This window comes from Pinus tabuliformis, chromosome 3_1 (assembly GCF_031772625.1).
Source record: "Pinus tabuliformis cultivar Carrire ecotype Pingquan chromosome 3_1, CPIR1, whole genome shotgun sequence".
NCBI classification, from domain to species: domain Eukaryota; kingdom Viridiplantae; phylum Streptophyta; class Pinopsida; order Pinales; family Pinaceae; genus Pinus; species Pinus tabuliformis.
The window spans coordinates 254058730-254130818 of record NC_142301.1 but is presented as its reverse complement, the minus strand read 5'-3'; the positions used below and the strand labels follow the sequence as shown (position 1 = coordinate 254130818).

Here is a 72089-nt window from a genome sequence, read left to right as displayed (position 1 = left end):
CCTGTGGTTGCAATGATTGTTTCATCTCCCGAGTCTGAACCCAAATCTTTCTGAATAGCTGCAGCAGTCTTCTTCTTCTTGCCCTCAGACTTCTTAGGTCTCAGCTCTAGATGCAGAATCCAACAATGCTCATCATCATGCCCATCATTTTTACAATGAGTGCATGAATTTTTGCCTTTTTGTGTAGTGTTAGCCTTCCTTGCTTTCCACTTTTGCTTTCTTTTCTCCTTTCTCTTGCTTGCAGTGGGTTGGGATGGTTCTCCAACTTCTGAATTTCCATTCTTTCCTCTAGCCTCTAGATGATTAGCGTGTACAGATACTTCATCTATACTAGTGGGATTAAACATGAGGATGGTATGCCTCATGTAGCTGTGTAGACCACCAATTTACTTCAAAAGAGTCTCTAGTGAGTCTAATGAGATACTCAACATCAATGCTCTCTTTCTAAACTCTTGAGTATACCCTTGCACACTTTTCCCTTTTAACTGTTGAAGATTTTGCCAACTCATCATGGCTTGTTGCATGTAGGCCAATGGATAGAACTGCTTTTTGATTGCAACAACAAATTCACTCCAAACAGAGATGGTATTACCATGTTTTCTCATATCAGCTTGGATTCTTCCTTCCCACCAAACCAAGCAATGCCTCCTAGGCTTAGGCTTGCCAGCTGAATCTCACTCTTGTCTGAGTCTATGTTCTGTACCCTGCAATACACATCAATTTGTCTAATCTAATTGTCCAACTTTTCAGCATTTAGCTCTCCATCATATATAGGCAAATCAAATTTAGCATCTAGTTTAATCAAAGATGCTTTCTTATTATGCACGGGGCTATTAGGAGGTGTGAGAAAGCTTTCGTCTTTCCCCTTTCCTTTGGAGTGGTCATGGAAGTGAGACTCATCTTCTTCTTTATCTTGTTTAGAACCTGACGAATCTTCAACCTTATGCTTTCTAAAGTTTCTATACATTTCTTCTACCATAGACTTTATAGCTAGGAAGCTCTCTATGAATTGAGGGTCTGGCCCCACAAAACCTTCCTCTGACATTGTCTTCCAAGAATAGACTCTCCAAATTTCAGGATTAGTTTCCGCCAACTCTCCTTCTCCTAATTTGAGCTTTGATCTAGTGAGCATTCACAGCTAAACCAACACAAGCTTGTTTAACTTTATAGCCTAAAGCTCTGGTACCACTTGATCTGATAATCACCCTATGAGTGACACCAGTTGAAGATTTATTAAACAAAGGTGTTACAGACTCATGTGCTGGTGTGTGTTCTGTGTTATTTAAGCAACGGATCGATCAGATTTCCAACACACAGACATTTAAATGGAAAGACAACAGATAAATATAGTAAGAAAACACAAAGACACAAGAATTTTAATAAGGAGTTCACCCTATTCTCCAGGGCTACATCTCTGGTCCAGCTTTCAGTGGTGGCCTTTTTTTATTGTGTCTTTAAGTAGAGAATTACAATGCAGGGACTCAATGTGAGTTCTCCTGAAGTAGGTTTGCTTGGCAGGGTGGTTCTTGGATTTCCCAAGCCACTCATAGTACACAGACTCTTGTTCTTCCTACCAGCTCTGTGACCTTCTGGTCTATAGTGGAGAGGCCAATGTGGTGCTCAGCCCAGACAGATCCTCTATGGGATGGCTCAGATATCTCAAGCCTCTGGAGCTCAACACTACCTTTGGTCAGCTCGGCCCTTTGTCCTCTTTCTACTCTTGCTTCACTGTCTTCTTTCTCTGTGTATTCTGTCCTCCTCTCGGGATTCTGGTCTCTTTGTCTTCTTTCTTCGTCTCTCGGACTGTTTTCCGACTTGACTGTGTATTTTTTTTTGTTGTTCATGGCTTTGAAGCCATTCGAACCCATGCATGTTCCATTCCCCTTCCGTCTCTGTCGATTTGGCTTCTACAGCTGTGCTTGGAGTTCCCTATTCAGCTTCATCATCAACGCTCAGGGAGTGGCTACATGTCCTCCTCTAAACAGCACCAGCCTGCTTCGTCTGTTCGTTTCTTCAATTACGTCATGGATGAAGTCTTTCCTCCACCGTGGAAAATCTTTATAAATCACGGCGTATTCCTTCGTTGATTCCGCTTCCTCCATCGGGCACAATCTTGGCCGTCCGATCTAGGGCCTCCAGATCTAACACCATATGCACGTTTCACGTGGTTGACTTGCTCGACCGTTAGCACGTGATCAACGGCGGTTTTCTCTCACCCCCGCTTGCCACGTGTCGATCAATGAATGGATTCGCTCCACTCTCGTCCAAAACCACTTACTATTTTAGGGCGCCCCGATCAATACCACCGGTTTTTCCAGAGCGCGGGTCCTGCCTTTGTACTTTTAGTGCTTTTTGCCCTTTCTCCCGTGGTCCTCTGGCTCCCGACGCGATCGAGTGCTCGAGGCTCCTCCATTTTGGCCCTGTTCGCCCAGCGATGCGTGATTAGCGATCCACCTCCTTTTCCCGATCCAGGGCTCCCATGGGCTACTTTGACCTCTTGCGTAGTCTCCATGGTCCTCAGTCAGCACGCTTTGACCTAGCTCGTCGTCGTTCCACGCTGGCTGCCATTGCCACTAGTTTAGGGGTCTTTTTTATCATGGTTCTGAATTCTTTAGAGATTTGTCCCAACCTGATACAGTCATGGTTCTTTGACAGTCTTTTATGGATCCCATTTGGATCAGTAATACTCTGAAGATTCTGCTTTTCTTCTATGGCAGAAACTTTTGATTCAAACTTAGAAGGTAAAGATCTTAAAACCTTTTCAACTAAAGTAACTTCTTTTATCTCTTCACCCAAGTTTTTCATGCAATTAACAATCTCATCTATATGTAAGAAATAATTAGCCACACTTTCATCATTGTGCATTTTGAAAGTTTCATATTGAATTTTGAGAGATTGTAGTTTTGCACGTTTTACCTAATCGTCTCCTTCATAGCTTAGAATGATCTCGTCCCATATTTCTTTGGCGGTTTTGAGCTGCATAACCTTGAAAACTTTTGATTGAGATAGACTCCCCAATAGAGTATTGACAGCCTTTGCATTTGTTTCATACTGCTTTTTACCAGCTGTATATGTAGGAGTTGCTGATGGAAATGTGTATCTTCCTTCCACGACATCCCAAACTTCTGAACCAAGAGATTGAAGATAGGTTGTGGTTCTTACCTTCCAATAGACGAAGTTGATCCCATCAAATATTGGTGGCCTAATGGATGCCTCCCTTTCGTAGTTGCTCATGATGATAGATCTTCCTTCAAGCGATCAAGCTTCTTCTAAAGGACCTGCTCTGATACCAATTGTTGGAAATAATACTGAGGGGGGGGGGGGGGGGGTGAATCAGTATTAGTAATTCAACAATTTTTCATTTCTATAAACAAATTGATATACACTACTTTTGTTAATTAAACCTGCGTATATACGCAACTATGTTTAGATAAAACCGTGTATATCTTGCAGACTTCTAATTTAGTTAGTTGATCTTAATCTACGTATCAAAACCATAAAACAGTAATGAAGTGTAGTAAATATTACAGGAAATCACACACATGAACACAAGATATAAGGTGGAAAACCAATGTGGGTGAAAACCACCTGCTACAATTCGTCTCTCTCTTATTTTGATAAGAAACTTCTTTTTACAATATTTTTGTACTGGTGCAGTCTTATACCAGTACGCAGGCTACTACCTGCAGAAGGCTACAACCCTCTCTCATTCTCCATCTTCTACTGGAAGGGAGCTACAACCCCCTTAGCTCTTGTACTAGCTGATGTCCTAGTACATAGGTGCTGACCTACAGAAGGCTACAACCTTTTCTTTTCTTCCAGGGACCACGTTTCATAAATTTTCAGACTAGATCCATTAATAGCATCAATCAATCATCAAATATATCTACATCAACCAAACTCCTTTGCACCAACCAAAAACTGAATCACACAATCACTTCTCTGAATGTTGTAACCAGAATACAGTAACAATACCAAAACCCAACCAGAACCCAGAACACTGCAACAATAGACAGAAGTAGCTAAAACATATTTTATGAAATGTACGCTACTTCAATATGTAGAACCTGCATGCATACGCTGCTATATTAAGGCAAACCTGTGTATACGCTATTTTGAATTACCGAACCAGCATGTATACGCACCTTTGCTATGTTGAACCTGCGTACAGATCTATAAAAGATAATTTACCCTTTTCAAATATTCAGACATCAGTCATACCCAGATTATTAGATTTATAGATCAAGTCATGCGCTAAATATAACTTATCAAAATCACACAAAGATACTTCTCTTAAAGCCTTAAGATCTTGACCCATCAATATAACTTATCCTTCTTCTAGCGCTCAGGTTCCTCCATGATTCAAATCCAGCTATGCACCATAACCCAATGACCAGTGTTCTAGATCTTTCTCTTCATAAGATATTCAATGCTTGAGTACCTTTGCCTAATTATCTCCTTCCCCTTTTATAGTCTTAGGCCTTGCTCAATACCATGGTCCAAAACCACTTAGAACCAATACCTTGGTCCAAATACCTGGGTTCAACACTTCGGACAAGATACCAGGGTCCAAAACCATAGGTCCAAATACCAAGGACTGAATACCATGGACTAAAAAAGCAAGTTTTCCCACATGTACGTGCTTTTCCTTGCATGAAAGTGCGTGCAGATGCATATGCACCTTTTGATTGGCTATCCTGCATGTATACGCAACTTTTTTAAGTGGAACCTGTGTATTTCTCCTTTTCCTTCATTCTGAGAGCCTGAACTGAGATCTGTCATCTGAGTGAGTTGCCATCAAGGACAACACCTGTGTCATAGTGCCAAACCTATGTCATAATGCCAACATATTTTCCTTAGAATTTAACTGGGTTGTTTCTTTTTTTTTGGAATGGGTTTTGCTGAATTCACTATTTGACACATGTATTTCCTTAGAAATCATCTGGGTTGAGTATTTTGAAATGGGTTTTGTATCTAGTTGCAATTTGGGTCACTGTATCCTTGGGTTATCCTTGGGTTAGTGTGCTTAAATTTGGTGGGGTTAATCCTCCTTAGCACACTTGGAACTCACTAACACTCCCTATCACACACTCTTATTCATTCATTTCCATGGAATTGAAACTAGTTCTCCCTTGTGTTTCCCTAGCACTCCCTAACATGCATTGGTGCCACACCCTAGAACCTGGCACATCTTGGCATGTCTTGGCATGCCTAATATGTCTTGGAACTATCTCACATGTGTTAGCTGACCTTGGCACTCCCTAGTTAGCATGCCCTTATAGATAGCCTTACTTTTTTTTGTGATTTGGGAACCCAACCCAGTCATTGAAAAAATAGTGTTGTGCATAGCCCAAAGTCTCCCTTTATCTGAAACTACTTTTTCCCAACCCCTTATTGCAATCATAGGCTTACCTTCTGCAAATCCTATTTTTTCCCAACCTCTTTGAAAGGTCTTTCATTTTCCTTTTCTTTTCCCCTTTTAATATTTTGTTGTGATTTTTGTTGTGCATTAAGAAGGTGAGATTTTCAACTTGCTCCATTTGAGATTTATGGTTCTGAAGCTAATCCTCCTTTCGATAAACATTCTTCCATTATTCTAACCTTAGGCTCGAGAGTGTTGGGGAAATTTGAATGTTTAGGCTTATTCACTACAATTTGAACCCCTTTAGGGAGGCTTGACAATTTTGTCTCCGTCATCTTCTTATAGTCCACCCTTAGCCAAAATTTAAAGCCTATCCAAATGCGAACAAATCCATGGAAAAATGACATATAACCCAGGGCTGACATCCAATTTTCCAAAACCCATGCCGCGAGAGATGCCTTCTGCACTGTCTTACCATAGAATCTTCCTACCAAAGTAGTTTCTAACAAGTTTGGGATATCCTCGAACCTGATATCCTTACCAATGACCATTGAAAACTTATTTTGTTTCACTCTAACATAGATATTTGGCTTAGACAAAGCTCTGGAACCATGGGGGACCAAAAGAGGCTTAAAAATCTAAAATGAAAGGGATTTTGGCTAAGAATTAGGGATACCTACTACCTCAAAGCTAGAATGAGAGCTTAGCTCTTTTGCACTACTATTTTTGCTCAAAATGAAAACAACCTTGGACAACTCATACTCAAATTAAATATCTACCTTGGAACACCATCCATCTTGGAAACATCTCATGATTTGGTTGGAGATGATCTGTTAAGACAATGAAGTGTCACCTACAAATTCATTCTAGGATTTGAATGCCTCCGGTGGACATGATTGGGCTCATAATTAACAATATCAACTTCCATTCGAAACTGTGGTGGGATGTAATTAATTGTTGACAGGACCCACTGTTTGACAACCAAGACAGTGAAAACCCTTGGGAAAAAGAAAGAGAGTACATGAAAAACTTTACTTGTTGTAGGAGAAAAGGCCTTCAACTCTAACCACTAGGTCTGAACATGTCCAACTTTGTAACAATTGAAATAATGAAATGAGGTTTTCCAATAATCAATGTTATGGATCTAGACTTTTTCCTCGTAAACCAATTCAATGGCCTTGAATAAAATATATTTGATATCTATTTTGACTAGAATCCAGGCCCAATGCTTATTAATTGAAACATACCAATTAGGGTCCAAAGAAATAAATCTACCAAACTTCTTGCCAATAATGTGAAGGGCCTCCTCTACCTAGAAGACAAGGGTGGGTTCGACAATATAGCCTAAAGTTGTTGCACTGATAGATGTTTGTGAGCGAGATCACAATCCACCAACCATGTTTCTAGTACTAGGCCCGATGGCCCCCAATCCCATTCTGCCTCCTTGATCTTATTATAGTCCCCCCTCAACCAAAATTGAAATAATATCCAACTGTGAACAAATCCATGGAAAACCAACATATAACCCATGGATGACATCCAATTGTCTAAAACCCATGCCATGAGAGATGCCTTTTTCATTTTCTTACCATAAAATCTTCCTACCAAGGTAGTTTCTAACAAGTTTAGGATGTCCTCGAACTTGATATCCTTACTAATGACCATTGAAAGCTTATCTTGTTTCACTCTAACATAGAAATTTGGCTTAGGCAAAGCTCTCGAACCATGGGACCAAAAGAGGCTTAAAAGGCTTAAATGAAAGGGAGTTTGGTTGAGACTTAGGGATAACTACTACATCAAAGTTATAATGAGAGCTTATGTCTTTTGCGCTACTATCTTTTCTTGAAATGAAAAAAACCCTAGACAACTCATGTTCAGATTAAATATCTACCATGGAACACCATCCATTTTGGAAACACATCATGATTTGGTTGGAGATGATGTGTCAAGACAATGAAGTGTAACCTGTAAATTCATCCTAGAATTTAATGCATCCCCTAGACATGATTGAGCTCATAATCAATAATATCAGCTTCCATTCGAAACTGTGGCGAGATAGAATTAATTGTTGATAGGACCCATTGTCTAACAGCCGAGACAGTGAAAATCCTTGGGAAAAAGAAAGAGAGTTCACAAAATTTACTTGTTGTCGGGGAAAAGTGCGAAAGCAAAAAAGCTCCATATTTTCTCAAAAAACATTTGAACCATTATTTTATAATATCCTTTAAGAGTATAATAAGCAAAATATAAATTTCATATCAATAGAGTGTTCTCTTTATAATAATATCTTTTTTCTCTATATAAATGTATAGAAAATTCACCAGATAATTTTCCTCATTCCTAAAATAATATCTAAACTATGACAATGATATCCAAGGGACTTAATACCACAACCTCCTACTTATAGTCTACAAAACTCAACCACTCAAATTAACTCGTTACATGTCTTTGAACTATAAAGAAATTCTTTAAAAAAACTATTAAAAAACACCATAAATCACAAAATATTATTGTTTAAATAATATGATAAATATATCCACTCTAAATAAAATTTATAATTAATAATATAAATTAATAATTCTATTGGATATATAAAGAAAATAAAACCCAGATATAAATAAAAGTTCAAAATAAGATTGTTATTTTACTTGGGTTTCTATATGTTTGGAGGGAGGATGGGGGAGTTTGAGAAAAAATAAGTGTAAAAAAAAGAGTAAAGGAAGAGTTTAAGATTACACTTATTAATCTGATTTCCCACCATTTTTCGCAAAAGAAGGCCAACAGAGTAGAGCACATGGGAGAGTTTGAGAACAAATAACTATAGAAAAATGTAAAAGGCCAGGTTCTTGTTCGAGGTCGAAGTTCATCCACCGTCTCTAGTGATACGTGTAGAAAAAGGTTTGTGTTCCTCCCCTCCATGAAATTGTTTCAGCAGTGTGATTACACTAAACAAATTCAGGGTGTAGGATTTTAGGGCATTGGTAGTTTAAAATTGTTTGCAGGGAAATTTACAATGGGGTTTCTAGGGATTTTGCAATTGATGCTCACAAGCTGAATTCATTGGCATGTTCTATTATTTTAACATCTAAATCACATTGTGGTAGTGGTCGTGGGTTTGTTGAACTATGTTATGCTTCAATTTTTTTTTCCATCTAGTTTTGATCAGCATGACCTCCACTTGAGCTTAACCAAAGCTTTGTGGATTATTGAAGTTTATGAGTTTTTCCAGTTGAATTGATTGTGAAATAGACATTAGCATTCTTTTATGCGAGGTCTAGGACATTGTGGAAAATGACAATCTTGCACATTTTCTGAAGTATAATGCTTGGTATATGAAGTATACACACATGATGGTTGAGTTCATGTTGAGTCATGGATTTCAAACTTTCGAAGAGGGAAGGGATTGAAATTAGAAAATCATTATAGACTGCGTGGAAATTTCACAATGGTTGTGTATATGCTTTATAACATAATGAATGCGTATGGGTTCTGTCATTCTGAAAATTGAACAGTTGAATCGGAAGTCAGAGTTTAAGCGCGTCCAGCCAAGCAAGTTACTACGCTCAGTGCATTTCTCACAATCAAATGAATGATCATAGATCTTTATTGTTTTAAATTCTAAAGGCCCTAATTCCCAGCCTAAAGTAGGCTCCTCTCCCTCTCCATAACTAAAGGGGTCTTTCTAAAATAGCCTTAAATATAAAACTTAATAAGCTCAATATTGCCAAACCATGGGGTCACCAACAACAAGAAAAGGAGACAACCCATTAAGGATTCTCTACTCCCATAAAGATCCTATTACAGATCTATACTCCTGGGGATTGTGCTCTCTACTGTCTCCTTGCATTTATTGCCAATAGCAAGAAAAGGGGACAGCCCATCAAGGATGCCATAGTCCCATAAATATCCTATTACATATCTATATTCCTGGGGTTAGTGTGCTCTCTACCATCTCCTTGCATTTGACAATTACTAAAGAGCTTCAATTGATCTTCCTGATTGATCCATAATTTGTTTTGGATTTTTTGTTTGAATAGACTGGGGAATGAGTGAAGTATTTGAAGGATACGAGGGCAATATTGCAAGCTCTCTGCAAATCTTTCATGGAAATGCACCTCAGCAGTTCTTCTCAATGAAGGTAAGAGGATTGATCATATGATCCTTGCACACTTTTACAGAGATTATTAATTTTTTCTTTCAGTTGATACAAAAACCAAATGTAATAAAGATTGAACCTTTCAACTCTCCTAATCATTTGATGTGTTCATCAATTCACCATAGGAAGATTTCGATATTTCCCTTGCCCTTGTATCTTCGACTTGTTTTCTTTGTTTTTTGGCTAGTTGGAAAAAAAATTCAAAACTGATACTTGCTAGACAACAAACCATTCATTTAAGACAATGATAATATCATGCTAGCTAATGCTGTGGTGAATGATCTTTTGAGGTTCCTCACCACACATATATATTGAATAGGATCATAGGAGGATTTATCATTAGGAATTTTTCACAAGATGTATATTCGCAGATCTCAGCAATTGCTGAGGGGTAATAACGATGAAACCCTGAAGCTTTCTGTTGTATGACAAGAAAGCTATTGTATAGAGAGACTGATTGACAACACGCTACCGTGAAAATGATAAGATCTTAATTCTGATTACTTTTCGCTTCTTCAACTTAAATAGGTCGGGTGAAAGCAACAAATGACTATAGATATAACCAATGATTCAAGGAAGAATATCAAAGAACTAAACATATGCCACTTTAGGGAGAAAACTTTAGGTGAGAATGAAGAGATTTAATGAAGTTTGCAAATTTCATTCATATAATGCAAATGTCTGAAGGACTTAGAGGAATTCTTGACATTGACATGATTTAAAATATTCTTTAGAAGAAGGGACCACGGCACACTCTGTCATGCTTCTATCTCAAATTACTGGATCATATCTAGGCAGAGGTATCTTGGATTACTGATGACATATATGTGTTTGATATACACATGAATAGTGCTGCCAATGTATGTTTGTCATGATCCGTCATGCTTAAGCATGATCTAAATATCGAAGTGCCCAATTGTCATTGAATTTTTGACTGCATATTTGTTTTCAGAATGAATACTCCAAGCAAAGCTCCAAGACTTGATTCCTTGGGAAAATAACTCAGCCTATTTGGGCTATTGAATCAGCCCCTCAGTAGATCAACAAAGAGATACAAATGGCAACATACTAGCCATATTTATTTTGAAACTAGTACTCAATTAGTACCTTTTGTAATATTTATTTTGAAACTAGTACTCAATTAATACCTCTGGCAAGCATCTCTTGGTATTGAGTGAGAGAAGACTGTATTTCCAATTTGATTTCATTGTAGAACCTAGAAATGGACTCCTCTGCTAATCTGTCCACTTCCACTTGCTCATGAACCTCAAATTCTTCATCACCAAAAAACCACCTTGATGAATGATTAGGTACTAATGCTTCCATCCATTCTTGATCTTCACAACCCTCCATGCACTCATCAATACTCAAGCATGAAGTCTCTTCATTTTAAGAAAAGTCAGAAGCTTCTATGTTTTATTTCATTGTGTACTCGTTGATATTGTAATCCAACTGCAAAATTGCAGAATGTCTTTTACTCCAATCGCCCATTTCTCCCATGTCTTCTCCTTGACATGAGTGCAGGTGGATGCATGGAAGAGCAATGTTAGCGAAATAGTAATGCAACTGCCTTTTCTTTCTGAAATGAACAACTGGTCTTGCAAGGCTACTGGTGCACGAGAATTCATAGTCTCTGCTACCAGATGAATTGGAATATTTGGAATAGTGATGAAACCTTGAAATTCCAGCCAAGTTCTTCCCCAACATATTTCCTTTATTTATCATCACTAGGAAATCTTGTAACATTTTGTGCTGCTTAACAACACCATCTTTTATCATAAAAAGGGCGATCCTCAACATACCCCACAACCGTTTCCTCATTCTAGGTTTATGACCTTCAATTTGAAACTGGACTATGGCCATTCTGCTTATACCTATGGCTTGCAAGGTTTATTAGTGATTGGGCATGTTTGAACTGAAGAGGAAGATGCTCAAATAATGACTTAAATAACAATATATCAGTGAGCGATAAGGAGGGTTTATATAGATCTTGCAAGAGATAGGGCGGGCATTAAAATCAAATTATTTACTAGTCCATGTGCGTGACATGCAATGAAATCCGGTGGATGGTGAAAGGATAGGACCCATTTACTTGGATGGTGGTGTGTGGACTGTTAGTTCTAGTCTTCGCAACCTGTTACCAAGGATCAAAATGAGCTCTTACTATGTCCGGTTTTCAGAGATGTTTTGCACATGAGTTTCAGTGCAAATCATATCCTAGGTATGTCCATCAAAAGAAGCTCGGAAAAATATTTACAACCATATATCACACTCCTGTAACCGGCTTTTGGATCAGTAGATATGATCGAAATGAATGATTGATTCTTGGTTATGCATGTTTTGAGGTCAGTTGCTGCACACAGGGATAATTTTACAACAAAATCCATTTGGACGGGAATTTTACAAAAGAGAAAGAGGTTTTTTTCCATCACATACCAAGTAAGAAAAACCTCCTTCATTTTATTCACAAGTGTTACTATGTGGGAGATATGTAGTGATATTTGAAGCCTACATTAAAATAAAACAAATTTTGGAGCTATTTTACTGTTTTAGTCATTTTAGTGTGGTGCCATTTTACAACAGATAGAAAGTAATTGTTAGAAACCCAAAGAGGTTTTTGGTATCCATGAGTGATGTAAAAAAAACCTCTTTTATTGTATTCACAGGTATCATGAATTGGAATATTTGACTAGATCATTACAGCTTATGTTTACAGATTTAAATTTTTAATGATTTTCTGTTTTAGAGATGATTTTGTGGCACAGATTCCTAGCAACTGGAAATGAATTTCCAAAGTTTGAGAGAGTTTTTTCTCCAACATGACCCTATATACAAAAACCTCTTTCAGTTTTGTAACAAGTACTGTGGTTCAGGAGATACGAGTTCATCGTGGACACCTAATTTCAAAATTTTGGTCCAAATTTAATGTAACTGATTCTATTTTGAGGAAGATGGTTTAGCTCAATTCCCTTAGTACAGGGATGAGCTAAATGTATATATTTGATGAATTTCATAGTGTAGAGGTTCAATTTTGGCAGCAAAGAGGCTGCTTGGCACTGTGTAAAGTTTCCTGAATATCATTTTAATAAAGCAGTTTTCTGCCCTTTGGACCTGGGATTCATCACGATGCTTAAAGTTCTAGTATGTTTTTCTCATAAATTCATTTACACATTGTGTTTTTCTGCCTTGTTATTACATTATCTAAGATATGTGTTAGGAATCCATCCCCTATGATGCTCCTTTCATGATGATTTTTCTGTTAGATGTAATGGTTGTCTTAGCAGAATTCATCCTTTGCTAGATGCTCTATTGAGCAACCTCGTGATTCTCTTTCGTCTAAAGTTGTTGTTGTAGATCCATCCCTTGTTTTATGCCTACAAGGCAGCAAGCTTTCTCCCCTATTCTTCTGACATTCGCAATCTTTATCTGGCTGAACATGGCACTTACTTTGCCCCAAGTTTTCCAGCAGAAACTGGCATCGACTCCATAGACCAATCATCCTTTCTCTTGTTATTTCGACCCAAAACCTTTTAAACAAATTCCCATACTCCATAGCTAGACTCAAATTTCATTCATTGCAACCACATTTTGTTGGCAAAGAGAGAGCCCTCTCTGGACTGGTAGGGCTAGATGTCAGATCGAAAGCTTGGTCTATGGTTACCTCAGAGTTGCCTTTTCTCAGCCTTGAGGTTCATTCTGAGTGCTAACATATTGGCGCCACTTCCGGGGACGAGGTGACAGATCTTCTCTGGGAAAGGTCGTTCAAGTTGCAAATCTGGTTGTTGATGGTGGACAGTGATCAGACACATATGAAGGCTGAAACATTAACCTGGCGACTCCAACTCAACCCAAATATTCCATTGCTCACTGATCTATTCATGCACTAAAATAAGAAGTTTTGTGAAGTTTTTTAAAAGAAGTTAGATACCAGTTAGTGAATATTCAAATAGATGAAGTACTTTTCATTACCGTGCTTCAATGTTTGAGATCTCCAAAGTTTCCTCCTAAAGCTAAAACTGGTTTCTTTAAGTTAGTTGTTGAAAATTTTGAGAAGGAGATTCAGTATTTAAATGATCAGATCCAATCACATGAGTTTCGAGATCCCAAAAAGTTGTTGGAAACTCTCTCTCCTTCAAAACAAGAAACAATAGGGTTTCCCGTGGATGTTTGCATTGACAGTTTGTAGCTGGAAGCATGTATTGAGGATTTGGGGTAGAAAACAGAGCCTGATTTCTTTGATCATATTGCAGCATATATGGAGAAAAAAAAATCAGTTTGAATAGCAAGCCAGATTTCCTTTTACACATCCACACTCATTTTGTGCATGTATGGCTATCAGCATTGCCAATTGTGTCCTGGTTCGAACACTTCCAAACAACATCCTTGTCACAATTACTTGATTGGTTGGTCTAGAATTACAACATTACTTGATCTATCAATTTTTCATCAGAGTAGGGTAGATTTGTAAATAAATAAGCTTCCCTTTTCCAGTATTTGTTTATGTACATATTGCAGTATGTATATGTTTTTGGATTGGTATGAGTTTTTTGGGTTTACAGATGTTTGTGACCATATTTCCCAATGGACGAGGCACTTGGTCTATGGTGTTCTTGACACCTCCAAGGAGCTGCCATCCCCAATAAGGTCAATGTTAATTCCAGTCTTCACAGCCTGTTACCAGGGATCAAAATGAGCTCTGGTTTTCAGAGGTGTTTTGCACATGAGTTTCAGTGCGAATCATATCCTAGATATGTCCATCAAAAGAAGCTCGGAAAAATATTTCCAACAGTATATCACACTCCCGTAAACGGTTTCTGGATCAGAAGATATGATCGAAATGAATGATTGATTCTTGGTTATGCATGTTTTGAGGTCATTTGCTGCACACAAGGAAACATTTACAACAAAAGTGAAAGAGTTTCGTGTCCATTACATACCAAATAACAAAAACCTCCTTCATTTTATGCACAAGTGTTACTATGTAGGAGATATGCAGTGATATTTGAAGCCTACATTAAAATAAAACAAATTTTGCAGTTATTTTACTGTTTTAGTCATTTTAGTGCGGTGCCATTTTACAACATATGGAGAGTAATTTTGAGAAACGCAAAGAGGTTTGTGTTAAACACGAGCCATACAACAAAAACCTCTTTCAGTTTATTCACAGGGGTCGTGAATTGGAATATTTGACTAGATATTTACAGCTTACTTTTACAGATTTAAATTTTTAATGATTTTCTGTTTTAGAGATGATTTTGTGGCACAGATGCCGAGCCACTAGAAACGAATTTCAAAACTTTGAGAGAGGGTTTTCTCCAAAATGACCTTATATACAAAAACCTCTTTCATTTTTGTAACATGTGCTATGGTTCAGGAGATACGAGTTCATCATGGACACCTAATTTCAGAAGTTCAGGCCAAATTTAATGTAACTGATTCTATTTTGAGGAAGATGGTTGAGCTCAATTCCCTTAGTACAGGGATGAGATAAATGTACATATTTGATGAATTTCATAGTGTAGAGGTTCTATTTTGGTAGCAGAGAGGCTACTTGGCGCTGTGCAAAGTTTCCTGAATATCATTTTAATAAAGCCGTTTTCTGCCCTTTGGGCCTAGGATTCATCACGGTGCCTAAATGTCAAGTATGTTTTTCTCATAAATTCATTTACACATTATGTTTTTCTACCTTGTTACAACATTATCTAAGAGATGTGTTAGGAATCCATCCCCTATGATGCTCCTTTCATGATGATTTTTCTATTAGATGTAATGGTTTTATTAGCAAAATTCATCCTTTGCTAGATGCTCTGTTGAGCAACCTCATGATTCTCTTTTCTCTAAAGTTGCTGTTGCAAATCCATCCCTTGTTTGATGCCTGCAGGGCAGCAGGCTTTCTCCCGTATTCTTCTGACGTTCACAATCTTTATCTGGCTGAACATGGCACTTACTTTGCCCCAAGTTTGCCGACAGAAATTGGCATAGACTCCATAGCCCAATCATCCTTTCTCTTATTGCTTCAACCCAAAACCTTTTAAACAAATTCCCATACTCCATAGCTAGCTTAAAATTTCATTCATTGCAGCCACATCTTGTTGGCAAAGAGAGAGCCCTCTCTAGTCTGGCAGGGCTAGATGCCAGATCGAAAGCTTGGTCTGTGGTTACCTCAGAGTTTCCTTTTCTCAGCCTTGAGGTTCATTCTGAGTGCTAACATGGACGACTGAGTTACCCACTAAAAAGCAACCATGTAAATCCCATGGGCCTATGAATGAAAATGGAAATCCTTTTTAAATTTCTTGTTGCAAACGTAGCTTTCAACTCAACAGAAATGCATTAATGTAGATTGGGTTGTCCTAAGCGTTGACAAAGGCATGAAGGTTCTCTTTGACAATCGGGCCCTATATTGTTCATTAGCCTAGGAAACCACAATCTTGATCCTAAATATAGTTTAACAGACATTTTCAAATTTACTTCTGTAAGTGATGCATTTATAAGTTCTTGCAGATCAATTCACTAACAATATATCTCTTTCAAAACCATCAAAATATGTTATCATCACTAATAATGAAAACTAAATCTTGTCGCATGTTGTCTTTGGAAGAAAGATCGAAATGATCAGGGCATTATTTTCTAGAGTATCAGAACGAATCACCAAATTTTTTCACCAGCAGCTAGGCAGTCTAATTTATATTCTGAAGTGATGATTCCCAGACCAACTAGAGGCAATAAGAATAATCACGCAATTATAATGGCTATAGTTGTCTGCGGCCCAAGCTTTGATTTAATGAACCTCCAGTGAGGTTGCCACCTACAGCCAACATTATGCATGGAACCATAGCACCCTTAAGGATGATGCAGTTGTCAGTAACAAATAAAATAGGAGCATCATTTATCAAGATTAATTTCTTAAAAATGGAATAATTTGAATGACCAATGCAAGGACTAAAGCTATTATCAATGGTTGAAGTAGTTGTTTTATTTTCAAGCATTTCCAAAGAAAATATACTTGAGAAATGGTCTACATTTCCCTCGAGCATCAATACAATGGTTTTAGCTTATTTTCAACAATTCCATATTTATCAGCCAGCAAGGAGATCCTCGTAGATTCAGTGGTGTCTATATCTATTTTATCCATGTCAACTTCGAATTCAAGTCTTCCCTTCACACTGCTTGCTGGAGGAGGTGCAAGAAGATGGAATAAACAAGTGTACATAATCACCAAATGATATATACACATTTCCAATTTTATTTCATGTCACAGAATCACCAAAAGGATACATGCTACTCCAATCAATATGAGAGACACATTCCCATTGTTCCCAAAAGTACTCCAATTTTCTTTACCACCCCACAATGTAAGTGGATATATATGATATAATCTTGGGAAACACTAAAAGAGGATAATAAATGTCAAATAAATCTTCACATTCAAGATAGATGAGGCCATCCCACTTCAGATGTATATATAGGTAATGACTCAAGGAAGAGGCAAGACCAAAAGGACATCTATTTTTAAGGATGTAAAAATATATCACTTTGTAATTTGTACAAGATCTATCACAAGCTCTCCTCTTACTACAAAATGAAATTTGCTCTTCATCCCTATGTACTTGGCATATTTATCATTCATTGGAGCTTCATTGTCTCTAATAAATACATCATGGTCATACATTTCTCAACCAAACTCATTTTTCAATGTCTCCTGAGTTTCATGTGACTGCACATGTCTCAAATTGACATGGATGAAATGGTTTCTTACATGGTAAAATAATGCTTAGGTTCTCTTCGCAAAGAGTTTGTTTGTAGAATTTCTCTTTGCCCAAATGTACAATTCACATTGTTGCATAATTCATCCAATGATTAACATTTTTCATCGTTAAACAATGGTGATGTATAGACATCTTGGCACTAGATGTGATATGTAACAATTGGATGTGAAATTTGAGCAAATTGTGTATTCCCACTACTGACATTTGTCTTGGCATTCCCCAGCTAACAAACAAAACACCCTCACTTTATAGCTAGAGAGTAGTGAGCAAAGGCATTGCACTCATAAATGCATTGAATATAGAAGCAAAGGAGAAATTAGCTAAGAGTTTTCATATGAATTCGGGGAACTTTGATGCATGCAAGAGCATTGCTACCCTCTACTAAGGCTTACTACTAGAGGTCTTAAGGCAACATCTAAGGTCACTTGATGATGGACATACTAAACAAAGGTACAAGGAGGTACAATAGCATTCTGATATTTATGAAGCAAGGATAATAAGATTGTGGTGCTTTCATTCTATTTTGGAATTATGTGATTTTCCTTAACATAGTAGAGATGAATTACAAGTGCGACCTATCATCTAAGAAATCATATTGGTGGGGAAACTAGCTCTAGATTAGTATACTCCCAAATAGATAGCACTTGGAGCAGCAAGGGGACTTTTATTATTTATATGTGCATGATCAATGTGACCCCAAGATAATTCATTGTGATGTCAAAGCAACAAACATTTTACTGCATGAAGATTTTGAAGCCATCGTGGGAGACTTTGGATTGGAAAAGATTTTAGACCAAAGGGATTCACATGTCACTACTGTTGTTTTTGGTATTATGGAGTAGATAGCCCCAGAATACCTTTCAATAGGAAAGTCATTAGGGAAAACAAATGTATTTGGTACAGGATATATTACTATTGTTAGAAAAAATTATTCAGTTATTCAAAAAATTGTTCTGTGCAGAGAGAACTTAGAGATTGACCTTGGCCACAATTGTTGCCAATTACTTTAGGGTTTTTTTTTACCATGTCACATGTGGTTTCAGGGTTTCATTGCAACCTTAGGGATAATCATGAAACAACTTTATTGTTTTATGGAAATTATGAAATAGATCTCCCTTTCCCAACAGATTGAAGCATAATATAACTAGTCTAGGCACATTTTCCAATGGTATTTTCAACTACAACATTATAGGCCTATTTCTTCTAGCATATAGACACTTGTAGAAACAAATACTTGTACCAAATCATATTATGTTATATCATCTCATCACTATTAAACAAGTATGTCTTCACTATGTATATGGTTGAAGATATATTTGTTGGCCTTGATGACTCCTATTAATATTGATTTTGTATTGGAGTTTCTAAAATACATAAGAATTATATATGGTGTATTAGCATTTGAAAAATACATAGGATGTCACAAGTAATCCTAATAATCAACTTCCCTGATGACTAGGAGGCCTTAAAACTTCATTACTAGTTTTTGCACTAAATGTGGGTATCATTTATTGATAAAAGTGGGATCTCAGGGAGACTTGTGTGGAAGTTGTCTGTAAAGAGCAACCAAATTTAGAATTAAAACTTTGGCACTAGTGAACTCTAATAAAAATAAACAAGTTTCTATTTATGCTTTCAGGTTAGCCCATGACACCCCTACAGATTGGTAATTACTGATTGTACATTCTAGTCTCATTGGCATATTTTTTTGTCATTTGTTGGACATCAATAAAATTACCTTTCTTTGCTTACTGCAAATTAAAAATGTTAAACAATTGTAGTTTGATATGAATGCTCTGAAGTAAGGTCTCCATGTTGTGGAACCTATTATACTTTTATCCTAAATAATATAAATGACCACCAATGAATTCCTTCTCCAAAACTTAGTTCTCATACAACCTCCTACAACTGCAATCCTTCTTTTGAGAGAGTATATGTTGTCCTATTAAGTTCTCTAAACACATGAGAGTTTCTGATCATCTGGAACTTCCTAGAGAGCTCTTTCATTTGAGTAGCTAAGGGAGATAAGGAAGTATCCTGAATCTGACCTTGTGCATTCATCCAATTAACATCCAGTGCTGAGTGCCCAAAGACCTATAGATGACCAATATCCTTGTCAAAGGAAGATGTTAATAAGGAAAATAGAGCCTTCAACTTCGCCAAGTTATTTTTATCTTTGTCCATGTTTTCCTTAGTTTGGACATAGTGAGTGTCATAGCAATAAAGCACAAACACATGACTACAAATCCGATGAGAGCCTTGGCAAGCATCTTTTCATGTAGTAAATTTTTTGTTTTGTGTTACAACTGTATTGCTTTTAAGTTATCGATATGTAGTTTTATCAAAGGAAAATAGATACATGTGTTAATCGTAATTATCACAATTGTAAGATATTCAACAATAAAAGTTTAAAACCACTTTTATGTGGACTGTGTTCATTTAGTCTCATTTGTGTTATTGTTTTCCATCAAATAGAGTCATCTTGGTCTTTCTGCTACAATTTACCTCTGTCAGAATCTTGACAAAGATGACTTATTTAAACTTTCATGCTCACATATATCTAAAGTTAATAGCCAATCAATTTCGAGTTGTAGGATGGTATAATGAATCAATTCTCTCTCAAGGAGGCCACAAAGTTATGTTAATGACAAGTTTATCATGCTTCAGTCAATGAAAAAGTTCAATATGCTACAAGGTTCAGATATAAGCCTTCCAAATAATAATAACCAAGTCTGCATAGTTACTGCATCTTTCACCAATGGAATATACTATAATTTCACTGCAACAATGACCTTCAAGGAGGCCTACAGATTGTGTATAATGACCATCGAGTGCCAGTGTTGACTAATCAAACCTTCCTGTGCTCAAATTATTGATAAAATTGTTTTAGGGATACCTCCAGCATAACCATAATATGTCTCTTGAGATCAATATGATCCTTCTTTAACTTTTCTCTTACACAATCCCTCAGCCTTATTCCTGCAACACGTTAGATGATTCGATCCTTCAAGCAAGGAATCATAGTGACTTGACCCTATCACAGAAATTTTCTATCTTCAAAGAGAAATATCCTTCCAAAACCAAAGGTACTGATAGAGAGAATATGTGTTGAATAGTTGATACTAATCAGTGATCATGGTGATCATGCTCAGAATTTGATGGAGCAATTTTAGATTCTGGGACCCTGACTTGAATTACCACAAACAACTGCCACATGTCACTGTTTTGACCTTTGGCTCTTAAAAATATATAGAAGAAACTACAGTCCGTCCTCTTTCTGTACCTTATTACGAAATTTCAATCCGATGCTCAGAGAGAAAGTTATGATTATTTCCCCAGGTCACCTGTTTGGAATGTAATTTAGGTGTCTGCAAAAAGACCAACTTCCTCAGAGCATATATCCTCAAATATAGTGTGAAAATCTCTGAGATGCAGACCCGCGGTTTAGTGCGTTTTCTTCTCAAATGGTTTTTTTTTCTCTTCTGAAACATAACAGAGAAAATGTTATAGTGAAAATGCCACGATGACCTATTTGGAGCAGCGAAACCCTAGAATCCAAAGCTTTGATACCAAATGTTATGAAACCAGCTCACAAAAAGATAGAAAAGATAGATCAATGCCTTAGAATTCAGCCTCTTCGACGGGGCAACCTCCTTTAGATTACATAAACGAACAATTATTGAATGATGGAAATGAAAATACCTCTTTTCTATATATAGGAGTCTAAGGGGTCATAATATAATCAAAGCCAACATAACAATAATAATGTAAGTGCATAATAATAACAATAGTGGGCTTCTATGGGGCACAATAGTAACAATATGGGCACTACATGGGTACATCAATGTAATAAGGGGGTTGTACTAATAACAATAAGGGGTTACACTAGTAGTATAGTGGCCTAACAATATCATCTCTAGAGGACTAATCAAGTGTAGGAGATATCTATCTAAGCTTTAAATCAAGTCACCATACGGACTGGAATAACATAAATGATAGATGTAGAAGACAAGCCAAGACATAAAGACTTGAGAATATGACTCAAGCGAGGGAAAAACCCCAAGATGGGGAAAACCCTTGATCAAATCTTCTTATTATCATCATCAAATGTTTAGTAGAGAAAAATAGAGAGTAAAATGATATGAAATAACTTTCCAATACGAAGATCAGTCATCACTTCTCTTAGATCCATTCAATCCTGTAATCTAGGCCATTTGTTCATAGAGGACAAATCATATTGTTGTACAAGATCGGTCTGGTTAGGGCAACAACAGTCCACTTCTTTCTAAGTTGACTGATCCAAAAATCCTCCTTTCTATTGCGACCTTCCTTATTTCACATGATTCTCCCTTTCGCTGGCTTAAGGAGTTGGTTTATGACCACATTAAGGTCACCATTGATATTATCTCTGTGGTTCTGGATTAGGGCTTCTAAAGCATGCTGCTCCAGCCCTTGAATTCTGTAAACAGTGTGACCTTTTCTTCTTACAAGGGCTCTATTATTTGTGGTAGTCCTAGCCTATTTTTAAGTTTCCATGTCATCCTCAACAAGCACCTAAATACTATCATATAAGGTCAATGAATTTCTATTGTATTTCAGCTTCTTGGGCAAGTGATTCAAGGCCTATGGTTAAGATGTGAGAATATCTTCTAGATGTGGCCAAAATACATAAATAATTCCCATATGGAACATGTCACAACCCATATATAAGGTTTTCCTTAACCATAATGAAGCATTTCTTCCAAACTCGGACCTGTTATGACAAACCCCTAACCAAAACAATCCCAACAGTAACCATAATTTATCCTCCTTAATCTTCGCTACCACAGAGATATCTTTTTCTTTTGATTGACGTGTCCCAAATGAGAGAGAATGCTCCTCTATATATACAATTCAATGGAGTTGAGGGGACATGACATTTGACCTTCTTAAGCCGACATATAGTTGAGGCTGACCAAAATAATTTACATGAGAGAAACATAAATTCAAAATTCCACTTCTACTTATCCAAATTTGATGATATTTAGATCGATTTTGGTCCTCTGAAAAAGAGGAATTCAATGCCACAATTATATTCCCCAAAGGATCTGCTCAAAGTGGAATTTGTCCCTAGTTTCTATTTTTAACAAAAATAACCATCAATATTTTTTTCTAGCATTTTGGCCTGAATTCACAATATTATGCTAAAATGTTTCATTTCAATGTCTGGAAATTGGGATATATAAATGTGAGATATATACTCTACATCTTTGGGTTATCTCCTTTTCAAATCTGAGTTTTTTTATGATACATGTTAATTGTTTGAACTTTGAACTTTGAAGAAATTCCTGAATGGACTTCGTAAATACTCGAATGAATGGACTTTGTAAGGAAGTGGTACCATAAATTGTGTTATTTCAAAGATTTGACTTCCATATTTTCAAAAAATACAATGTACTCAATAAATACCTATATGTATAGATGCTTATGTTTAGGATTATATGTGTTGAAGCAGTTCCTTTATGTTTTACTATAATCTTGATGTTGACAAACTTTAGCTGACTTTTTTCATCAATTGCTCATAGAATATGCAAAAGGAAATGATTGTCAAAATGTGGCAAAATTTATGTTTCTCATGATTCCTTTTTTTATTGTTCATAACAGGATAATTATGTTGTAGGAATGAGTTATCCTACACTCTGTTTCAATTTGTGGATTTTTTTTTTCCTCCCATTTTTTAACAAGGATGTAGATTTCATTTTCATGTTGATGGCTTTTGCATGTATCTTATTTAGCCCCAAATGCTGGTAATGGAGCGATCTTGAGATGTAGTCATGGACACAGACTCTATCAGAGGTTAATGTTAAAACACCACTTCCACGTATTATTAGAAAAAAATTAATGCTCTGTTACATAAAGAAGAGTTATTTAATGACAGGGTTGAAAGGGAAACCTCATGTCTTAGTTGTAAGTCATTTATTTTCTTTTCTTATCTGTAAGTCATCTGTTTGATTTTGAGCTTTATCACATCAATTATTTCGCTAATCCAATATGCATGGCCTGTATTTCTCAACCGATGTTAGTTACTTGACATGGTTGATATAACATTCAATTATAGGCCAAATTTATTTTAAGTCAAAGATTTTATTGATTAAAAGGATGTTCATATTTTGATTGGTTTACTTGGAGCTTGATTTTAAAAAGTTTTTTAAATTCCACGTGGATGCTATTTCTTCAGGGTGAGCTCTTTGCACCACTAAGGTCAAATGATTCCTAGAACATAGGTATACAACAAGTGCACCTTTGGCCTTTGTTGTGTATATGTTATTCTTTATATCATTGATGGATGGTTATTGGTTGATGTAAAATAGAGGATGGCAAGGTCCTACCAATTCTTTTGACAAAAAAAAATCGAATGGAGTGGTAAAATTTTGTTTTAAAGGGTGATCCAGAAATCAACACTTGAAACGTAGAACTTGAGAATAACAATCTATTTGATCTGGATCTAGAGACACAACAGATTGTGGGAAAAAATTGTTGGTATTGATGAGTCTTCCCTGCAAATAAGCTCTAACTGTTAGATCACTGCCCAAATTTCATTTATCTACAGTAACAATAGTGACTCTAGCTTTATTTGTATGAAAGTGACTTTGGCCATTGTCGTGTTCGTTTCCTATATGATTTTGATTTTCAGACTCCAACTAGTTTATTTTTAAACTAATTAAAGCTTTGATGACAAACATATAGTTTTCAAAGCTCTTTTCTAAATCTATTTTCTTGAGCAAATTTGTTTTTATTACTTTAGGTACTGTAGATTGCTACTGTGTGACATAATATGCTATGATATAATTGCCTGGATAAATAGACAGAAGCATTGGACAACATTGTCTATTTTAAATCTAAAGGAACAAAATTTCCAAATACAAAGTTTATTAATTAAGAACATCTTTTAGACTTCTTAGCTAAGTTATGATTATATTTCGGTGGGGATTTTGTGTACGCTGATATTGTGTTGTCTCTTTGGCTTATGTCAAGTAACAATTGTTAATAAGGAATGCGTTCTTGAGCTGCAAACACACATCTTATTCTATTATCGACATGGATATTGTTAGGCCACTATACTACTAGTGTAACTCCTTATTGTTATTAGTACAACCCCCTTATTACATTGATGTACCCATGTAGTGCCCATATTGTTACTATTGTGCCCCATAGAAGCCCACTATTGTTATTATTATGCACTTACATTATTATTGTTATGTTGGCTTTGATTATATTATGACCCCTTAGACTCCTATATATAGAAAAGAGGTATTTTCATTTCCATCATTCAACAATTGTTCATTGATGTAATCTAAAGGAGGTTGCCCCGTCGAAGAGGCTGAATTCTAAGGCATTGATCTATCTTTTCTATCTTTTTGTGAGCTGGTTTCATAACATTTGGTATCAAAGCTTTGGATTCTAGGGTTTCGATGCTCCAAATAGGTCATCGTGGAATTTTTGCTATAACATTTTTTCTGCTATGTTTCAGAAGAGAAAAAAAAAACCCATTTGAGAAGAAAACGCACTAAACCGCGGGTCTGCATCTCAGAGATTTTCACACTATATTTGAGGATATATTCTCTGAGGAAGTTGGTCTTTTTGCAGACACCTAAATTACATTCCAAACAGGTGACCTGGGGAAATAATCATAACTTTCTCCTAGAGCATCGGATTGAAATTTCGTAATAAGGTACAAAAAGAGGACAGACTGTAGTTTCTTCTATATATTTTTAAGAGCCAAAGTTCAAAACAGTGACACGTGGCACATTGTACAAGTTTGTTCTACTGAACTAGTCTATAATTAGGTCACTGTAGGAGATTTGGCATAACTCTTCCTTGGAGAATCCAATTTGGATCAGAGTAGTGGCATTGGAAAGAGTACGCAGAGGGCTACTACAGATCCCAATTTCAGAACTTAAATATCTGAAAGTACAGAGTTACAGTCATTTCAAGATCGAACTCCTAAAATCACGGAAAAGAAAGATGAGGAAGTTTGATGGCAAGGATCTGGTAAATTGGATACTTCAGATGGAGCAATATTTTGATCTACATGGTGTACCACTGTTACAAAAAGTATGTATTGCATAATCATATTTAGAACCGGATCAATTTTTATGGTATAAAGGGCTTTTTTCTCGTAAACAACTTGTTACGTGGTCAATTTTCATGAAGGAAATGATAGCACATTATGAGGATACAAAGAGCAACGCCTTCCTTAGAGGAAAACCACAACAATTGGAAAGAGTAAAAGGGCTTTGTTACATAGTGGAAAGTAAAATTATAGCAATAAGGAAGTCTACCCCTCACAACTATAAAGATGGAAGTGTTTTTTATTCTAGCCTTTCACAACCTACAAGGGTTACACCGTGACAATTGGAAGAAAAAAGAGAAAAAGGGCTTTGTTACAATTGTGATAGAAAATGCACTAAAGGTCATAAGTGTGCTGAAAAGAAATTATTTTACATAGAGTATGAAGAGTAGGAAGAAAAGGATCAAGAAACATCAAAAGAAGAGGATATACGCCAGAACCAACCCCGGAGAAAGAAGAAATGAATTAGGCCATATCTTGTAAGCATTGGCAAGAATTACCACTCCTAAAACTCTCAAGATAGAAGAACATATCAAGAAGAAAAAGGTGCAATAAGTGAAAGATCACATCGAGAAAGAAGAAATGAATCCAACCATATCTTGTAATTCATTGGTCAGAATTACCACTCCTCAAACTATCAAGATAGAAGGGCATATCAAGAAGAAAAATGTTCAAGAAGTGAAATATCACATCGAGCATCAAGAAATGAATCTGACCATATCTTGTAAAGGATTGGAAGAAATTACCACTCCTAAAACTCTAAAGATAGAAGGACATATCAAGAAGAAAAAGGTTCAAGCAGTGAAAGATCACATCGAGCATCAACAACAAGTTCTCCAACTTTTAAAGGATAACGCCACTTTGGTGCAAAATCGAATGAAACAATAGGTAGATCAACATCGTAGTGAAAAATGTTTTGAAGTAGATGATTGGGTATTTTTACTGCTACATCTCAAGCAAGCTATTTATGAGAAGGAAATGTTGGCAATACTATATGCACTTAAGAAATGGAGACCTTACCAAATGGGAAGACACTTCAAGGTAAAAATGGATCATGATAGTCTTAAATACTTTTTAGAACAACTATTATCTTTAGAGGAATAAAAAAATCGGTCACAAATATGTTGGGTTATGACTTTGACATCATCTATAGAAAAGGGAAGCAAAATTTTGTTGCAAATGCACTCTCAAGAAAGGATGAGGATGTGGAAGCATTGTTTGTGCTATTTCTATTATCCAACCAGATTGGATAAATGAAGCAAGGGATGAATGGAAGAAGGACGAAGAAGTATGGCCACTTATTCAAAAGTTGCAAAAGGTCCCAATTCAAACAATATTGCCAGAAATTGAAGAGGAAGGAAAAATCTTATTAGAACCTGGAGCAGTCACAGAAACAAGAACCCAACATCTACGAAATCGATCAATTTCAGATTACCTCATCAAGTGGAAGAACATACCCGCTAAAGATTCCACATGGGAGGACAAGAATTTTATACAGAAGCATCAAGAACTACTCAAGCGTTGAGGACAACACTTTTTGAAGGATAGGGGCATGTTAGGCCCCTATACTACTAATGTAACCCCTTATTGTTATTAGTACAAACCCCTTATTATATTGATGTACCCATGTAGTGCCCATATTGTTACTATTGTTCGCCATAGAAGCCCACTATTGTTATTATTATGCCCTTACATTATTATTGTTATGTCGGCTCTAATTATATTATGACCCCTTAGATTTCTATATATAGAAATGAGGTATTTTCATTTGTATCATTCAAGAATTGTTCATTTATGTAATGTAAAGGAGGTTTCTCCCTCAAAGAGGCTGAATTCTAAGACATTGATCTACCTTTTCTATCTTTTTGTGAGCTGGTTTCATAACAGATCTCCATGGTTTTCAGGCATGACAAAAAAAATGCAGATGTCAGTGCGATCTCAAAAGTCTATGTCGGATGAATTTAATACTAGTGATGATTTTGATTCCTTGTTAGATAAATAATGTCACAAGTAAAATTCAAATAAACACAAGTAACTCAAGAATGAAGGTGAAGCTATTGTTTTTTGTCCAAGTCAATTTCTTTTATTTGTTGGTTGCTGTCATATTTTGAGTGGGGACTCATGAAATTTCAAATTGCATGTTGTTTTGTGTAAAGGGGATATATATATATATATATATATATATATATATATATATATATATATATATATATATATATATATATATATATATATATATATATATATATATATATATATATATATATATATATATATATATATATATATATATCGTTCATGGTTTCCGGAGATCCATGTTACATTTGCACAGAAGTTTAGATATCATTCAGATATCTAAACACCAAACAACAACAACATTGAGATTTTTCTTTCACTCAACATATAACATATTGCATCTGTCTTTATCAATGTTCTTCTTCCATATGCTATCCACTTATGACATTTCCTTTACAATATTCGATGCATTTGCTAGTTATAGATCATTTATTGATTATAATTGTCTTCAGAGTTTCACTTCTAATTGACTATTCAACTGAACATATTGATTCTCTTATACATAATTATTTTTCCCTCCACCCACTTTTCATAACTTCTATAACCATTAGGCAGGGACCTGCAACTTCGATGTTACTTTGTTTGTTTAGTAAAATATTGCTGAGACTTTAATTTATTGAAAGTTGTAGAATTTACAATTTATGAATTTTCAAGGTCTAATTTTTTAAAGGGTGCTAGCTCAATGGAAGATCACTTTCTTTACAAGCAGGAGGTTGGTGGTTCGCTTCCATCATGCCTTGATATCCATATGGAATGATGACGATCAATTTTTTATGATGGAGGCTCTTTTGACCATCACCAATGAGCTTTGGTGACATTTTTCAACCCTCACCAAAATATGAAATGGTGACAGTCAACGAACGCCACCATATATACACATCAATAGTGACGACCCTCAAAGGTCTATAACTATAAATCATTGTTGTTGATATGAAATGGTGACGGTCGTTGTCCATCATTATAGTCATTATTCGTGACAGACGTTGAATGTCACCACAACACCTATACTTCTGGAAATGTGGCTTTTGGTGACAATCAACAAACGTCAACATATATATGCACCAATATTGACGACCATGAAAGATCCATCACAATAAATCATTGTTGTTCATATGAAATGGTGACGGTTGCTATCTATCATTATAATTAATATTTGTGACAGACCTTGAATGTCACCATAACACCTATACTTTTGTTGATGCCATCTTTGGTGACGTTTAGTTTTTGGTGACGGAGGCTATGGTCTGTCACCATTGCTCATATGAAATGGTGACGATTGCTATCTGTCATTATAAATCATTATTTGTAACAGACTTTGAATGTCACTACAACACCTATACTTTTGGTGATGCCACCTTTGGTGACGTTCAATTTTTTGTGACGGAGGCTATGGTCCGTCACAATTTCTCATATGAAATGGTGATGGTCACTATCCATCATTATAAATCATTATTGGTGACGGACTTTGAATGTCACTACAACACCTATAATTTTGGCGACACCACCTTTGGTGATGTTTAGTTTTTGGTGATGAAGGCTCTTTTAACCGTCACCAATGAGCTTATGGTGACATTTTTTGCCCCTCACAAATGACCTTTTTTCTTGTAGTGATGCTACCTAAGATTGATATGTTTTTTCTACTTGACGATTGTGGCTCTTTCTATATGAGGAAGGAGTGGGATGACCTTGGTGACATGAAGTCAAGGAGATGAGTTTCTAATAGAGCCTTATTGCACAATCTTATGTTTCTACTATAATTGCTTGGCACTGCTTGGATACATTATATATTTCGCCTCATATTGACATTGAAGAGACTATGACTAAACTATCTTAACTTCCTAATGATATATTACTTGTTGATGATGATGAGGATGCTCATGTTGCTACTATGTCATTTATGTTGCTACTATCAAATGATTATGTTGCATATGCATATATGGAGTATGATAATTTTTTATGTGTATCAAGGTTTTGTTGCAAAGATACTTCATTGTTGAAATCCTTGATGTCATATATGTCTGTTGATGTAAAGGTCATGAAAATAAGTCATGTATGGGCTATTGGGATTAAGTCTTTTAGTAATTAATGTAAATTTTGGGTCAAATGTGTAACCCCATTATGTTGGGTGACCGATCATAAGAGCCATTTGTATAGGAGATGTCATATGTATTTATGGATAGCTATTTAATTGAGTCATAAAGTCTCGTAATTTTTTTGGATATCTTTAGAAGGCACACCATATGCTAGGAGGGAGCATGTTTAGTATGCAGGTTTCATGATTCATACCAGTAGATCATACTTACATTATTGAGCTCTACAAAGGGAAGTAATTCATTCAACATGGTTCAACCCTTTGCCCTCGATATAAAACTAGGAGAGAAGACTTGGTGTTTGCAGGTGTTTATAGATGGTCTCCAAACACCAAAGTTGTCGTCGTCAAGTGTAGAGGGGGAGATTGTTGGAATTATGGCTAATGTGTTGTCCTTGATGGCAGCCTACTTGATAAATATGTCCTTGATGTCAAATTGCTTATAATATTATGGTTATGGAAGTAATGAATATATTACGAATATTGGTATAGATCTTACAAAGGATATGGTAGAAAATTGACAGCTAAGACACAGAATGCATGGAAATTGTGAAGTATGAGTAGTATACGTGGTTCATGTGAAGAAGAGTTGCATACATATGGAGGTTTTATGAACAAAAGTCGTATACATAATTTGAACCATGGAAATTATCAAACCAGGAGCTATTACCATGTTAATTTCACATAGTATTGTACCGACAATGTCTATTTGATTATGTCAAATGTATGCCTGTGGTATTGGAAAAGGAAAAATATATATAAGAAAATGGATATTATGGAGTTAAGTGTGCATGTAATGGATTATTCATGTGTGATCTGATCTGAAATAGGTGTGCACCAGGGAACAAGGAGAAGTCACAAATTTGAAAGATATGAAGATGTATTGAATATATGCTTGATTGATATGATTGTTATATAATGTTTGAATTGCTAACAATAAAATATATGTGGTTATAGTAGGGCTATGATCTGAATGTGGTTGCAGAGAACTGTGATTTTGACAGTGAAGTATCTGGAATGTGTGTCATGTCTACAAAGATTATTTGATTCAGTGATTTAAGATCCATACACAAATTTTCTTTAGCAATGTAGCGTAAATACGAGGATTTTCTTCTTATTAGTCACATATGCATTCTAAGATAATATGTTTTGGCATTTAGTATTTCAAAATATGTACTCGAGTTTTATACATGAAGAGATAATATACACAGTTATGTTTAATTGAAGGCGCGTATGGGTTCTAGGGTTTGTATTTGTTGTTTGGTGATGAAAATTAATGAAGTCTATATTAATTGTTGTTGTCTACCAACAATGTCTTGATCAATATTGTTTGTGTCTAGCAATGTTGACTGGAACAATTTGGTTGTGGCTTGGTATATTGATTAGTGATGATGTTGCATTATGTTGGGTATTCAGTGAGTCAGTATTGGTATACATGTGATTAGTTGTTGTTGTGACTAGACATTTCAGTGATTTAGTGGCTAATATAAAGATTCAGTTTAACATTGTTTAAGTATTCATTGATTTGAGATCTGTACGCAGGTGTTATGAACAGGAAGCATGTATATATGTGGTTATGCTTCATAATGGTCATGTATATATGCTGAAGACAATTTTATCAGGATTTGTAATGAAAACAGATTAGTTCTATATTGATGATAGTGTGATTGGTTGATTATTATCAGTGATTGGTTGATTGGTATTGAGAATATTGTTAGGTGTGGGTCTGGTGTGAAAAATTGATGAAATGTGGCCTACATGTTTTAATGGTTGATTGACAGGTGGATCTAGTATGAAATATTATGGAACTTGGTCCGCAACGTGTTGAGGGTTTTAACCTTTAGTGAGGGGGTAGGAGTCCCCTTCCATTAGGAGTCATTAAATGAGATTAAGGGGTTGTAGCTCCCTTCTGGTGGGTGCTAGATAATGAGTGGAGTTTGTAGCCTCCTACAGGTGGGTTCCTATGTGCTGGCAAGAGTTTGCATTAGCATAAGACCGTGATGTAATGGTTTTGCATTATAATAAGAGAAGAGGACAAGGACGATAATAGTGATGGTTTTATCGCACATTAGTTTTCCATCTAAAATCTCAGTGTCCTTATGTGTTGATGTGTTTCTTATGTGTTATGAATTATTTTCCCTTTACTGCATACTATTTGGCTAATGAATTAATAATACAATGGTTAAAGTTAAACATTTGTTGGAAGTTAAGAAAATTAAGTAGTCTGGATAAAATAAAAGTCACATGTGGGTTGTCTAAATAAATGTCACAAACAAAATTTTGAATACAAAATTGAAATTTAAAGTGAATTAAAAATACTAATTCACAACCCCCTCGAGTCTTTTTCCTAATAAAGAGGGAATTTGGGCTTCCTTATAGTGGGTGCTAGCAAAACACATCAGGGATTTGGTGCTTCCTATGATTGGGTGCTCACTAAACATAATGTAATCTCAGCGGTGGCTTTATATTCACATCATAACAACAACAACAAAAATTGTTTTCTCCCTTTATGATTTTCCACATTAGGTCTTTGTGTCTCATGTGTTTTTTCCTCATGGCGTCATTGTGTGTTCACGTGTTGTTTAATTTACTTATTAATTGATATGTCATTGATTACACATATAAATGGTTGTCAAGTAAAAATAAAATTATAAATCTGTAAATAATTGTAAAATTAGCCTAATACTTATTCACCCCCACCTCGAATAATAATATTGTTTCAAGCAATAACTTATATAAATGGAAATATATCTTCAATACCTATAAGTATTTGATATAATTTTATTTCACCATATGTAGAAAAGGTTATCAATAAAGTTGCAGCAAGAGGTCCATTGCTAAAAGAATTCCAAAAAAACCATGGTTTTGGATGATCCAAAAATTCATGATTATGGGTAAACCAAACAAAACCCTTCTAAAAACTTTTCTTTTCCAAATTGGTTATGGGTCATCCACAAACCCACGGTTATGGGTTAACCACACAAAAACCTTCTCTTTGTCGGCACTTTGAACGTTGTAATCATGATAGTTGTGGATTATCTACAAACAAATGATTATGTTTTAGCGACACAAAAATATTCTTTTCATTAGATCATGGCATATTGCAATCGTGATGGTACATTAAACATAATGGGGTCCCTCCCTTTTTAGCATTTAAAATGATAGTGAATATCATTCTGTAAGGGAGAAAGATTGATCTGAATCTTAAGGGGGCCTATAACCTAGGTTTCGATGTATAAATCACAAAGTCATATTTTTACGTAAAAAGGAACTTAACTGAGATGTACTTGATCGGTTCAAGTCTAACCAAAGTTGAATAATTCTACAAGACAACTTATAAGAAAGAAATACGAGGAGGGTGAAGGTCGAGAAGGAGAGGTCCCAAATTTGGACTCATTTCATGTAATGGCTCTTCTTAATCGAATTCTTGTTCTTCTCAAATTATTTCTCTCTCTATTCATATCTCTATGATATATTCAGTTTTTGAATTTTATCAATGTTCTTATGATTAGTTTCATGGATGATCTATATTTTTCTCTCCTCTTCCCTGGGCATTCATGGCTTCTGGATCTTAGCCGCCAAGTTTCATAACACAAATATTATTTACATTAAAATAGAGTAACCATTTATAAAGAATGCACGCACAACTATTTTATATTCAATCACTAATTCACTTTTGATTGAAGATCATATTTATAAAGGAGGAAAGATTTCATCATCCAACAAGTCAACACATATTCCTTCCCTTATAACTAACTCAATTATGAAATTAATATTTCAATTAAATTGTAGTTACAAAGAATGACAAAATATGATTGTTCTATTGTTTGGTGTGAGCATTTTGATTATAGATTTGTTATGTATGGCCTCTTCATGTTGCAATTATTGTTATGTGTTGAAGCAATAATAAAAGGGATCTTCAAAATAGTTCCTTAACTATATACTATTTTTATGATACTTCCCTTATATTCTCGTTGCATCGTCATCTGTACCTTACTAATAAGTATATTTCTTAGTTTTGTGTGGGTTGTCAAACTTTCTTCACTAAACAATATTTGTAGGATCAATGGATTCCTAGTAATGAAGAGAAAGTTAGCTCTAGCTAATTTTTCAAGTGTAGAATCCACATTACTCATGAAATTGTTTGGTAGTTCCATTAAAATCTCGTGAGATTTAGGAAGTTATTTCCAAAACTCCACAAATATGAGAATTTTATGGAAAGTTGCAAAACTGTGAACCTTTAAAGGTTGTAACTGTATGATAATCAAGTGGCTTCAAAAACATGTAACTGAAATTCCCTTGCAAACAACAGATTCAGTCCATTTATTAAACACACTTGCCTAGACTTTACTAACTCTTTATCATACCTAAATTTTAACCCAAAACAAAAACATAAAAGAAGTATTAATATGTAAATGTACCTTTGGCAAGGTCATAGAATGATAGGTTTTATATGTTTAGAAGAAAAAATAAATACAAAGTGGAAGAAAAAAGGAGTAATTATGTAAGAAAAATATGTCAATTCTATAGCTAGTCGGTACTATCAAAAACCAACAACTATTACAAACTGAGGAAGTCACAACAAAAAAACATGGAGTCAAAAGAAAGAAAATTATGCAACAACCACACATAGAGGATTAAGAGTAAAAATAATTTATTTTGGACGGATGGATTATCATAATGGTAAGTAGAATATAGGAATACAAGGAAGACCTATTATTTGGCTTCAACATATATAATAACATTAACTGAAATTTTTTGAGGATGTTAAATCTATATGATATGCACACCCCATGTATATATATATATATATATATATATATATATATATATATATATATATATATATTGTTAAACACACACATGGGCAGCAACAAAATATGAAAGATAAAACATGAGAGTGCATTTTTTATTAACAAATCATATACATTTATAGTACATGGTTTGACCGTTGGGTTCCACATCCCAAGGTCTCTTGGACTTCCTTAGTCTATTCTGCTTCCATACTAACCCATAGAGGATTAGGTGTCCAACATTCCCCCACTTAATCCGAAGGGTTATGTATGATTCCAAGAAGAGAGCTGTAATACAAAATGTGCAAAAATGCATCGCAACACTAGGTTGAATGTGCTCTCTGAAATGTTGGTATAAACGGTGGTGGTTTAAGGATGACCACCAACACTGGAATTCTTAGTGCAATTCCTAGAACTCTTCCAAAACTTGCAAGAAGCTGCAGTCTTCTACTAGAGGAAGTGCTCCTATTGTTTTGAAGAGAGAAACCTTCAACCATGAAACAAAGGTCTCACCTCGCATAAAAGGGAGAACTTCAACCTGAAAAGGGAAGTCTCAACCTGTGATGGTTTAAGGATGACCAACAACTCCTGAATGCTTAATACAATTCCTGGAACTCTTCCAATTCTAGCAAGACGATGAAGTCTTCTGCTAAAGGAAGTGTCCCCAACTCTATTGCTGGAATTCTTCCGAAATTGGCAAGAAGCTGAAGTCTTCTGCTAGAGGAAGTGTCCCAGATTACCAACTGAAGGCATGCTCAGGGGCATCTTTGTCTCTGGCTACAATTTTGAAACTGGTGTCGCAGGTTGTGGCTCAGGCTCACTTGATGTGACTTTGAAGTTTGTAGATGACCATCATTTCCTCCCCTATCAAATACAAGGTGATATGATGGAGAAAACTCCACTGCAAGACTGTTCAATACTATTGAACAAGTTCTGACATGTGACTGAAATATCTTCTTTGTTGTTGATGCCCATTGCCAAGAAACGATCCATCCAAGATATATCTTTGTTCTTGCAGGAGGTTTGTTTTCTGAAGCATATGTGTGAAGAATGGGTGGTTTTATGACAGTGCTTACATGGATGAAGATAAAAACATTGATCTTTCAGATGGTCAACTCGGTCACAGTGTTGGAATTTCACAATCTGTTGTTGTGGAAGGGGGTCAGAATCTGGAACATCTGGAGGTGAACTATCATGAAGAGTAGGTGAAGATGAACTGTCCTAAATAAATCAAGCAATTTGAAATTGGATTGGTTTGGAGTAGTCTGGAATATGAAAGGGCGCATCCTTTTCATATCCAAGACCAATTATGTGCTTGTTGTGGACAAGCTCTTCCTAAGGTCTGATGATGGGCTTGGGAAGTGCAAGCTGAACTTCTGTATCTGCATGTAACTCTACTGCTTTATTTGGCACTGGATTTGAATCAATTGTAACATTATTGTCTTATTGTTTATGGGAGTTTGTTTCAATCTTTTGAATAGAAACAGGTTCAGAATGATGACTCCACTGTTGTAATTCTTTTTGCTGTAGCTAAGATTCAAGTTGCAAAAATTCAATGGTTTCTTGTGCAAGTTGTAAATATGTTTGAATATCTCTGAGAGTGTTTTTTTTTTTACTTTAACTGTAATTCCATCAGTAGATAAGATTAGAGTTCTTAATAACTCTAATAATCCATGATTTTTCTCCATTTTTCAAACAATCAAATCAACAATGTGTTTGTAGAAACAATCAAATGGCCAAAAATGAACCTTTTTTTTTTTTACACAGAAAATTAGTCCACCAGACAGTCACTTGACTGAATGTACACACCCAAAATAGAAGTGTTTCCTCCCTAAACAGTGAGCCGAAGAGCTGATAGACTGCTCTTTTCTGGGCTTACTCACCAAGAAACCTTGGCCTGGTCCTACTGTAACCTCAGCCTGTACCTAAGCATCAAGAAATGTGTTGAAAAAGGCTCGAACTTCACACTCTAAAACACAGAAAGAGAAATACCTTGAATCCACTGCAATCAATGGCTAAAATCAATCAGAGAATCTCTCGACTCCCACTCAACCTCTTGGCCTTCTCCTCTTTCTCCTTGAATAGTGCTAACAAGGATACACCAGATGCCTTAACAACCTAACTCCAGGAATATCTCCCACGCCATGCCCCTTTCGCCCAAATCCAGCGATCGACACCTCGTCATTTTCTTCAATGTAGTTCACAGGCCAACACAAATAGGCTCAAACTTGATGCAGTTGGTGTTGAGTGTGATAATTTAGGTTCTATGAAGCTTGATGAGTACTCTCGAAGCACAGTTCCAAATATATGGGCAACTGGAATTTGGAAAAATATCACGCACTAGTGGAACTTGACTTTCCATGTGCTCCAAGATAGAACAGTTGTTCATGCAATTCTATCTGGCACTCAAGGTTCTCCACTCGAACCAATTTCCATAGGTTCTATGATTATTACGTTTGTTCAAATCGCCGATATTTTTGACGAGTACCAGAAGTGTAGCAATGCCCAGGAAACAAATTCGATTCTCCCAGACCTATGAAAATGTGGTTGATTCTAATTCCAAAGCTTGAAAGTCTCCATTCAACAAACACAAATCATCACCTATTTTCACTTCCAAATTAAAATGGATCCTAATTTTTACTTGCCCCTTACTTTTACTCTTAGTGCTTGCCCACACTTTTCACCTTCTACCCAGCCGCTGGTTTCATGGCAGCCAGCATGCTCTTATTGCTGGCGACTCAGAGCTGTCTGTTTATGAAAAGGGACTCGTGAAATCTGACATCATGCCATTGACAATGTCAATCGTCTAGCAGTAATAGCCTATTAGAAGAAAATTGACCAACAATGATTCCTTGATAACCGTAACGGAGGAGTTCCAGAATCAAATTTCGAGAGATTAGAAGCATAAACATTTCAACAATGAAAGCCCGACTATTTAGAAAATCTAAAAGGTTATTTCTAGGAGAGTCTAGCTTGGAGTATAGAGCAACACCTTTTAGGGGATCTAGGCTTCTTCAATGTTCGAAATGAAGTTAGGAATTGCATATGTGATGTCTTTTCCTTGCTTGCCTTTATAGTATTTTACCATATTTATTTGGAATGGACTGGACTCCGGTAGCGGCCAAAAGCAAACGACCATAACAAAAGAAAACAAAGCTATCTGACAACAGAGAAATCCACAATCTCTATACAATCCTGAGGATTTATGGACAAAGCAAAGCTCCCGAGTGAGAAACGATGAATTTTTAAACTCAGAAAAAGTAATGTGTTAAGCTCACATATTACTTATGCTTTAGTTTTCATCAAAACCAATGCAGGGTTAGTAAATTGGAAGCATAAAGACATTTAGAAGCGCTCACATAAAACAGGAAATTTCACAATGACAGAGAAGCCAGAGGACAGTCAACATCAAAAGAAGTAACATTCAATACAAAATAGCGCCCTCAGACATGTCAATGATAAAAAATGAACGTTGTCTTCTACAAGCATTTCACTGTAAAAATTGTTATGGACTGTCAAGTGCATTTGGTAGCCATCAATGGAGGGCAGAGACATTATTTACAGGCCTACAAATAGTAGGAAAAAATAAGCATTATTTATAAGGTTGTAGAAGGATTGAGTGTAGACAATGACCGCAGAGAGTTGTTATTGGGTGAGTGTTTGCAGGTTGAAAGTTTGGAAAACAAAATCGAGAATGAAGATAATGATGGGTATGCCAGGCCGTGAACATGTAATCCACAATGTCCAAATTTTATATTATGGGTAGATCCTGCAAGTTTTCTACCTCTAACACATGCAATTCATGCCAAAGGAGTTACACCCAATTAGTGGAGCAATAAGATTCTTACGGACAAGTGTACAATGAGGAATAGAACGCTCAGTTATGATAATCAGATAGGGCAGCGCTACATGCAACAGAGACCATCGCTACTCAAGGAGACAGAGAATCAACAAAGCTGAGTAAATGGGTTGCCAAGGAATTTCATGGTAGAAAACCTAATGCATAAATGGTGAGATAGAAGACTACGCAACTAGAGGTTGAGAAAGCCACACATCATACTATATATAATTAATATGAAAGTACCACATGTTTAATATATAAATAAGTATATAGGAAGGTGTGCCATACACTTTTCATTTTTTTTTTAATTGCAAAACTATTTAAAGTTTCTTGTTCACATTATGAGAGTAGTCTTATTTATGGTTTTTTGTTTCCCTAAAATCCAGGAAACATGTATAAGATAATATTTTAGAGTAAATCTAAACAAGAAGGAATGTTTTTATACTAGCACAATCGGTAAAGTTGTTATTAGTCAATGTCGAGGTTACAAATAGTTGTTGTTAATGAATGTCGAGGTTACACATAGTTGTTGAATGGCATACAATCATAAACAATTAGACATTTCCACTTTTTAATAATATGATGTGTCCATCAACAAAAGGTAAATTTATAATTAAAAAACAAATAATAATTAAAAAACAAATAAGTCTCAAAATAAGAGTTTATTATTCAAAACTCCAGAATAAAAAACATAATAAGAATATGTCAAAATATTTGATTCCTAATCATGAAATCAAAACTTCATTTCAATTGACCAAAAAAAATTAAATTAATTAATATATAAATATTCATAGAGGTAATAAAAGTCAATAATCATCGATAGGCAAATGCTTTTAATAAAAATACAAAACCCAATTAATTTGTAATGGGTAAAACTAAAAATTTATATAAATAAATTATGGTTTATTTATACTTCTTATATTACATGTTCACAAAAAAATAATAAAAAAATTTGTATAATGAATTTCACCTTTAGTGTAAATTTTAGGGTCACTCATGATAAAAGTGGAGCTTAAAAAATATAATCTAATAATTTGTTGAATTGGCATTTTATAAAGGTTTTTTTCAAAAAAAATCCTAGGAAAGTATTACATATGATGGTGTTTAATTTACAGAAAAGTTTGATATGGTCTAATTAAGTAATCATGTAGTCTTGCTGACTTAACGATTAAAAAAATTGGTAGTGTAGTAAATATTTTTATAATAAGAACGGATGTGAATAAGGGTAGGACAATCCGAGAGAAATTGTTTTCAATCTTCAACTCCCTTAGTATCTGAGAGGGGGTAAATTCTTTCATCTCAGTTTATTTTGGGAATAGACCAACACCAAGTTTCATTCCCGAGCTCATGAGAATTAGTCTTATCTTTACAAAGTTCATTTTATGCTTAGCATGAGAGAAAGAAAAAAGATATTTTCCGTTAACAAGAATGAACAAGAATGAGATTAATCACCTCTTTATAGTATTCTTATATATAATATATAATATATTATTATTATTTTTATTTCCTATTATAAAATATATTTTACCATTATATTTCTTTTAAATTTTATAATAATTATAAAATTATATATTAATTTTTAACAATTATTATTTATTAAAAAATTTCAAAGGTATATTCTACTTGTTTATTAGAATACTTATTGTCAATGAAATGACCCATGATAGAAAATCATGAAATGATTATTGAGCCTAGAGGCTCATTCTATAGCCAGTATGATGTGTAACCCTATCCATCATCAAAAATGAAAATTTTACTCATATCAACCCAAATAAAAATTAAAAACTAAAAATATAAAAATAAAATATAAAAAAATTAATTGACCATGCAAAATATGTAAATAATATCAGTTCATTAAAAAAATTACATGTGAAAAAATAAGATCTCTAAGCTCCTCTTAAATCCGTATTTAAAATAAATCTATGCATGGTAATATATATCCGAATACATATCACCAAAGGAAGCTGAGTAAGGTTAAGACACGTAAAATCGTCCAGCAAGGTTCTAAAAATAAAATTCTCGGAAATCTAAATTCTTATATTTTCATCAAGCCCAACCATCCAAGTAAAACGAGTTACTCGTTTCCTTTTGCAACATGCCACAATTCTCTTTAATTCTTATAACATATCAACTCGTTTGTATTTCGACATGACCCAATTTTGTATGATTGTTACATAATTATGTTGGAATATTTCAACATGTCCCAATTTTGTATGATTGTTACATAATTATGTTGCATAAGTTTTGGAATGAGTATTTGGTACAGTTAGAAGTATTGTCCAAATTTACAAGAAATGTCAAGTTGGGGTAGCAAAAATATAATATATTAAAATATGATATATATTAAAAATAAAAATAAAATAATTTATTTATTTCTATACAAAATTTGCTAATCAAATTCCATCTTGCAAAGAAACATGTAAAAGATTGAACGTTAAAACATTGCCAAAAAAAATCAAAATATTAATCCATCAACAATTTCTCAAATAAATTCCTTTAGTGCAACAAAACATGCAGAACTCCCAAACTGTCAAAAAGGTTGTTATTACTGGATTATTAAGTGATTTCATGCAACACTATATGTTAAGTCATTGGTTCAATTCTTGGCCCTTGATGTAACCTTATTATATATTACATTTAATTATGATAGAGATAAGAAAAAATAAAATAGATATCAATAATAATTAAAAAAAAAAAACAATAGAGTTTAAATTCAATGTTATTTTAAAAAGAATTTGTATAATAAAATTATAAATTTTCAAATTAATATATATTTTATACTTAAATAAATATGAAAATTAAATTAAAAATTGTTTTTTCATAATATTTATATTTCACAATTTCTAACTATTATTTTTTCTTTAGGATTCCATCTTTTGTCCATTGAACTCGCGCTATAATGATGGTTTTTCCAATGGCTAACAATCTTCCTAAATTCTTTTATATCCATTAGCCATCAGCCTATACTAGGAGAATGATGCCTCATATTCATTTGGATAGAAGGGCTTTCCATAAACAGATTGTTTCTCTTAATTCCATACCCATATCCAAATCTAAACCCAGCGGCATACCTTCCCCTTCCCCTTAGCACAGTTCCATCAGTTTGAGCAGCCCCCAAACTAACAAAGTCAAATAGACCTAAGTTTACACTTATTCATTACAGTCTGAAGCTCCCAAAACGCCAAAAATGAATTGCACTGTAACTTCCTAAAACCTCTAAAGTACCTGTTGAAACTCTCAATAATTTTGAAGCGTTTCCGATCATCTCCCGAAAGCCAGTGGGAGTATAACTATGTTATATAACATATCATTTTGCCATTCACCACCTCTGAATATCCTCATTAATATATAGTGAAATTTATAAAAGGATGCAACTCTAAGATAAATCTATTCTATTTATAGAAAAAGGGAGTAAAATAGTTTAGATTATTGACCATCTCATCTAAATCTAAAACTAGGTGTGGCTGACTTGACTAGGTTCATTGATTGGGGCGGCTTGGGTGTGAGCTTGAAGAAGCAGCCTAGATATGAAGGACTTGTTATTCAAGATACGGTTTCAGTAGTCCCTTGTCAGCTACCGTAAGAGTTTTGCATTACAATGCATTAACGTTCAAGAGACAAGAAACACCAGTAAGGTTGATGCTATTGCTATTAAACTACTTAACAAAGTACAGCCAGAGATAACATTGCAAATCGATAACCGAACATAAAATTTCATGATAAAATTGCCAAAGAACAAGCGCCAAATCCACACGGATGAATCTTAATAACGATAATACCCCACACGAAAAGAACTGATGCAGCCACAACCAGAGGCATGACGCTCAAACTAGCTAACGGCATTAAATAGTTGTGTAATAAACATATCGGCTCCCAAATTTTGCATTGATACGTGGGAGATAGCTCCTCCTCCCACTGTATACGTTCTCCTCCGTCTGGAGTAGACATCTCGTTATTTCTCTCTTTCAGTTTCAGCCTCTTGAGGCGCTTTCTCAAAAGTGGCATATTAGCATCCACTATACTCTTCCCACCCCCTGTGATTCAAAAACGAATCACGTTATAAATTTCTATTCTATTATCGCAATTGGAAACATTAACAGTAACCAAAAGGTAATTAAGATGAAAATCATTACCGCTGCCAGATTTGAAATCAGGATTAGAGCTTGCTGTAGCCACAAAATTTGGTGGTAGCGATTGCTTTCTCTCAACCATTGAAACTTTTTGGAACGTCCGTCTGTTAAGAGGGAATAGACTGCAGCAGGTAACTTCCGGGTTGAAAGATCCATCAGTACATGAGGCTCTGGGCCATTTATTACTTACAGCTGCTGCAGCTTTCATATCAGATATATATAATACAAATGGCCAATCTGATGTTGATCTTCTCCTAACGTGATCCTGTGTTCTGCAACGGATTAACGCCTAGAAAAACGTTTAAAGGAATGAAACTGATCTCTGAGAGCACAAGGATGTGAAAATATATTTATATCTATAATTGCATGGTTTCCTCCCTCTTCTCCTTTTTCAGCCCGGCTCACATTCACATTGAGCGCAATAGAAGCCGCTAACTGCATTTCTAGATGATTGTATTGAAGCCGCTAACTGCATATCTAGATGATTATATGGCAAGTATTGATTTTTAGATTATATTCTAAATTTGAGATGAGGTTAGTTTCACTGTTGGATGGAAAAATGATTAATATTACTAAGAGAATTGTGAAAATAATCTACTCATTTAAATCATGCATAACAAATTGTGAAAATAATATACTCATTTAAATCATGCATAACAGTTAATTCTCAAAAATAACAGTTATCCTCAACTCCTCACATAAAACTTTGGCCTAATAAAAACTATACACTACACAAACTAATTGCTATATACCTAACAGGTACCCTAATGTTAAGATCACGATTACTGAATAGACCTAGTCCTCCTCTGTTGCTATCGTCGGCACAAGAAGCCAACTCGTAGTGGTTGATATTTAGGTTATTGTTTATCTGCAGGTCGTTCTAATCCCGGCATTACCGGATTACACCATTTTCTATCCACCGATTGGCATTGAAAATAACGGAGAGTGGTTGATATTATAGGCCCACTGATCAGGTTATTGTGGACGACCATTCAATCGTATCTGATTGTGTAGCAGGTTTAGCATCTTTTTTAAAATGTCAGGTCGTATATAATATGATTATGACTATTCCTGATGTTAACCAGCTCCCGACGATCCAGGCGAGGAGACTTTTTCGGACAAAAGGGATGGTGCAAGGTCCATCTCCAATCGCTTTTAACTTTGTGGTGTTACTGCTCTGTAAAGCTTTTTATAATCATGGTCTAGAAGCAGGATAATAACCCCACAATTCTGTACAATCTACTGCGTGGGATCTTTGCGTGGACTTATATACTTGTTACTCAAATTATATATCTATTTGTACGAGAACCCGCTCCACTTATATTTGTTTGTACGACAAGACACATATCTATATATATATATATAATGTTTAACTAGGTGTAGTATGACAATTTGGAACATCTGTCCAGATTAGAATAATTGAAAGCGTAGAAAGATGGGCAAGTAGAGATAAGTGTTTTATTATATGAAAGCAAATATTATATAGGCATATTATTTTTTATTTAGAGATGGATGTACTATGGAGAATATTTGAATATATATCAAAATGGAAAATTGGAAAATTGAATTAGTGAGAAGATTATTTATATTTAAGTAGATTTAATAATATGTGAAAAATGTTTTTCATATAGAGAAAAATAGTGCGTTATAATGATTAAATTAATAATAAACATGATCTTCAATCTTTAATGTAATATTACATAAGAAATTGAGTTATTTATTTCAATACTTCTTTTTAATGAGCAGTTATTTTTAAGTGGTGCTTTCCATTAGGATCATGTCTTTTTCAACAAATGCCTCACTATGAATCAAAGAACCTCGTGACGAACAAAATATCTATGTGGTCTAGTCTACTTACATCTCATGTCTTGATCATTTAGACATCACCAAATTGTCAAAGTCTATGGATACCTAATAATTGAACCCTTCAATCAGATAGGATTTCATTCACATACATGTTTCATTGAAATTCTCAATGAACACCCCTTGAATATACATAAAACTTCTAGTTTCTAGAGTTAATACACCTCCTAAAGTCTACAAGCAACATGGTCTAGTCATAATCTAGCTAACACATGAGTCTACTCTAAGTGTTTAACACCTCAATAACAAAGGTTCCACAATATACCAAAAAGTTATCTAAATCATCAAGGACACATGAAAAAGGGGTATGTATGCATATTTCAGTATTATAGTGATAAATATAGGTACATACAATTAGCATACATGCACATACTGTTAAGTTCCTATACCAATAGGAGTCATAATTTTTGAATGTCCGATATTAAACCTGTAATATGTACATACCTTTGTTTTCTACAAATGTTTTCCATATTCAAAAAATTAAAAAATGTAAATAGGGTATGTCCTAAAAGAATAATCAAAGTACAAAAAGAATAAAAAGGTCAAAAAAGATGAAAAATATGAACCCCAAGAAAAGAAAAAAAAACCATGAAAGTGAGCAAGCCAAAATGCCACTACTATTTACCTTTTGTGCATAATAAATGATTGTGTGCAGTTTGTAATCTTTGCCACAATCCATGATAGTCAAAATGTTTAAACTTGGCTATTTCATGTTTGTATATAGAGAATAAAAATGTGACCAAATTGTTTAATCTTGGCAAATAATTAGATAGGTAGAGTAAATAAAAGGAACTCAATGGTTTAAACTGAACCCTTGGATATAATAAGGTTAGATGTAGTTAGTTTACTATTATAAAGAGAGAAAAATGTGTGAGAAGAGTTTTCTAACTCAAATTCACCGTAATAAAGAGAAGTAAAAATGGTAGGATGAGTAGATGGGTAAGTAGTAGAAAGGTTGCAGAAGTATGATGATTGATTAGACAAAAGCACATTTACCACCTTTCAACATGTATTTCAAATATGAATGGGCAAGCAAGCATGCTAATGGATATCAAAGTCAATTAATTAACTTCTCTCATTCATTTCACTTTTTACTTAACTAATTTCCCACAACAAAGTTCAAAGTACTTAAAAACCCTAAGTCAATGAGGCTCATAGCATTTCTCTCACTTTTGGAGGGACTGGACCCTTAGCTCAACGACTTATAGGCAATAAGTACTAAAACCCCCTCATAAAAATTCATCCCCCGTTCAGTTTATTCATTTTCCCTAATAATACTCTTTTCCTAAGGTTAAATTACTTTTACTTAGGAAAAGTATTTATTCCCCCACATAAATCATTTTCATATTAGAAACCCACGAACACACTATATCCTAAGTTTTTATGTTATTATAGGAAAAGCATTAAAACATGAAATGTCATATACTTAGGGTATTGTGCCCCTCCCACTCATTTTATTAATTACTAATTTTGTTTATTACATCCCAAAAAAAACACTTTTCCCATATATATTTAGCTCTCGCAATATTAACTAGCCCTATACCCTAGTTTAAAATATAAACTATGATTTTCTACCCAAACCCTGACAAACCCACTAACTAATCGATCCACGATTAAGTTAGTCAAAAACCCAATTAAACCCTCCGCTAATGACCCCAATGCCTTAACCCCGCCTTAAATCCCTCATTAACTAAAAACCGCCGCACTTAATCACCTGTCGCACCCCCCCACCCCCCTCCCCCCCCACTACCCTCCATGAAACTCCCCCTCCTAATCATTGCATGATCGCTCCCCTGCACATCTAACGGCCCTTATCCATTTTGGACGGGCTCGACGTCCAAACAATACCCACCCGAAAAGAGTTATTTTCTGTCGGGCCCTCGATGCTACGTGTCGTTCAACGTGTGGAATCGGGCAGCCTCCCACCAATACCATCGAGCACCCAAAAGTGATGCAGTAGAAACCACTTACTTCTCGCTCGCTACATGCCAAAAAGGTTTCTGTTCACCCTGCTACATGACAAATGACCATTTTTCACCTGTACCCGCCAAATTGACTTTTGCACATAAAGCCAAAAAGCCCCAAATCATTTGTTTTTATCATTTTTTTCAACTGTAAACCTCCATGCACGCACCTGCAAATGTCGAAGCTATCAACCTACGTCTAATTGCACCCTAAAGATGCCACAGAGCACTCAGTTTGCTTTCCAGCCTACTTAGAGCCTTTTCAACCATTCATAGTTGCCAGTTTCCCCGTTCAGAGCCAGTTCTCCTTAATTCCAGGTATTTAAGCCATAATTCACTGGAAAACCCTGTCAATTTTAGAACCTATTACTGAGTTTTCTTAGTTAAGGTAAAAAAATTAATTAAAGAAACTCTAGCAGCTCAAACCTACTCTGTACTGAACCGCCATTGCCCTAAAAAAACTGAAAATCACCTCCCCCATTCTCAAATCCTCACGAATTGAGAATGGATGCCCCAATTGCCAAGGATGTTAGACCTATTTCCACTCATCATCTAGACTTAGACCATCTCCCCCTAGAAGACAAGGATTTCCAGATAAAGGACACCTTTGTCCATGAATCCCCTCAAGCTCTACTACCAATACAGAGACCAATACCTAAACCATGCTGATAAAATTAGTTTTTGGTAGTCAAATTTGCCCAAGTACCAATTCCCTAAATTTCACATTTTCAGAGAAATTGTCCATTACTGCCATGCAAACTATATCCCCAGGCAAAGGGCAGTGATGTCCCCTAACCAGACCATACTTTTCACCATCACTGCTGAATCAATAAATGAGATGTTGCAACTTCAATCAGGGTAAAACTTGACTCCTCTCTCCATTGGAGACCTGTTGGACTCATTTCCCAAGCTCAACCCTGCAAGAATGGCCCAAATAATCCAAACCTTCATTGTGAAAGAGATGTATACCCTTAAAGAACCTCCTCCATATGTGTATACCATATTTTCCCCATTTGGCCAAGACATTGTAGCAATGATATCTAGTGTCCTAGGTTATACCACCAATGAGTATATAGATGAGATCATCTTGGCTTTCATGTCCATATACACTCCAGGAAGGCCTCTTGTTGTTATTTATGATTATGTGAAGTTTATAGCTTATAGGATGCATGACCAGTTCCTTAGGATGAGTAATGAGCGAGTCTTCAAGTATTCCTCTGTTTTCTATCATCTTTTCCTATACTACCAAGGAGATAAGCTCCCCTTTACTCTCCAGATGCTTGACACAAAAGGTCACCCTAGATCAGTAATTTTCTGGACTCCATTGATCCATAAATATGACTCTCCATATTCATATACAGATTTCATAGACCTATTTGTACATCCCATTGTGACAACGCTGATTGGTATCCCTCCTCCAAGAATCAGTTTAGATATAAGGAGGATCTTGCAACTCTCAAAACAATCGAAAGTGGGGGATTGGTACTTGTACCAAATCCACACTAAGATTAGAATTTATGGCTGTGAGCTGGCCCCATACAAACTACCTAAATATCTCCCAATGAGGTTATTTGCTCTGGAGTACTACAGGAAGATAATCAATTCAGATGAGGTACACTTTTTCAAAGCCAAAAAGAAGGCCCAGATCAGGATCAAAGACCAATTAGGTCCCTTTATTTGTAATAGCCGAGAAGCTGGAAAGGAGGCAAACCAAATCCTTCAAAGATTAAATCTAAAATAGAGCTTCATATGGAGATATGATCCCTTGGATTTCATCTGCAATAGAAGGCAGCAAAACAAGATGGCTCCCTACATTCATCACAGTATCCCTAAAATAGAAAAGCATGCCAACCAATTGGAATGGGTGGAAAACAATTTATAGGACAGAGATAGTACTCAAGTTGCTGTGGAAAACACATTAATTGATCTAGAGAAACAGCTTGATGAAGATTATTTCCTATAGGTGCCAATAGAATCACAGGTCCAAGAAGAATCACAGGTACCAAAAGAATCAAAAGCACTAGACCTATCAGAGGTACCAGAGAAATCAGACATCCTAGAGAAATCATAGAAAATAAATATACCAAAGGCCACCATGAGTAACCCCCCAGCCTTACAGACTCCTCTAAATGAGGAGAAAATCCTCAAGAGAAACAGGGAAGGGGCCACTCCTTCAGAAAGAACAACATCACAAGCCTATGCAAAGACAAGCCAGGCTAAGAGACAAAAAGTAAATCCTATCTCTGAACATGAATATACAAAGAAGACAGCTGAGGTTACTAGCACAGAAAGAGATGGGAGCAGGCATGCCACTCCATCTAGAGACATCCTAGAACCTTCCACATCACACACATAGATGTTGGAAAGACATCAAAGTGTTGAGGTATCCTCTTTCAGAATGCCAGCAGATAAAGACCAAGACATCAAAGAGAGATACAAAGAAATAAAGGCTAGAAATGAGAGGCTGAAAGCCCAAACCTATGCACAGTTCTAAAAATGACCCCTACCAATCAAACAAGGCTTATGTCAGCCTATGATGTCAAAGAGGGGAAGATGCAAATGACCTTCATCAAGCCGACCACTCAGTAGCCAAGGACAACAACAGATTTTAAAAGAGTGGATTTTGAAGTACTAGCAAGGGATATTCATCCCATTGACCAGATTGAGCTGCATAAGCAAACAGGTGAGATGATTTATTCTACATTGACAGGGAAAGCCATAGCAACCCACCAATTGCAGAACTCTTTAAACAATATTTTAGCTCAATTTCAGTTGGAGAAGGCCTCCTCACAGGCTAAAGATACAAGAATCAAGTCCTTAGAGGACTTAGTGATAGGATTGGGACATGATCGCAAGGATTTGAAAGCAACAAAGCTGCTAATTAAAAAGAAGAATGATGACATTACTGCACTGAAGAAGCAGCTCAAAATTCCCCAGCTGCATCACCCTCAAACAATGGAAGTCCTAGAAGCACAAAAAGGACATGAAGAGCTTATGGACCTAGTCCTAAAGCTAAATGATCAGCTTAAAGAAATAGAGGAGTTGGACACTTTGATTCAGTCCAAGAAAAGTGACCTGGCCACAACTTCCACAACTGTCATCCCCACGGTGACAACAACAGTTACTTCCATAATGGCAGCATCATTGGCACCTACATCTCCACCTACCACAGCAATGCCAATTACAACTGAGTCCACTACAGCAGCAGGTACTTCACTGAAGAAACAGCAGAACTAGTAAAATCTATGGAGAAGATGTCCATCCAAGCTACAGAGCTCAAAATATTAAAGGAGAAAGTGGCAAGTTTAGAAACTGAATGTAAACTTGCCCAAATTCAGCAAAGAGAAGAGACACAGAAGGCCCTAAGGATGGGTGAGAAAATCAAATTCCTAGAGAAATATTTGACACTGCAAAAGCCACTAGGACAGACTAAAGAGATGCTCTAGGCCAATATCATTGACTTTGTCAATGATATTTGGCCATCAATTCAAGTTATATTTGAGCAAACTGAATTCATGAAGGTAGCCACTGAGGCTATCTAAAAAGTGAGGGAAGAATTGGGAGACCAACCTGAGGATGCAAATCGACTCATCCACCTCCTAAACAGTAAGAAAAGATATGAGCTCCATGAGCTTGTTGTAGAGGATAGGACTGAAGCCATCTTAGAGATTAAAAAGGTTATTTCCAAAAGAAACCTCATGCTCAACTTAGAAGAAAAGTGCCACAACATGCAGGTGGCCATTGACAAGTTTATGGCCAAATTTCAAATTTTGAGGGACAAAGGCCTTCCTAGTGCTATGGTCATCAATGATAAACTCATGACCCAATTGGACTATAGTGATAGACTCAGGAGTTTGGCCAAGGAACAAGCCAGCACTTCAGGCATTAAAGCTTTGCCCACTAGCAAAGTGTTATATGATACATTGGAAAACCTGTTCTTCCTAGAACATGAGGTGAAGCATTCATTTCTCACCAAGCCTAATTTTGCAAAATACACAGAGGAAGATGAAATTTAAAGAAGAATGTTAAAGGTGAGATTACCTGAGGCAGAATGGTGGGAAAAAATGAAATATTTACTATGAAAAAGTTTTACATCAGAAATTTACCACAGTAAATCTGAAGGTAGCCAGGCGAAACAAGTGAAAGACAGATAAACAGGGTCAAAGAGTATCAGTGAAGGATCAAATTAAATAAGATTCCAACGCAGAAAATACCACAACTATTAGCTAGCTTAAAGGGCTCAAAACTCAAAAGAAACAGCGAGCAACACCACAATAAAAGGTAAAACAAAACGCAGTTTCACATCTATCTCTATCTTCATGCATGAAGATATTTTATTCCCTAGATTAAATCTCAAACTGTTACGAGATATTTTGTAATTATTTTTTGTATAAATACTTCACATTTCGAAGTATGTAGGGTGGATTCCAAGATATTTCTATAGAATTTTTCTCTCAAATCAAAATTATATTCTATCAATGACTAGATTGGCTTACTAGATCAAGGAATAAAGATCAGATATTTTATAGGATTCTTGTGTAAAGCGACATACAAATAAGTATTCTCTCATGTTTACTGTTGTTTCTCTTATGTTTCTTCATAATCTTGTTTGTTTCTCTAAAATCTAAATGTATAACAAGGAATGTTATTTCAGAAATTGCTTGAATGCACTCTGTCTTGATTGTTTTATATTCTGAATATTTTCTACTAAACTATCTTAGCTAGGGAATTCTAACTGCTCCTTAGCTCCTATAGTTTATCCTCTGGTCTATAGCAAAGGATTCTTAATTGCCCTTTGTTCATGAACACCCTATTTTCTTCATTCTGATCCTGGTCCAAGGATTCTTAAGTACCCTTTCACCCTGGTCAGAATCATTTTATCCATTAGACCTGAAGATTTGCCTTTTTCTTTGCTAGCCTGCCCTGTGAACATTCCCTTTAATGATCTAGTCCAGTTATGCTATCAATTGATTGACTACATAGCCCAATGGTTTGAAGACATGGCTTTAGCCATCTGCTCCAAGAATTCCACCACCCAACCTTCAATCCAAAATCAAAACCCCGTGAACACTAAGAACTAGCCTAAAATCTAATAAAAACAAAGATAAATCATAAAGAAAGAGCCCTATTTGGAGTTAGGTTGGCTAGAGCCTAAGCCTAAAAGATTAGTTTGTGGTTACTTCGAACGATTCCTTCTTTTGATAGCTTCTAGGGAAAACTTCTGAGTGATAACACATACATGTGAGATACATAAATATAGGTATATGAAATTAGCATACTCCATCTCATGGAGACGTTAGGTAAAAGATTTGAAAAAAATGCCTAGGTACCATTACAATAAATCTTCCAACTACCAACATTGTTAAGATACAAGCTCAAAATTCTCAAGAATTGATACATAGGATTTGTACATAGCATCATAGAATTGCTACATATACAAGGTGTGGCTCAATTTTTTTTATGGTCACTACTTTCTTTTTTGTTGGTCTAACCCATGGGGATTTGATCTTTGAATCTCACACTTGACATATTACATCATAACAAGCCGATCACCCATTAGAGAAATTTTGAGATAAAAAATGTGCCTCAAAATAAAAATGTACAACAAAAATCAACTTTATAAGAATGAATAAGATTCAATATGATGATGTCAACCATGGAGACCATTTTTTGAGTGAAAAGGTAAGAAAATAAAAAATATATATACAAAAATATAAAAATTATTTTTTTAACTCATATTTTCAACTTATCTCCCTATCATTTTACTCAAATTTCAAGCGGGAGCATTCATTGGCTGAAAAATTTAATTTTTCACCCAAGGAGTACCCATGTTGCATACTTTCGATGAACCCTACTACACAAAAAAATGTGAAATACATTCAAAAACATGATTGCAATCACATTTTTCTTGCAGTAGAGTCTGTCGAAATTATGCAACATGGGTACTTCCAACGAGTGCCCCTCCTCAAAATTTGGGAAAATTGTAGGGAGATAAATTGAAAATATGAGTTGAAAAAGTAGTTTTTTCTTTTTCCCTCCAAAACTTGATGAGGTAATCTAATCTTGTTTTATATTTACACTATTATTTTATAATATTCCTTAGGAGGCCCATTTTAGACCTAAAAATTTCTCTAATGAATTGAGCTACACCCAGTGGATTCTATGGCATCTACTTTTATTGAAAACAACTCTTTAAATTTACTTTGTTTTTCCATCATAATTTAATCTTAAAAATTATTGCCAACATTCCTTGGACAAAGCTTAAAAACATCTCTCTACTGCATCCAAAACAAGATATCTATGATTCTTTCTACAATCTCATCATTCCAACTCAAAATTAAGGTGGTGATCAACCCTCGGCTTCTCTAGTGAGAACATTACCACACTATTATATATTTAACTTTTATAATACCAAAACCTGGTTATTCATTGTAGTAACTCAATTTTATATATAAATGAAAGTGTCCATGATTGACCTCCATTGACTAGTAAAATTATCATTTGAAATAATTATACGAAGAATGAACCGATCGTAACCCTGACTTGAACATTGGTACACATATATTAACTAAGAGCCTATTTTCTTTAGGGACTAACATCAAACTAACCATAGAGACTAAACAACTAGCCATCCTATGGAAATATTTCCATCTACTAAGACACATACATACCCAAATATAATGCTCACCATTTCACTAGAAAAAATATTTTGGATATAAGATATATCCAAGTCAATCCTACAGTTTATGCACCTACTAATATGAGGACTTACAAGGATAAAATAGAGAAAACAAAACACATAGTTAGCTTCTGTTCCAATGGAAACACACCTTACCTAGAAACTCATGAATGTCTTTTACATTGCATGGTATTGCCACACATGGCTACAAAAATGTATAAGAGACAATGACACACATCGTCTAATTTTTATAAATATACATCTTTATGGAAACACCGATGTACTACATATTTGATGTCATGGTTAAGGATTCAACATCTTTGTCCAATACTCTTCTTGAAACTTCCATAATTCAGAAGGAAATTGTTAGAGTCATTTATTTTAACAAAACTTTCACTCACATATTGAGTTGACTAGGTTCAATATGTTTTATTTTACAAATCCCAAGGACAAAATTCACTTCATCATAGCCTCTCTTTTTCAATATGCATATCTAGAAGACCTACAAGAAGAAATAATTGTGTTAAAATTTAAGACTCCATGAAAATGCAGGTAAAGTTTTATGCACAAGATGTCCACTTCTCTCACAACACCAACAAAAAACATGCAAAACATGGGTCCTTTAGATTACCATTTCAGCAATTCATTTCCTATTTTTTTTAAGGAACTCATTTTTAAGGTAGATTCTTTTTCACCTTCCTATCTCTTTCTATTCTTCTGAAATTGAAACTAGCAAAAAAAGTCCATCTTGTTGTAGGAATATGAATCCACTCAATTAGAGAAATGTGCAATCAATGATGTCGAAATTTAATCATATTCATTTCAACAAAAGGGGCCAATGAAGGAACTCATTAGCTAATTCCCTTTGCAAGAATCATTATTTCCATCATTTCAATTAATCATTGGCCTAAAACACCATGCCAAATTTACAAAATGTATTTTGAATGAGATCCAAGGTTTTTTATTCTCATCATTTCAATTAATCATAGGCCTAAAACACAATGTCAAATTTAAAACATGTATTTTGAATGAGTGCCAAGGGGTTTTTTTTTTTTTCGAACTAGGAAAAGAGTAGGTCAAATAAAACCTCAATGTTTGATGTCATCTCCAAAATGTTGTGAAGATTGGTCAAGCTAGGAAAAGAGTAGGTCAAATAAAACCTCAATGTTTGATGTCATCTCCAAAATGTTGTGAAGATTGGTCAAGCTTGGATTCCCGTTGAGATAATTTAATTCCCCCAAAGGTGGCTCTCCTCCTCAACCCCTCCCCGTGATTTGAACCTATGACCTGGAGGGCACTAAACCCCACACAAGTCAATTGATTTAAACCTCATGGGTGAATGAGTGTTAAGTTTTATTCGGTATTATTTATAATTAGATAGAACTTCGATAGTCAAATGTAGGTGTAAAGGAGGAGAGTAGTCAGGAAATGGATCTATGTTTTCAAAAAGAATCCCCACACGACTAATAGATTTAAAACTATATTGATTATAAGGAAAAATATGTGCAGTTGTTTGTAAAATACATAATAATTCCAACTATAAATTTAAGAAAAATTATAGTAAGGAATCATTCAACACTTCAATACCACTAGTAATGAACGCTCTCTCATTTTTAGATGATTTATGTTTCTATATAATGAAGAAGAAATAGAAAAAAAACATTCTTTATCATTAATGACTTTTGTCGCAATGTATTAAGAAATCAACATATTTTTTGTTAAATTTTTACTCCGTTTTCCAAGCCCATTCATTGATTTGAATTAGTCTACTAATATAAATGGCATGGAATATGCACCATTCCACTATAGATCTCCATTTGATCTTTAATTCCACTACTTATGTTCATCCTTGTTTTTATTTACCATTGACTCACAAAACCTTGCATGGTTTAACATGGATATAACATCGAATGTTGTATTCCATGAAAATTACGAACAACTTACATAAGCATAAGCAATATTGGCAAATGATGGATTACACAAGGAAATACTATAGAAATCATTCAAAAACAAAATCTACTCGCACATCCATTAATTATATTCCTACAATGTATGTGCTACCCATGGCCTTTAATTTCTCAACACCCTCTTGCGAGGGAGTCAAACTCAATCATGCTTTGATATTATGTAACGAAATGGGAGAGAAAACATTGTTTGTTCACACAAACAACCTTGGGTGGAATGCTCTATTACATAAAAACTATGTTACCCATTAATATATCATGCTTTTCTTTAAGATAAATTTACTATATTAGAAAATTAATATACTCTTGATATAATATATTAACCATACACAAAAATAGGAACCAACTAGTTAAAAATCATCTCTTATATGCAACTAGATCTAACAACCTCCAAAAACTTAAAAATAAACATTTCATATAAAAACTAGTTTTTACCTCATAATAACCAAACTAATAATAAGTACAAGTTTCAAAATAATTATACATAATAAATATATATTTTCTTATTCCAACGATGAATTCAATTATTAAAACTCGTAAAATGGAAGAGTTATTGATTCCAATAACAGGTTAATTATTAAAAGAGTCAGTTTATACACATCCACATTTTAATTGGTATTATTAGCCAAACAACACCTAGTATTATTTTATAGACATTTAATATATGGGTTTTTTTTAAATATTAACAATATATTATGTTGTGATTGAAATTAGAGAGCTATATTACTTGGAAAATATAATTACTACTTTTCTTAGTTGTGATGTTTTCTATGTATAGGAGTTTGTTCCTAGTGTTTAGGAGTTTTTTAGGGTCTAGTTGGTGGATATATTCTCTCTAGTTAGTTAGTCTCCTATATTGTTGTGTGGTTGAGAAATTCATTCAACCAAGAGATTTTATGTCTAATATAGATCAGCTATCTCGAGACATAACTCCTTGTATTTACCTTGTAATGATGTGAGTTGAATTTTAGTGTGAATTATGAAAATTTAACATGGTATTAGAGCCCATATGGGCATAGGACTTGGCCCCTCATGGTGCTAGGGAAATGGAGAGTATATGTATTTATTCTGACAATGTATTGTTGTTATGTTCTTTAGTAGTGTTTTTTTATTTGAGTGTGTGAATGATTGATCGTTGTTGAGAGAAAGTCACACTTTGAGTTGCGAAAAATACGGGGGGGGGGGGGGGGGGGCGCGGGCAGGGTTGAATCAGTGTTTAAACTTTCACAATGATAGTTTTCCTTTACAAACTATATATGTGATTTTACAGAAATCAAACAGCGTATGTCCGTGACTATAATGAATGAAGTTAGCGTATAGATAATAAAATTGTAAAATACCTAATTGATTGTCTATTGAAATTAAATCAAAGTGTGATACATTTACTAAGTAGTAAACAGATGAAGTCACAACAAAATAAGTCAACACACATAAGCGGAACACATGAACACTAGGAATTTCAGGTGGAAACCCAATGTGGGAAAAAACCACCACTGCTATCGTTTCAGTCTTCAATCTTCTTATTAATAAAATTGTTTACAAGTTTTGTACTAGCGCAGACATTTTCCAGTACGCAGGCATCTACCTGCTGAAGGCTACAACCTTCACTCATTTTCCAGCTTCTACTGGACAGGAGCTCCAACTACGTAGCTCTTGTAGTGGCTAATATGTTTACTAATACGTAGGTGACAACCTACAGAAGGCTACCACCTTCACTCTTTCTCTAGGGACCATGTTTCATAAATTTTCAGACTGGATACTCTTGGTACACATCAACACAATATGTACACCATGTTTCATCGAATTTCCATACTAGACCCATCAGAATATTGAAGCTCAAAAATCAATCACCACTGCAATCCAACCATCAAATACAACTGCATCAACCAATCACTAAAACCCATCAACTTTGAAGAAAAACACAATCAATCAATCTAAACAGTCAGATCACTATCACCCGAACATAGAGTTGAACCCAGAACACTGCATCAATAACCAAAAACAACTCCAACCTCAAAAATCATATGTCAGAATGTATATGCTACTTCAATGAGGACAACCTGCATGTATATGCTACTTTTTGTACCCCAACCTACGTATACCTCTAAATATACTGAATCATAGAAATTTTGAACCAAATATTATACTAACTAAATACATTTTAAATATCTTTTGTTATATTATAGAGTTCTAAATAGATAGCAACAAAGATCACCCTTCCTACTCAATCAATCAGTCAGCCAGATGCAATCTCCTTATACAATCAACTTAATCTCAGATCTAATGAAGACATCATTGGCAATCAATAGTAAAATACTAGCATTGATCAGATAGATCAGTTATTTCTGAATAACAATCCCTTCCTCTGCATACGTAGCTTGGAAGTGTCGAATCCACATGTATGCATGCCTTCACCGAGGCGAACCTGCGTAAAGATCTGCAAATAATGAATTATAACTTCACAACTTTTCAAGACTTCAGATATACCCAGATCATAGAATTTAAAGGATAAGGCATGTGTTAGCACTGAGATCTAACATGTCCATTATCAGATCATACAATGATAATTCATTTCAGGTATCATGATCCTGATCCCACATTGTATCCACAGGTGCACAATATATTTCATATCTATATCATAACCATAGCCCTTACAACACAAAATATACTTCAGATAGAAGTATTCATGAAAAAACTTTTCACTTGCACACTTATCCCTTTGATCTTCTCCTCATATACTTAGAGCCTTGTCAATACCATGCACCAAAACAACACTTAGAACATATGGTATTCTTGGATAGGATCAAGTAATTGTTATTCTGCTCAATATTGTGGGCTAATACCATGGTATGGACCCTTGGTATTATTTAAACTTAATTTTCAATCTCATATGCGCTTTTCCTTTTGTGAAAGTGTGTGCATACGTCTACGCGCCTTTTATTCTATGTACCCACGTGTATATGTGACTTGGACTAGGTGAAACAGTGTATACCACTTAAAACATTTTCTTTCCTCAATTTCTTGATTTTGATATTTAATCCTTTGTCCCATCATCCTGTTCTCCTGTGCCATTACTTTGTTACCTCTTAATTGACATGTTACAATATGAGTTTCCATCATACATCACTTTATCATTTCTAAACTGAAATGTCTGTGGGTTTCCATCATGGACAACAAATGTACCATAATGCCAACAATCTCCCCCTTTGGATTTGATGGCAACCATATTGGTGTTTATCACTTCAAGCTGTATAACCTATTAGATATATCAAACAACACCAAGATACTCTCCCCCTTTGACATCAAGGGCAAAGGGCAAACCAACATATGCTCCCCCTTAGTACATGTTGAGATGCACTATATTGTTCACGCTCCTCCTGAGCACATCCAGAGTCTACAGAAATATTTATTTTAAAGAATAACATGACTCTATGTGAGTATGACCTTCCTATCACCAGTTACTCATACATACATCAATCACCCAACCATGTGGGGATACATCAAATGTTCATACATGACTAAAAATTGCAATTAATACATCATCCTTCCCATGCAGAATGGGGGTACAAATTACATCAAATGTCCAAAAGGACTCATTCATAATAGAATAAGACAGAAAGAGACTGTTGTGGGGAAAAGTATCCGATGCGGATGACACTAACCCTTTCTAAAGGTGACAGACTTTAGCAACAACTGAATGACAAAGTTTTCATGTTCATCTTTATGAAAGCACAGAGAGAATAGAAAGAGGATCAACCAACCTGGTGTCTTGCGCTTAGTCGATCCTTGTCCTTCTTGCTTTGTATCCCGTTCCCAGCTCTTTACTCTCCAAGCCGATCCAGCTACACACAGAATCTGCACAACAAAAGGGAGCAAACTACGAGATACAAGCAATCATAATTGAAGCATGGATTAGGTTGCATCAAATATACATGTAAACACAAAAGCATCTATGTAAAACAAGTATATAGAAGAACATGCAAACTTTATTGATAGAAAGTAACAGGGTTCCAGAGGAAGTTACAACCAATGATGTTGGCCCCAATCCAGCAGCACCTCCTCGGCAGCAAGAACTCTCTTCTTCACCTCTAGTAAAACAATCACCCAATAATCCTGGCAGTATACCAACAGCACCTCCTTGCTTATACAAAATTCCAGCCTCCTTAGACCTCATAGAAGAGCTCTATATATAGGAGAGAAGAGGAAAGGATGAGTCAGCTTGAGACTGACATGAAGCTGCCTTGTGTCCTCTCCATCTTCAGTTAATCTTCAGTTCCTGTGTCCACTTGGAGATCCTTGGTTACACATGGTGATCAAGTACCTCTTACTCATCACAAGGCGAATCTGATGAACCAAGTGTCAGTTTGGAAGCTTCCTGGGCAATTGACACCTTGCAGGAGGACTGTGCCACTTGGCCAATCTCGCCCAGCGCAGGTAGCCTTCATTGTTTTTGACTTCCAGCGCAGGTACAGAGTGGGACAGTTGCAATACAGCGCAAAGCTCAGTTAAGCAGCTGACATGATCCAAAATAAGCTTGTTCTGAAGTGTTTTCAGGTGGAGAACTGATTGGAAGTGCTGTTGATTGATGACCTTGTTCTTTTAGGGGTAAGAACAACATGTTTAGGGACTGAGGATCCCTGTAATTATCGACATTTCCTGCTCCTTGACGCGAGGCACAAAAATGTCTATAACAGTTGCCCCCTAAAGTATGAGGCCGTTAATCGGGTGAAATGCTTTAGCTAGAGGGTCCGAAGTTCGTTCCAGTGCTGAGGAGAGTGCCCTGTAATACAATACAATACAATACATTATCTTTCATTCATCATTATTCTCATGATCTAGCTGAGGCGGGTATTCCCATGCTCAGCTTTTTATAAATACATTTTGGTACATATGACAGACGATCGTCTGAAGACAGACTGATAATCTTTCGCTAAAATTATCATCCTTTGAGGAGGATGATCATCTGCTGCAATGATGTACATGGCAAATGCTTTTATATTTCCTGAATATATATCGCAGCCCGGATGGATGAAACTAGATCCGGGGTCTTCAAACTCGTTCGATCTTCACTCTAAGTACAAGTCGATCCATGTGAGAATTACGCTGAAGTCGAACATGGAAAGACATCGCTTGATTACCGGTCAATAATGAAAACCGTTAACAAGCGCGAGAGGAATCACCAATAATGACGATGACCCTCAAGGTACGGCAGTACAATTCACGTGGCGTGAATAAAGGACTTGGCGTCGAACGCCACGCAAAATCTTCTGGTCGAAGGTCATTGATGTATACCTGTCGCCGGAAGTGAGAAACTTGCCATTGAGGCATGCAAGCTTCAAAGTACTGATGGGGGTGTTCCTAGATCGACTTCTTGGATAATGAGCTGAAGTCGACAAGAAGTGATCCGTCAAAGGAAGGCCTTGATGAATCCCACATCAATGACACGGAACGGAGCTAATGATTTAGTGGAGATGAAACAAACTGTGACATATGATTCAGGGTGGCGATCATGAAATGGATGAAGGAAAATGTATGGTAGTGGATGGGACACGGTTGACACTTTCTGAATGACCCCTCTTGAACATATAACGACACTGATGTGATGGATCGGTAGCATTACCCCGAATGGATGGTGTGGCGAGGACCATGGTGATGAAACCGGTGAATGAGACAACTCAACCCGATGTGATACGGAAGAAAAGTGTCATGTTCAAGAGTGACTTGCTACCTCTAAACTTTGATGTTCTCCCAATTTTTCCCCAGTCATTTCTGACCAGTACCTCTTTATTTTTGTCAAGCTTAAGGAGGATAACATATGCTTGTTCTATAACCTGCCCTTCGGGCAAGCCCATCGCTAAGATTTAACGAGCCTAGCGATAGGAAAACTCGTTCTCGTCTAAAGACAAGTTTGTCGCTATTTAATCATTTTAACGAGTCTAACGACAAGGAAAACTCGGTCCTTTTCATTTTTAGAGAGTCTGAAAAGGTACAGAAAGTTAACTCCATAATTCCTTTTTCGTCATCTAATCCCTTAAGTCCGAAAAAGTATAAAACAATACAGAAGGGATGAATTTTCGGTTGCTTTAACGAGCCGAACAAAACAAGCGCTCGATCTTTTTGTGCAATAATCCCTCAGGTCCAAAAAGATTAAAATCTAGAGGAGGGATAGCGTTCCGGTCGTTTAACGAGCTGGAAGGCCAAAACTCGGCAAACTTTTCATATTTTACGAGTCAGTGAAAAGAGCTCAAAGAAGACTCGTCTTTTGAGGAACGAGTGATAAACAGGGATAGCAGCAGATTCCAGGTACAGGTTGGAATTTTCCAATCACGGCAGTGTTACGAGGATGGCTAGGTGGAATCACTCTTCGCAGCTGTTTCTCAAAAGAGGTAAACACACAAATGGAAGTGAATGATCGGCCAAATGAACGGTGGAGGTGATGGATGAAAACACGATCAAGGTTCTTATGGCTGATGAATTTACGATCTCAAAAGGTTATTTACCGGTTCATTTTTTCTGGATGAGCTTGAACTCTAGGGGAAGATTGCTCATAACTTATGTTTATTTTTTAACGAGCATGAACTATGTGCTAAAACTGCTCAAAAGCTTATGTTTATTTTTTAACGAGCATGAACTATGACGCTAAAACTGCTCGGATCTTTTGCATGCCCCCAGCATCATAATAACGCATGTCAAAGGAGGGTGCCCCCCAATCTTCATTGCATTCAACTTGGTGATTGGAATGAAGGTTTACCTTTGAATTTTGAAAAGGGGATTTGTTTCATTTTTTTTAATGAGGTTGACATAATAGAAGAACTATCCTCACGACTCCTTGTTTCATTTTTTAAAGAGGTTGACACGAGATAAGAACCGTCCTCGGATCTTCATTTTTTAACGAGGTTGACCTGAGATAGGAACTATCCTCGGCGCCGACAAAATATCTAGGAATCTTCCGAATCCAACCAGAAGATTGGATTAGATTTCATTTTGTAGGTTTCCACTGTGGCCACTTCCGCCAGATTACTTGGAGGCGGTAGGGCGAAAGTACCCATTAAGGCAGGGTCTTTTAGGAAACCTACTCCGATATTTTGGAAAAAATGATTCCTTGCATGGATCATTGGAATGCTTCCTGTAACTTGTGAACTGTTGGGGAGAAAAGTTTGTTGGTCGACGATTGTAATTCCTTCTTGGGAGGGAAATGCAATCCTCCTGAAATAGGTCGACACAACCGCGGCCATGGCATAGATCCAAGGCCTTCCTAATAGGATGTTATAATCGAGGTTTCCATCAATTACTTCAACATCAATCCCTACTGTTTTGCCCCCCAGTTCAACTTGCAAGTTACTTAAAATCCCGTATGGAGTGTATGATCGTCCATCAAATGCTTTTAACGTCGTTGACGATTTCGACAAGGGTGGTGATCCTAATTCTTTCCAGCAACTCATTGACATAAGACATGTAGATGCCCCCTCATCAATAATTGTTCGATGAACAGTTTTGTTGAGGGCTTTCACTTGAATAAGGAAAGCTAGTTGAGCTGGTAACTGAGGGTCATATCCTTTATGATCAAAGGCCACAAGATTGGAATCCATTGGGCCAATCTCACCTATAGCTGATAATAAAGCTTGCTCTTGGGAGGTGCAATTTTGCACTACCTCAGGTGTCGACATAGCGGACGATGATTGAGCCAGGTCCTCTATTATATTATAATCCTGTGTTACATTTGCACGAGGATTAAATGTCAATTTGTGTACTACTCCCTTTGGCGAGTTTATTATTGGCTTAGGAACGATGGGCGGCACAATTTCGTTCAAAGTTGTTGTCGAACTACTAGGTTGTTTATCAGCCTTGTTATTCGACCGCTGTGGATTCCGGTAATCTTTACTCCTTGTCAAAGCATTATTCTGTTGCTTCGAGGTAGACAACATAAGCACTTGGGATGTGGAAGCATTTTGATTAGCAACCATATTTTGACCTGGATTAGGAAACGGATCAGTCAATACTGCTGGGGTTTTTGAACTCTTGAAGAGTTTCTTAACTTCAGCTATATGTGGACAATCTTTCGTCCAATGATCCTCATCGCATATATGACACCCTGTCGGGGGTTTCCTTTTTCTTCCTGTCTTTTTCTTCTTGCCCCCTGGTTGCTTCAGTTGTTTGCCTTTGTCGGTCGACATGGCATTTACTTCTGAGGTAAGAAGTTCTTCATTCGCATTTTGATTAGAAATTTTGCGTTTTCCAGTCACGCCATTACTAGCGTGAGAGTTAGTATTCGATCCAGGAGGGGGAGGAATTGAAAATTCAGGTCTAGGGGCGTCAGGTATTTTGTCGTAGAGCGTGCCCGACTGAGTATATACTAAGTCTAAATATTGAGCACGAGCAATGACTTGCTCCTCTGTTACGACTCCTCCCTTGGCCACATCTTCCGTTATAGCTGGAAGTAACGACTTTATAAACCATTCAGCTAACAGCTGATCGGGAACGTAAGTTTTCACCATTCTACGACGACGTCGCCACTCATGTATATGATCAGATATGTGAGTGGCCGTTGTCTGTTTGAAGTTGGTAAGGAGTTCCGTCCCTGTTTCATACCTTATCGGTAATTGAAAATGGGTTAAGAAAGTCGTGGCTAAGGAGCTGAAATTGTCGAAAGAGGCTCTTGGCAATTCAATGTACCATTTAGCCGCTGGACCTGTCAATGTCCTCTGGAAGAGGCGAAGTCTTATCGAATCATCATTCAGGGTGTTCGATGAACACCATAGATGGAATGTCATCACATGATTCGATGGGTCTTCACCCGGATTTCCATTAAATTTAGGAATATCTGACGGAAGTTTATGTGGAATCGCTGGCCACCAAGGGGCATAAGCAATTGGATCATTCGTCAGCCGGTTTAGATCTGGTAATTCTAGAGTTGCTACAAAGGGCAACTGTTGATTCAGGTTAGGCGAAGCATATCCAGGATAAGATGGTATCGCCTGAGCAATGGGTCTTTGCAGACCAGCATAATGCTGACAACTTTGACAAGGTTGATGGGCGTAACCATTATAGTATGGTTGTCCATTACTTACAAAGACTTGTTGCTCAGGTCCTTGATATGATTGCTGGAAAGGCGGTTGTTGAGATTGAAGCAGCTCTGGTTGTTGGACCAGTGGAGTCGCCAGTTTGTTGTGGGGAAAAGTATCCGATGCGGATGACACTAACCCTTTCTAAAGGTGACAGACTTTAGCAACAACTGAATGACAAAGTTTTCATGTTCATCTTTATGAAAGCACAGAGAGAATAGAAAGAGGATCAACCAACCTGGTGTCTTGCGCTTAGTCGATCCTTGTCCTTCTCGCTTTGTATCCCGTTCCCAGCTCTTTACTCTCCAAGCCGATCCAGCTACACACAGAATCTGCACAACAAAAGGGAGCAAACTACGAGATACAAGCAATCATAATTGAAGCATGGATTAGGTTGCATCAAATATACATGTAAACACAAAAGCATCTATGTAAAACAAGTATATAGAAGAACATACAAACTTTATTGATAGAAAGTAACAGGGTTCCAGAGGAAGTTACAACCAATGATGTTGGCCCCAATCCAGCAGCACCTCCTCGGCAGCAAGAACTCTCTTCTTCACCTCTAGTAAAACAATCACCCAATAATCCTGGCAGTATACCAACAGCACCTCCTTGCTTATACAAAATTCCAGCCTCCTTAGACCTCATAGAAGAGCTCTATATATAGGAGAGAAGAGGAAAGGATGAGTCAGCTTGAGACTGACATGAAGCTGCCTTGTGTCCTCTCCATCTTCAGTTAATCTTCAGTTCCTGTGTCCACTTGGAGATCCTTGGTTACACATGGTGATCAAGTACCTCTTACTCATCACAAGGCGAATCTGATGAACCAAGTGTCAGTTTGGAAGCTTCCTGGGCAATTGACACCTTGCAGGAGGACTGTGCCACTTGGCCAATCTCGCCCAGCGCAGGTAGCCTTCATTGTTTTTGACTTCCAGCGCAGGTACAGAGTGGGACAGTTGCAATACAGTGCAGAAGCTCAGTTAAGCAGCTGACATGATCCAAAATAAGCTTGTTCTGAAGTGTTTTCAGGTGGAGAACTGATTGGAAGTGCTGTTGATTGATGACCTTGTTCTTTTAGGGGTAAGAACAACATGTTTAGGGACTGAGGATCCCTATAATTATCGACATTTCCTGCTCCTTGACGCGAGGCACAAAAATGTCTATAACAGAGACACATTATTACACCATAGGTATTTTCATGACATTTTCATCAAATTACATTAATAACTGAGACCATAGCTGAATTCAACAACCATGATGCCAATAATGCATAATATTTTGAAGGCTAATGCTCCCCCTAAACCTGTGCATTGTCAAAAATTCATTCATCAATCAAATAAACATTAATGAGAAAATCATATTAGCGGACTATATCCATTAGCATCAGACTGAACAGGGATGTCAGAAAATGATTTTAAGTCTCACCCACTATTTTTCTATCAGAAAAACATATACGCTACTGCCGGCATAGAAACTCGTGTATATACGCAACTCTGCTTCATGAAATCTGCGTATAGAAAACAATCCTCTGAATCTAAAAAAAATATGGTTTTAACAGCAAGATGAGGCAGAAACAACTCCCAGATTTTGTCTGAGGTATTCAAATGCTTCTCTGGGAAGAGGTTTAGTAAATATATAGCAACCTGATCTTTGGAGGGAACATACTATAATTTAACCTTTGTTCAAGTACTTGTTCTCGTAGAAAGTGGTACTTAATGGGTATGTGCTTTGTCTTAGAGTCCATAACAGGATTTTTTGAGATACTAATCGCACCTGTATTGTCACATCGGATGGAGATGGGTGGAGAACATGTAATTTGAATATATTGTAATGTCTGCATCATCCAGATAAGTTGTGTGCAACAAGATGCAACAGCCACGTATTCTTCTTTTGTTGTAGATAAGGCAATCGGAATTTTTTTCTTGCTGAACCAAGATAGTATTTGTGATCCCATATAAAATGCACCTCCACTAGTGCTTTTCTGGTCATCAACATTTCCAGCCCAATCCACATCTGTATATGCATGAAGGGTGATATTTGTATCTTTAGGATACCATAGACCAAAATCTTGAGTTCCTTGGAGATATTTGAGTATTCTCTTTACTTCCTAAGGATGTGATTCCTTTGGATTGGCTTGGAATCTTCCAACAATTCATACTGCATGCATGATATCTGGTCGGGTTCCTGTTAGATAAAGTATACTTCTAATCATAGATCTATACTCTAGTTGATTCACTATAGGAGAATCATCATTAGAACTAAGACTACATCACATTACCATTGGAGTACATATTGGTTTGGAATCTTCCATTCTGTACTTCTTTAGAATATGCTTGAGATATTTAGTTTGTGAGACAAATATGCCATCATTTGTTTGTTGCACTTGTAGACCAAGAAGGTAAGTTAGTTCTCCAAGCAAAGACATTTCAAATTCTTGCTACATAACAGAAGAAAAGTTTTGACTCATAGATTCTTCATTACTACCAAAGATGATATCATCAACATAAACAACAATAATTAGTAGTTTATCATTCTCATTTTTTTATATAAGTTGTTTTCTACGGATCCTTTTGTGAAGCCTTGTTGTTGAAGATATTTTTCAAAATGGTAATACCATGCCCTCGGAGCTTGTTTCAGTCCATATAATTCCTTTTTGAGTTTGCATAAAAGCTTTGCATCATTTCCCAGAATGAATCCTTTTAGTTGTTCAATGTATACTTCTTCTAAATCTCCATTAAGAAATGCAGATTTTACATCCATTTGCTAAACTTTCAATTTTTGAAAACTTGAAAGAGAAAGAAACATTCTTATGGCTACAATTCTAGATATAGGTGCAAAAGTTTCTTTAAAGTTTGTACCTTCTTGTTGTGCATACCCTTGACAAACAAGCCTTGCTTTATTCCTAGTTACCTCTCCATTTTCTTTCAACTTATTCTTGAATATCCATTTTGTCCCTATAACATTTTTATCATGAGGTCTACAAACTAATTCCCAAGTATCATTATTTTCAATTTGGTCAAGTTATTCATCCATGGCATTAACCCAACATTCATATTTGATAGCTTCATTTACATTTTGTGGTTCTATGGAGGATAATAGGGCTAGATAACTAGAATATCCTACAAGAGTTCTTCTTGTTTGTACTCCAGACCCTTTGTACCGTAGAATTTGAGAGTCTGGATCATTCTTTTGAACATACTTGGATGGAGCCTTTTCCCTATCAGATTTATCTTCTTTTGATGCTTCACTGGTTTCTTCCTCTATATCATTTCGATTTGATATGGGAAATCATTCACTCTCTTCATTATTATCATCTTCTTTTGCTGATGTCACCTGTTTTAGATTTTTGCAGGCTTCATCGATTACAACATCAATGCATTCAACAATTTTTCAAAGTCTCTTATTATAACATTTGTATCCTTTACTTCTAAATGAATAACCATAAATATTCCTTCTTCTGCTCTAGGTTCCAACTTACCAAGTTTTTCATTAGTATTTTTTGATGAAACATTTTCTTCCAAAAACTCTGAAGTTTTGTACAGTGGGAAGCTTACCATACCAAATTTCATATGGAGTTTTGTCACTATTTACAAGTACATGATCTTTGTTGAGAATATTTACCGGAGTATGTGCATCTTCACCCCAAAAGGTGTCAGAAGTTCCAAACTCATCAAGCATATCTTGAACCATTTGTTGAATTAGTCTATTCATTATTTCCACCGCGCCATTTTGTTAAGGAGTTTTGGCAATAGAGAATTATCTCTTTATTCCATGTTGTTCACAAAATTAAAAGAATCCGTCTAATATGAATTCTCTTCCTTGATTAGATCTGAGACATTTGATTATTATATCTAATTCATTTTCAAGTAAATATTTGAAGACCTTAAACTTTTTAAATGCTTTATCTTTATGTTTTAATAACCCAATCCAACACATTCTAGAAAAATCATCAACGAATAAAATGTAGTATTCTTCTCCATAAGGTTACCTTTTCCTTGTTGACCCACACAAATAAATATGAATGAGTTCAAGAGGATTACTTGTTGATCCTTCTTTGGCATTGAATTGGACTCTGGTTTTCTTACCGAATTAACATGGTTTGTAGACTGTATTTTCTTGGATGATGATATCTAGAAGATCATGAACAACCTTGAGCCTGCATGATTTTCTTATTTTTTTTTTTTTGCTAAGGCAAGAGTGGATCCTTCTATTCAATTAAAAAGAGAAATAGTTTAAAAAAGTGAACGCAGCAGTGAGGCCCATCATTATTACAGGCCTACCCCAATCCATGGTCCCAAGACGACAAAACAAACCTCTGGGCCGCGGGCCCACCAAACCAAACGAGCAGTCCATAACTGACCATTGGATCCTATATTAAATATCCTGTGGACGCAATCATATCGAGTGGCCAACAAGCACACCTTTTAACAAACAAATCGGACCTGATGAACCCAATAGACCATAATTTATAATCATATCGGGTCCATTTTTGACATAACTTCCGATAACTTTAACCACACAAAATCCACCATTTGCACACGATTCCAGAGAGGTCGTGCAATCAACACGAAACATAACCTCTGTTTCGGACCCATCAACATGCATGTTTAATCTTGGTCATGGATTTGCCTCGCTTGATCCAACGGTTGTGGATCACACCGCCTGAAATAAAAGCGTCGAGAATTACCGCGTGATGAGGGTGATAATTCCTCCCCACCCTTGGCCACGTGTTGCGTGGTGAATGAAATCGCTCCCGATTGTGAAAAACCGCTTCTGGCTTGATGTGCATGCGAAAAACTGGAAACCACCCCGCGGGCGATAAAGCTACCACAGGAATTAAAGTGGGAGTTTTGCATCTGCTGAGAACGTATGGACTCCATCCCCACATACAAATCCATCTCTTCAGGCGCATGGGCCAAAGGAAGAGGAAGATCCCTCCTTCCAGCCGTTCCCCTGAGACTTCTAGTTTGCTATTACCTGGGTTAAGGAGGCCAACAGAGACCTGTATCCCAAAAAATACCTCAATTTTGAAATAATACTTCATAAAGAATCCAAATCAACTAGACCCTGTCTCTGTGGCTCTATTACGGAACACCTTTATGTCCTCATCCGCCTGATCAAGACACTGCTCCCTTAATTTGTTCTGAGGCATCTCTTGCCAGCTCAGCTTAACCTTGCTTTTGTTGCAGAGCACCCCTTGATTGGCCAGAATGTCCGCCAATTTATTTGTCGTCCTTCGCACATGAGTAAAACTCATAGTACATAAGCATAGGAGGTGAAACTAGATCCTTTGAAAGACCTGGAGCAACCTCCAATGTCTTAAGACTTTTTTCAGCTCTGTGCCACAGCAGATTCTCTTGACTGAGTTAATGATCAACTCAGAATCAGCTTCAATTATAATATTATGGAGATTGTCCTGCTTCAGGAAATCTAAACATTGCTCAAATGCCATTAATTCCGCCATATTGTTTTTTCTCTTCCCGAATGGCAATGGAAAATAAAAAGGATACAACCATTTTCATCCCGTAACACCCTTCCAAAACCAGTGATGCCCGGGTTGCCTTTTGAGTCCCCATCAATGTTGTATTTCAGAAAACCCTGAGGGGGAGGATGCGAGTAATCTGGCTTATTTTCCAGATTCATTACCTGCCTATCCATTCCTTGTGGTATAAGCCCTTGCATACCCAACTGCAGAAGTATTTGCATTTCATTTTCTGAAGGTGGATTCTTTGGGGAATTTCGTACTATGGTGCCAACTGTTCCCTTAAGCTGTCTTAAGAACTGCTCAATAATGCATTGGGAGGAACTTTTTTCATTTTTGAAGATTCTATTGTTCCTTTCTTTCTAGACATTCCAAATTATGAAGCTTGGAGTTAAAGCCCATGTTGAGCGAAGAAACTCATAATCAGAGAAGTTTCGTCTCCACTTATTTAGGGTATTGATAATTCTTCCTTTGTCCCTATCTATCTGTTGGAAAATTGTGGCAAAAGTATGCCACAACCTAGAGGTGAAAATTCAGTTAGTGAGAAGGTGCTCCATTGTTTCCTCTTCGGCTTCACAGAGCTGGCATCTAGAAGGTCCAAAAACACCCCTCTTCCTAATGTTTTCCCAAGTCATCATTTTCTTATGATGTACCATCCACATGAAGAGTTTAATTTTCATCCAAACTTGATGCCTCCATAGGTTCTGCCAAACCCTGTCCTGTACATTGGAGTCCAGCTCAAGGATGATGCTATTTTCCTCCTTAAGATTAAAGGTACCTTCATTATTGTTGCCCCATCTAAGTTGGTCACGCCCCTCTGAAACAAGAATCTTCGTTTGGTCTAATGTTCTCAGTAGTGCATCTGCTTTTGCTTTCAAGGGGTGATCATCCCTGAATTAAATATTCTTCCAGATTCTCCATTTTCCCTCTTATTGGTTTGATCCCAAAAATCTTTTACGCAGAGAAACCCTTTGGTATCAGTTTCCTTCTTGAGGTCTAGGAAGTCCTCTCTTAACAGTGTGGGTTCTTGTTGCCATTTATCCTCCCAAAACAAAGCAAGATCTCCTTCTCTGATTTCCCAGAAGCTATTTTTTTGCGCTAAGCCTCTATTCTCCCAGGCCTTATTCCAGATGTGGGAACCTTTTATGGTTCCAGTCATCTTTATCTGATCATTATCTTGCCAAGTATTGGCATACTTTTCTTTCCAAATACTAGCCCAATGAACCTTTGGAACTTTTACCCAACGCCACCATAATTTTGCCCCTAAAACCTTGCTAAGTACTTCCAGATCATCCAATCCAAGACCCCCATGGTTTTTCGGTTTGCAAATCTTATCCCAGGCTACCAAAGCCCATTTCTTTCTCTCCTCCCCCTAACCCCAAAGAAAGTCTCTTTGAATGGTTCTAAATTGTTGTAAAACTCATTTTGGAGCTGGAAGGATTGAAAGCATGAAGATGGGGCTTGATTACAGAACTGCTTTTGTAAGTACCAACCGGCCTGCCAAGTTTAAAGATCTGATAGTCCATTTCCTGATTTTATCCTGCACATTATTAATCACCGGCTCCCAAATGCTCTTGTGCATAGGTTTATCAATCAGAGGAACTCCCAGGTACTTGGAAGGAATGACATCCTTTTGAAAGCCTAGAATTTTGGAGATATTTCTCTGAATAACAATATTAGTATTAAAGAAAAAAACATCTTAGATTTGGAGAGATTTACCTCCATACCTGTAGCCATGGAAAAATCACGCAGGATTTGTTTATAAGCAAGAGCTTCTTTGACCGTGGGGATTCCCTGCAACATAGTGTCATCAACAAATTTTTGATGGGTCAAGGCCTGTCCAATCTTAGAAAGTTGGAGACCCTTGACGTTACTAACTTCTTTCGCATGCTTGATAGACTGACCCGGTCTTTCCATCATGAGGATAAAGAGAAAGGGAGAGAGCGAATCTCCCTGCCTAAGGCCTCTTGAAGGAGTAAAAGTCTTGGAAGGAGAACCATTAACCAGAATTGAAAAGCTAGAAGAAGTTACGAGTGCCATAACCCATCTTACCTAGTTATTATCAAATCCAAAGGCTAGAAGGACCTTCCTGATATAGGTCCAATTCAACTTATCATAAGCTTTGGCAAGGTCCAATTGCATAATCATTTTGGCCTTCGTATTGCTTAACAATGAATGCACCACTTCATGCGCTTGAATGATGTTATTGATAATTTTTCTACCCTCCACATAACCTGATTGCTCCACAGAAACTAGAGTAGGAAGAAGGGGTTTGAGTCCATTGGCAACAACTTTGGATATTATCTTGTACACCACATTGCACAAAGCTATGGCTCTAAACCTGTCTAGAGTCTGAGCATTCTCTTGTTTTTGGATCAAGGAGATGAAGGAAGTATTGAGCACCTTGAAAATGGTTCTATTCATCCTCGAATCCTCCACTACATTCAGAATATCTTGTTTAACAATGCTCCAACAGGCTTTAAAGAAATCCACATTGAAACCATCAGGGCCTGGCGCTTTGCCATTCTACATTTCTTTAACGACCTCACTGACCTCCTCTTTAGTCACTGGCCTATTGAGATTGAAATTATCCTCTCTTGATACTAGCCTAGGTATATGCCTTGTTAAGTCCCTAATAAAATGAGCACTGTCCGGAATGGTCTCCTTAGCTATACCTTGAAAGTGTTGGACTAACATAGTTTCTATCTCTTCATGTGAATTGAGTAGATGATCTCCGCCGTCCTTGATC

General features: G+C 36.2%; 1 protein-coding gene and 1 pseudogene across 1 annotated transcript; both read right to left on the bottom strand.

Moving 5' to 3' along the window:
- Nucleotides 1–16145: 16145 nt before the first annotated feature.
- On the bottom strand, nucleotides 16146–16650 carry LOC149186754 (protein PIN-LIKES 6 pseudogene; annotated as a pseudogene).
- A 25159-nt stretch (nucleotides 16651–41809) lies between these two features.
- Nucleotides 41810–42796, bottom strand: LOC149186753 (uncharacterized). The gene is made up of 2 exons (XM_089412684.1): nucleotides 42327–42796; nucleotides 41810–42227 (listed from the first exon to the last, which is right to left on the bottom strand). Exons 1-2 carry the CDS (start codon nucleotides 42529–42531, stop codon nucleotides 41908–41910), a joined length of 525 nt encoding a protein of 174 aa, XP_089268810.1. The 5' UTR covers nucleotides 42532–42796; the 3' UTR covers nucleotides 41810–41907.
- Nucleotides 42797–72089: the final 29293 nt, after the last annotated feature.

What these genes read in the sequence shown, in the direction of transcription:
- LOC149186753 (XM_089412684.1), bottom strand. Translation starts at nt 42,531, where the DNA reads ATGAAAGCTGCAGCAGCTGTAAGTAATAAATGGCCCAGAGCCTCATGT. An exon ending in TGATTTCAAATCTGGCAGCG is followed by an intron (nt 42,228 to 42,326) that starts GTAATGATTTTC and finishes TTTGAATCACAG; the next exon opens with GGGGTGGGAAGAGTATAGTG.